At 45.7% G+C, this 72,089-nt stretch overlaps 1 long non-coding RNA gene across 1 annotated transcript; it reads right to left on the bottom strand.

Annotated features, from left to right (window-relative positions):
* Nucleotides 1-25,067: 25,067 nt before the first annotated feature.
* On the bottom strand, nucleotides 25,068-32,747 carry LOC128113650 (uncharacterized). The gene is made up of 4 exons (XR_008219572.1): nucleotides 32,268-32,747; nucleotides 27,373-31,749; nucleotides 26,761-26,982; nucleotides 25,068-26,051 (listed from the first exon to the last, which is right to left on the bottom strand). It is a non-coding gene; the product is annotated as an uncharacterized LOC128113650 (long non-coding RNA).
* Nucleotides 32,748-72,089: the final 39,342 nt, after the last annotated feature.

Genomic DNA, 72,089 nt, shown 5'->3' on the forward strand with positions numbered 1-72,089 from the left:
AGACACATTAGAAGGCTCCTCCTTCTGAGAGCATCCTCACCTGACAAACCGTGTATCTAGCTAAAGAACTAGGGAAGGATCCCTTGGGGCATACAAGTTCAAGGGCAGCCTAAGCAACATAGTAAGATGCAGTCTGGGGTGTGTGTGTGTGTGTGTGTGTGTGTGTGTGTGTGTGTGTTTAACCATCATTCCAGAGCTAAATAGTGTTGCACATGCAGACTAAGCCCAGTGGGGGAAGATTTGTAAACTGCATTTCCTGTAAAGTTTATGGGGTTAGGGGGAGAAGAGTAGGCGGGGCTAGAGAGAGTAGCCATATAACAATTACACATCTCAGAGGACAGCCTAGGGAAATGACTAACAAAACTGATCGCTAGTCACTTCACGCACCTGGAGTGCTCTGGAATAAACACGGATACTTTAATCTCACACAGCCTGCTGTTTAGACTTTAAGATCAAGAGCTGAACCAAAGGAGTAAAAAGCAAACTTCATATTCTGTCATCTTATGGTTTTTAAGCAAAGACAGGAAAGACAGAGAAGGGAGGAAGGGGGGTGGGGGTGGGAGGGAAATGGACGACCCAAGAAGTCCATTTTTAAATTGCTGCTTATGTAACAGGAGCCTGTGAACTGTCCAGAGTTTAATTGGAGAAAAAGTAACTGTAGGGGAATTGCTTGGAGAGGTGCCAGAAGGGTTTTAACAGCTGGAAGTTGAAAAGTGATTAATTTTGACAGCAATAAAAGCCTCATGTTCATACATAATTATGCTTCGATTTGTGGGCTGCCGGGAGTTTTTTCTATGCACCATTAACCTTTTGCTGTCCAAATTGGAATTTAGATACTTTGAATGAGTCCCGATTTCCAAAGTGAACAATAATTTGCTTTCAATGGCTTTGACTCATCACATGGCAAGGAATATTTTGGGGGAGAAGCTGTAGAATGGCAGGCGGGGGTACATTCACATCCTCTAAGTATCTGTGAAACTTAATGAGGTCATTTCCCTTTGCCCCATGAAGAAACGACAGCAGCGCACAGCATCAGAAGAGATGGAAAAGATATCAAGGCAGTGGTGTTCTGTCACCTACATAGTTAGCTAAATTCCTAGTGATTAAGAACTGGGCATAAACTAAGAGAGCATTCGGATGCTGCAGCAGAAGAGCACTTACCCGGCATGTACAAGCCGCAGTCCGGTCCACAGCATCATGAGGAAGAAAGGTTTAAAGGTATTGGGAGTGGTAAAGAAGCATGGAATTCAACTGAGTTCTAGAACTGATGCCGTGGCTAGTCAGCCATTACAGCATGGACACCCAGTCTAAGCCTTCTATGGCTTGTCCATCCCCTTGCCTAGGAAGTCGGAAGAGGTAATTTAGAGAAGCTCATCTTCTCTTAAAGCTGCTTGCTTCTGTCACTGTAGGATTAGTCACACTCTGAAATGTTTCTCTCTTGGTCACTGAGATTATCCTTGTGTCAACCAGTTTGACAAATAGGATGAAATTTTATTAATATAAAATGTCAATGAAACAGTTTGAAATAATATTTAATAATATTATAAAGCACAGTTTAAAAGCTTTGCATATATATGAATGATATATACCCATACATCTATGATACTTATATGAAAATACAACTATTCTATGATGTAGGATTAGGTTTTTATTATCATTATTATTATCATCATCATTATTATTATTATCATTTCACCAAAGCTAAAGAGAGAGAAGTTACATGACTTCTCAAAGTCAATAGCCTCAGAGTAAGAAGCCAGAGATTTGGGGGATTTGGGTATCATTTTGCTCCAAAGCAACTGAATTGTCGTGGATGCACTCAATTTTTGTTACGAGTGGCGGAATGGAAAGAATACTGATCCTGACTTCAAAGGAAGCAAATTCAACCACAGGGCTTCCATTTTCTCACTGTTGCCTTAAACAGTCCTCCAGTTTTTGCAACTGCTTTCCTTACCTACAAAGTACCAGAGTCCTTCAAGTCAACATTTTTCAGGATGTGGTACCCACACTAATATCATTAGCATCACATGGGAACACGTTGGCAGTGCAAATTCTTGGTCTCAGTCCAATTCAGTTCTTAGCTCTGGGGTGGGGCCCAGACCTACTGAATTATTACTCTGCATACAGGGGTCTAGGTTTTGGCAAGCAAGCCCTCTAGTGATGCCAGCCAATGTTCAAGTTGGGAAGTCACTGGTCAAAAGTTACCACTGAATTAGCTTCTGATTCTCACATTCTGTCTATGTCTGTCTGGTTTCATATTTCTGAATTTCATACGGATGTATTTCTCTATATTTAAATTATTCTTCTATAATTCATCTTGCTGGAGGATAAAATGTCTGCTATTAGCTCACCAGAGCGATTCTTCCTTAATTCTCATCAGAGCTTCAGGGAATTAGAAAGCAGAAAGGGGTCATGGATCTAAATAGAATGATGTTACTACGAATGTTTCGTTACCTCGAGCAAAAGCATAATGTTGAATTCCACAGTTGGAGCCTAGACATAATCTGAGTTCTTAATCCAGTGTCATGCTCCCAGTGGGGGCTTAATAAATCCCTGTTGCTCCCTAAGGCAAATGACATCCAAACTGTGATCAGCAGCCTGGAGAAGCTGGCCTCGGCATACTCCCGTGTTCTCACCTGCCTGCTCCTCTGAGTCAAGATGGAGGCTTGGCTAGAATACTGAATTTACCTCTTTCTGTAACACTCCCACTGTCATAGGACTGCTTGACAATAAACACGTCATCCTTGAACTCAGATTGCATTGGTCCTAGGGAACCACCTGCCCATCAGCGTTGTCAGAAGTCCTCTGACCCTGACTGTCTGTTGCCTCCTGCACCTTAAGCCACCCTGTAAGGTACAGGGCACTGGGTGACCTCACACCCTGGTGTGAAGCCTACAGACACCAGGAAAGCAATGGCAGGAATGTGTTTCTCCTGACACTCATGAGAATTAACTAATTTTTGGCTGATCAACTTACTTCCAAAGGTAAACAGAGAAGAGAAAAGGGGCAGAAATGCAAATTCCACCAGTTACAAACTTTTTCAGAGGGATGGCGGTGGGATGCATTAATTTCTTGTCTTTTGCTGCAACAAAATATCAAATCAAAGTAACATATGGAAGGAGAATCTATGTTGAATCTTAGTTCCGAAGTTTGGGCTAGAAAAACCTTTGAATGGTGCAAGCAGAACGTAACGGGCCATTCTGTTTGTAGATGGGAAGGTGAGAACACCAAGAGACATACGGACAGAAGGAGAAAGAACATGGCTTAGGGAGGCATGACATGTCGAGAGAAAATATGGTCACTAAAGAAAGGCCAACTTGCTCAGAACGTTAAGCATAAAAATATAAAAGCAGGGACGTCTGTTCCTTGGAGCCGAATAAGCCTATGGCATGGGTGAAGTCTACTCTTTTACTTCATGTGAGTGGAAAATCATGAACACTTAAACTAGGCTATCTTGGAGACAAACAATTTCACATTTGGCCATAATATGAGAAAGGCTAGCAAAGGTCTGAAAACCATTTCCAATCAAACTTGACTCAAATATTTGCAGACGCTTTCAGATTTGCCTATCAAGAATGATCTAGACATGACTTCCAAGTCTGTGCACCTGTACACTGACCCTGCAGGAAAAGAGTGATATCACTTTGAGAAAACCAGGAAGTAGATGCTACTTCCGCTTCTATTTTATAGATAGAGAAACCGAGGCACGAGAAGCTCACTCCATCAGTTACAAAAACAGTAAGTAGAGAAGCTTAGATTTAGGCGCAGGCAAACGGCCTCCAGGGTTGGGCTCCCGGGAGATCGTATTCTCCTTGCTGTATCATGTAGGAATGCTTTTGGTTAGAAGTAACAGAAACAAACACACACAAAAAAAAACCCCGTTGAGTGTGGCTTTTAAAAAAAAAGTAGGAATTCTTGTTGTCTTCTTCTTCTTCATTTAGCGGTAATTGTGGAGATAAGCAGTAACATTTCCCCCAGTGCACTCAGATGGAGGCTTGCCTTGTTTGCTGGATGGTGACTTTAGCATCCCTGCATGGCCCCTGTGTTTTCAGATCTCTCCTCCCCACTCCAGGGTGGAAGAAGACAGGAGAGACGTGACTTCTCAGAGGAAGTGGTCATTGCTACGGGAAGATCTAAGCTCTCCTCACTAGACTGCCTCTTAATATGCCTAGCCAGAACAGGGTCCCATCCCATCCCCGACCCCCAACCCCAGCCCCCAACCAACCAAATATAGGCTTACAAAATTCTCCTGGCTGGTTCTGCCTAAGCACAGCTCGTATTCAAACTAGGCAGAGGGCTGGAAACAAGGGGCCTCTGCATAATTCCTGAGTAGATTGGACTTGTTTCGGCAAAACAGAGGTGGGTACGGCACCCATCCCACTCCTGTTTTGGGTTTTTTGGTTTTTTTTTTATCATTTTTTCTTGTTCATTCTCTGGTTTATTTTAACTATGTAAGAAGTGGGAATAAAGATAACAGACATATTCTCTATATAATCATCCATCACTTTAAGGCAGTGTTTGAGAAAACCAACAACGTAGCCAACTTTAAATAAAGAGGTGAAAGAATTCTAAATCTAAATCGTATATGGCTGAGTTAATAATGGCTATCAAGAGAATTCAAGAGCATTGCCCTGGCCTTGTGGGTACAGCAGCTGAGAAGGAAAAGACTATCCCTAGACTATAAAAGAGCCCCAAGATGTAGTCCTTTGAATATGAAACCGTAGAAGGGCAAGGCTGCTGTATGTGCTTAAAAGCGTAGTGTATAATTAGGATTTTTTTTTTTAGGCATTAGGCATACAGATTTCGTTTATCCCCATATGCAGTTATCACCTAAATTTCTCCAGGCCTCACCTGCCACTGGCTGTAGATAGAATCATGGAGAGCCATGACTCAAGCGATCCTAACACGTCTCTACAGCCACCTGAAAATCTCCCTGCTCCTTGCTTCTGGGATTCCCCATGGAATTCTCACAGGAATTCATACAAACAAGTCCATACATACTAGGGCTACAGCTGCTCTGGATTGTCACCATCCCGCATGGTTTGGCTTAGAGCATGGGGGAACAGCGCTCTCTCTCCTCTGCAAATCCACTGCCATGGGGTCTGGAAGCCATGCTATTTAAACCTTCTCTTGAGCGGGGCTTGGGTGATGGTGACTGATAACTCAGTATCTTGTCTCTGAGTACTGCAGCTGCTAATGCATCAGCTCATCTTGTCTGGCTCTTTCTTCCCTTAGGACAACTGACTAATCATCTCTGTTCTAGGAACTTATTCTTGGGAAAGAACCAGATGCATGGCCAGAACTATGCATAAGGAATCAATTACAGAGCACTTTATAATGGTAAAAGAAAAATTCTAAGTTTTGATCAGTAGGAGACTGGTTAAATTAATTATAATACATTCACTTTGAGAAAATATGTAACCGTTTAAATGATGACGTAGACCTGCATGTATTAACGTGGAAAGATATTCATGATGTATTGTTACATTGGGAAAAGTATATGAACTCATTTTTGTAGCAATATAAATTAATATATGAGCTCCCAGGAGTGTGCGTGTGTTAATTTGTGCCCATTCTCACACAAAGGAAATAAATACAAGTGATCTTTGAAGGGCAGATCAGGGTATTTTTGCTGTAGTTTTTATATCTTTTCAAACACTGTGAATGTTTTTCTAAGAAGTACCAATTGCCTTCCTAATCATAAAAAGAGAAAGCCACAGCCATCTGGATGTATAATTCTTTTAATGAAGTAGGCATTAGTAATCGATGCATTCTTTAGAGTGAGCGTTCGGAGAGGTGCGAAAATCTCCATTTAGTGATATTGTCTAATATAAAAAGATCTGATCGTTTTCCTGGAAATTCCTGGGTGGTGTGGATAAAGCTGGAGGATGACAGAAAGATGATTAGTAGGATACATCCCCGGAGAAGAACTCAGTGCTGGCCAGCACAGCAGTGCCCCAACAACACTGTTCCTGGAAGCCTGAGAAGTCGCAATTTCTGGAATCAAAAAGTACAAAAAGTACACGGAGTGAAGGAAAACATGGGGTGGTGCATTTTGTGGCTGCCTGTCTCTTGAATTGCTTCATTTTTTTTAGTCTATTATATATATTTTTCTAATTGATTTGTAAACACTCCAGGCTAACAATTCCTAGTATTTCACGTGGCACATTTTTTTTCCCCTCCGTTCATTTTTCAAGCTGTTTGTGAATTTGTTTTTTCTTCACAGAAGTTCCCTGCTGCTTGGGTGACCAACTCTAACAACGCTGCATACTTCGTGAATCTTGGCTTTGGTCTCTTACTTGGTGTCACGGTGTGCATCATACAGGTTCCCCCCAAAGACTGTGTGCTGACAGGTTGGTCACCAGCCTGTGGCATTGTCAGAAGGCGGTACAATCTTTAGGAGATGGAGTCCACTAGAAGGAATGAGGTCCGGAAAGGGGCACATACCCTTGGAAGGGAGGCTGGAACTTCAGCCTCTCCTCCCCACTCTCTTTCCTCCCAGGCCACTGTGAAGAGAAGAGCTCTGCTCCGACCCATTCTCTCTGCCATGTGTGTCTCACCACAGCCCAAAGCAATGGAACCAAGAGATCATGGATTGATCAGAAACTGTGTGTCACAATAAATCCTTCCTTCTAAAAGCTGATTTTCTCAGACATTTTGTCGTAACGACGGAAAGCTGACTAGTGCATTAGAAACATTTCTTTAAAAGGCTGGGTGTGGTGGCACACACCTTTCATCCCAGCACTTGGGAGGCAGAGGCAGGCAGATCTCTGAGTCCAAGGCTAGCCTGTCTACATGTCATTTTACCCACAGACACCAAAATTACTCCTCTACAATCTATATAACCCATATATTTCATCTTTTATAATTAATACTAAATTGGTCAGAATACTGTGTGTGTTTTCTGTGGCAGGTTAAGGGTTTTCCCCAGTGGCTGATCACTTTGTCCAGTATAATTTTAGACTATCGTGATTTTTTTCTCTAGCTGGATGAAAATCCTTTTCATTTTCCAAAATAAACACACAAGGATACACATATCCAGAGTTGTGGGTGTTGCTCCTGACTTTTGTTGGCGTGTCAACCTGTCTGCCCGCCCGTTCCTGATGTAATACTATCAGAATCACAATGATTATGTTTTTATGATGTGTTATATCTGATGATAAGGCAAAGTCCCCTTCATTGCTGTTCTCTTTCAAAAGTATACTGACTTCTCTTACATGGATTCTTCTCAGTTGCTCAGATGTGGTCAAATTCCAGACAAATCTATACTAAGCTTTTTAATGGAATCCCATTGTTTACACATTACTGTATAGACACTGAGCTCAGAGTTCTCAGAAAGAAGGCTTCTTTCTTCCCAGTCTCTTGTTAAGATGATGAAGGTTTGTTTTGTTAGTTGTTTGTGGAAGGGTGTTTCCTGGGAAATGTTGGCCTCCTCTGGCCCTCTCCCCTCACACCATTTGGTCACATGTAGATGTTGATTCTCTGGCAGATTTACAGTCACCTCAGGGTTCCCTCATCTCTTCAGGGACAGTTCCACTCCCCACAGACCTTACCCCTGTCTTCCTGGAGTTGCACCTTTCCCTGACCTCCACTATCTGGTTTCTGTCTTCAGAGAACCAACCTCCTCGATCTGAGACCCAGGATGTTTTGCTAGCAAGGTTCTTATTTATTCCCCGTCACAGGGACTCGAACCCACAGTATTCACTTTGTTTTACTACCTAGAAAAATCACCTGGAACGTAACAGCTCACAGAGACACACTTCCATGACTCAGAAGTCTGAGGACAGCTGAGCTTGTCCCTCTGCTCAGTATATCATAGGCTGCAGGTAGACATCAGCAGGACTCCCATGCAGCATGGCAGCATTCAGCCCCTTGGAGCTGGAGAACTGAGGTTCTCAATATCCAGGGACCCCTGGGTTCTTTGGATGTAGCCTCAGATCCACTCACCACACAGCTTACTTCAAGACGGCAGAGAACCTCCCATTGCAGTCCCCTAGGATAGGGTCTTGGGTAATGTAACGTCATCATAAAGTGGCTGTCACTATCACCATATTCGTGTCCAGAGACAGTCACAGGGCCCACCTACAGAGAATAACTCAAAGACATCCACAGGTCTTGCATCATTCCTAGTACCCCACTGTTTTCTGGTTATTTCTCTGAGATCTGGGGTCGTGGCTTAAATAACAGGATAGCAGCCTGAGTGGAGACTTAGGCAGAAGGTCAAGTAGTGGGGGGAGAAACAGGCAGCCTGCTTCCCGCCTTGGCCTTCAGAAGTTCTCTGTTTGGTATGGGCACAGGCTCCCAGAATCAGAGAAGAAAGCCGAGTGTGGCCTTTCATCCCAGCACCCAGAGGCAAAGGCAGTTGGATCTCTGTGAGTTTGAGACCAGCCTGTTTTTACAGAGCAAGCTCAAGGACAACCATGACTTCATAGAGAGACCTGTCTTTAAAAAAAAAATGGAAAGTGAGGATGTGATGTAAGCCCCAAACTACTCTGGATATTCTTAGTTCTCTCCATCTGTCTCAGAATTGCTGTCGGTTCCTTCATAATTCTGGAGTTTGGGAGTCATTTGTCAGAGCTGTCCTATTCTTTAATGTCTCCTACGCAAGTCAGTAAGAAGTTAGGGAAACTACAAACTTCCTGCTACTGTGACCCAGGCTCCTGCGACACCATCGGCCTCCCCTCTGTCCTTCTGAGAGGAGACGTCTGTCTGGCTTCTGGATCTTTTGAAACAAAGGCAAGACTGAGAAGAACACATTCTGTAGGAGCCTCTGAAGGCCATCAGGATACCCAGGGAAACCAGACCCAACCAGTCTACACTGTGGGGGCACATGAGTATCTGGAACACTTCTGCGTTATTGGTGTCCATGTTCTCCCAAGAACCTAGGGAGGTGTTATGACCCCATTTTATGGAAGACAAAATAGAGGCTCAGGTTGAAACAACCTCCCCAGCATCACACAATCAATGATAGAACCAGGACACAGCCCAGGCTTTGCCTGGCTCCCAAGCTCAGTGTCAGAGTGGGGAAATACTAGAATTATTTGGAAGCATTACAAGTTTCTTCCATTCTTGGTTTTACTTACAGCCCCACAACCCTAATGCTATTAAACAGCTCTCAGTTTTTGTTTTCATGATGAGAATGGACAATGTTCTGTTCTATTGTTGTGCCACACCTCCACTGTACCATACTAAGGTCCGAAAGTAGTTACTGGGGTGTCCGATATCTGTACATGAGCAGGACCCAACCTGTCACTCTATTCAGCTACAACTTTAATACCGTCCTCTCATGTCCCCCCGAAGCAAGCCACATAAAGCAGGAGGATAAGCAAGTCCCGGGTGGACTCCCGTCTTGGTGCCTCTCACGGAGTCTTTGGGGATGCTGTGGCCACTTGTGGAGGCATCTTAGTCCATTCAAGCTGCCATAACAAATGCCAAGAACTGGGCAGTTTATAAACAGCAAACGTTCTTTTCTCAGGTTTACAGACTAGGAAGTGCAAGACCGAGGCACCAGCAGATTTAGTGCGAGGTGAGGGCCACTCCCTGCCTCAGAAATGGCACTTACCCTGTCCTCACATGATGGAAAGGACTCCCTTGGTCCTGTCTATAAGGGTCATAATCCCATTCATAAGGACTCCATCCTCATGACTTAATCACATTCCTGAAGTCACGATGTCCAGAGCATCACCTTAGAGAGTAAGCTTTCAATATATGAATTTTATGGTCCTGTAGGAGACACAGTCCCTCAGACCATGGTAGAGGAGGCCATGAGTGCTAAAGTCAAGGTGAAGGCCTGGAAAGCTGGGGAGTGTGTACCTGCCAGCTATTGTAGTAAGAAAAGTATAAGCTAGGTATACAACTATAACATACAACAGGCTTAGGTTCATAAATAGTAAATGAAACCAACTAATCAAGGGAGATGTCTTATAAAATAGGAGGTCACAGAGCTAACCTAAATACAGGTATGGACTCCCAGGACTCTCAGGATCAGGAGAAGGCACAGTTGCTGCAAACCCTGTCTGAGCCACCATACCTACCAACTAACTATGTACAGACAGCTATCAAAACCAACCCTAGAACATTCCTGGGTGTGACAGGTCATCAAGGGTTGCTTTCTCATGCATAGGCCTCATTAGGCACAAGCTGAAGCCTGGGTCCAGTCCTGGAGCAATCTTCAGCAAATCACGAAATCTTGCCAGGCCTCACTTTCTTGTACAAGAGTCCTCAAAACGTGTCCCTCACCCAAACATGAGAAGAATGTGAGAACTTCTTGGCCCTTGTAAATCCCTGGGTTCTACCCCAAGCCTACTGATTCAAAAACTCAAGATCTGTTTTAACAAGTCCTCCCGGGAATTTGGATGCATGGTAATGGGAAAGCCACCGCTCCCGTGCCTCCTAGAGCTAAGAAACTTCAATGAAATGATGCAAGGTGACACTCTATGAGTATGTGGACTGCCACTCAGCCACGTAGCCTATCAGTGATGGGCCACGGAGGGACGATGGAAAAGAATGTGGACATTTCATTGGTTTCCACAAGACAGGTGGGTTCTCTCTCTCTCTCTCTCTCTCTCTCTCTCTCTCTCTCTCTCTCTCTCTCTCTCTCTGTGTGTGTGTGTGTGTGTGTGTGTGTGTGTGTGTGTGTGTGTGTGTGTGTGTGTATTTGTGTGTATGTGAATATGTGTATACACATGTGGAGGCCAGAGGTTAACACCAGATGTTCTTCCTCGGGACACCATCCATCTTAAAAAACAAACAAACAAACACAGGGTCTGTTTGTATGGGATGAAGAGCAGCCACAACCACACCGGCTTTCTTACCTGGGTCTGGGGAGCTTACTCATCTTCCAGGCACACCGGTGGGGGGGGGGGGGGGGGTCGGGGCGGGGTTCTGAATAGGGGGAGTAGAACCATAAACTTCCAGAGCAGGGAAAGGGCTCAGGGTCTCTTCCTACAGCAGCAGCAAGAACTTTATAGTTGTGCTGTGAGCACCTGCAGCCAAGGCAGCCTCGTCAGGTAGGCGCACTCCCAGACCCATGGCTTCGCAGCTGGGAAGGGGGGAGTCGGGCTAGCCAGCTCCCTCTGCTCACCTTAACAACAGCCTGCCCACTTACAGCTCCAGTCCCAAGGCCCTACGGAGCCCCTGTCAGGGCCTAATTAAGGAGTTACCAGCTTTTCATCTCTGCTGCTTTTGTGTATTTTAATACCCCCATGGCAAATTCTTAGCAACTCGGCTGCTGCCAAGCTGGTCCAAGCAATCCCCCAGGTAGCCATGATTGTTTTGGTTAATCAGAATTGCATGGACTTTAAATAGTCTACCTTGGTCCCATTTTCCCCTTAAGTCCTGTTACATGTATATATTTTATACTGAGTTTTGCAGACTGTGAAATTTCCTGGAAAGTGTTATTCTCTGTTATAGCAGAAATGGCTGTGTGTGTGAATCACCTGGTATATGGTAAATGCTCAGTAATTATTACTATTAGTTCGTATCTATCATGGAGTTCCACAGTGTCCTTGACGTTCTGACAAAGGAGCCAAGAAACCCAGCAGCCCACAACCCCCAGGAAAGAACAAAGGACCATGGCTTCACTTAGAAAGACCTGCTAACGGAAAAGGAAAGCTTCTCCCCTTTGCTGCCAATATTTTTAATGACATTCATTTGGATCCGTGTCTCCTGTTTCTTTTCTTTCCAGTTTGAACAGCTTTTCTAAGACATGGGAATATTCTACCCACTTGTTTGTTCTGAAATCATTCGTTACATTCTATCTCTTTCTTTATAACTTCCGAAAAGATCACACAGTTACCAGTGGCAAGAAACGGCCAGGGAGAAAGTGGCTGTAATCTCTAGCATCCTGGGAGATGGTACTCCAACTGGAAATCTCCAGTCTCCCGCGTTGGAAGACACTAGTTCAACTCCTGGTGTGGTGGGAATAGAGATGTGGCTTTACATTGAGCAGCAAGATAGACCCTAAAAACTGGCCAGGTGTCCTGGCTACTGACATCATTTCTGTCTCTCAGTATTTCCTCTCTAGTTTTATCTTTCTCCTTGAGGTTAGTGCTAAACCGTTTCCTCCATCATGGGGTCACAGGCCTGTGGTCTGCAGGTCAAACTCCGCCCTCCATTTTGGTTGTCCATGTTGAATCATAAGAAGAGAGATTTCACATTATAAAAGCAAAAAGACCTGGCTTCACTTTAAAATTCAGAACATCTGGCAACCCCGAGCCAGTAGTCCCCGCATGGCAACCAGCAGCTGGCTGGCGGGAGAGCCCTCCCTTTTTAAGCCAAACTGTGCTTACTCCACTGTGCCCCATTCCCTACCCACCCCGGTGATTTCGCAGATGTACACACAACTTTCTGAATTCATTTCCTAAGACTGAGAGAGCAAAACGTGACAGGCTGAGTGACTCGAACAACAGAAAGCCATCTGCTCATGGCTCTGAGGCTGAAGGTCCAAGATTGAGATACTGTGGGGTCCTTCGGAGGGCCTCTCCTTTGCTCATAGACGACCACCCTCTCACTGTGTCTCCCGGCGGTCTTTGCACCCCGTACATCTGCATTCATCCTGCCTCTTCTCGTGAGAGTATGTTGTGTTGGATTGGGAGCCTCTGTCCTTATGGATCTCGTCTCCAACCGTGTCCCACTCAGACACGCCGCGGGTTGGCACCTGTGATGTCCCTGTGACGACTATTCTTGCTGTCCACTTGATGAGACCGGGAGTCATCTAGGAAATGTACAAAGCACACTCTGATTGTGTTTGTGGGGTGTTTTCCGGAGACAGCTGACTGAGGGAGGAGACTGCCTGCTGCCACAGCCTCATCTTCTCTTGGGAGGTTAGCGACTGTGCTCGGCCACACCCTTCCCCATGAAGCTCTGAGTCACCAGGGACTCCGACCATGATCCAAAACAAAGCTTTCTCCTTTGAAGTTGCTCTCTCAGCAGTGAAAACCTTGACTCACGGAGTCCTATCAAACACACACACACACACACACACACACACACACCCCGCTTTTCCACTGCAACTTGACTTTACCAGCACTGGACTCCACCACCAGGTCATGGTGAGCCTTCACGGCAGTGTGGTTTTCACAGCTTCGTGTCTTCTTTCACTGGGCCCCTATATGAAGTACTTGAAGAATGAAATCCATAAAGCACATTTGATGCATTTATCTAATTATTCTTTACCAGTAAAAACTCGGGAGTCAGATATTGGGGTAAGAACCTGAGTGATCGGAGAAGCAGCAGAGAAAGGACCAGTGACCTCCTCTCTCTGTTCCTCCATCCAAAAGGGCGGAGACCCTCTCTCAGCCCCACCCTACTACTTCCTGTGTCTGTCTCTCCTCAGTCCTCCAAAACCTCTATGGTTAATTTTGGTCAGCTAGTAGCTAGCTCTGCCCTCTGATTCAAAACAAACTTTATTATCAGTCTTTGGAGCATCAGAATGCAATCAAAATATCACACAACACACATTTTAAAAGCACATGAACATTTAAAGGAAAGAGACTCAGAGACTGGAGATTATTCCCTCTGATGGTTTTAAAGCCATTTTAAGACAAAGAACCCTCTAGAAAAAGTCAGCAAAGGAGCTAGGTAGACCTAGGCTGTACAAACAGGATGGTCTGAGTCCAATACCCAGAACCCACATTAAAAAAAAAAATTCTAGTACTGGGGAGGCAGAGACAGGAGGATCCCTGTGACTCACTTACCAGTCAGTATAGCCTGGTAAGCAGTCTCCAGGTTCACAGCTTTATAAGAAAGTAGGGAGGAACTTGTTGGGCAGAAGGTATTTGGGGGACGGGGAGAGGGACGGAGGGGTGCTGGGGGTCAGAGCTACTTAAATTCATTACATACATTGTAAGTACAGATGTGAAACTAACAGAGAATAAAACAATGGGGAAAAGTAAGGTGAAAAGTGATTGGGAAAGACACCCAATGTCAGCTTCTGTCTCTCACATGCACAGACATGAACACACACACACACACACACACACACACACACACACACACACACACACATGTTCCAGGAATCCATGTATAATGTAGCTGAGCACTCCTATTTCCCAGTATACTACCTAGAGGGCCTCCAGAAGGGGCTGGGCCTCCCTCTCAGGACCATGAAAACTACTTGTCTAATCTAAATTCCTCAACTTCTATGGGAGAAACCGAAGGCCCATCTACAGACCCCAAACCACACAGAGCCAAGAGCAGAACCTGATCCGCTGCCTCCTGCCTCCCACTGGCCCTTGTCTGGAAGATTCCAACAAGGCATCTTGTCCATGGATCTAGACAGGGCCATTTGATGAACAGAAGCAAGACAGAAGTTCTGGCATTTGTGGCTGGTGGCCAGAGTAGCCTGGAGCAAGGATCCAGGTTTGTCTGATAAGATGCCACTACTGGCTGAGTTATGTAAAGAACAAAGCCTTTGTGTGACTTGCCTGCTCTTCTTCATATACAGAACCAAAGAGTCTGGCTCCATAGCTCTGATGGCCTTTGGAATGTTATAAGATTAGGATCCTAGAATATTATGGAGTAATTCTGCTCCTTCTTACTGTTGCTGAACTCATGCAAATAGAGTCATCCGCACCAGCAATAGGCCATACTCATCCTCCCAACCCAAAACTCCAGAGAGCAGCCTCCTAGACTCTGCCTGTTGGCCACTTAGGACACCGCAGCATCTGTACTCCAACTTACTATCACTGAGAGAGAGAGAGAGAGAGAGAGAGAGACAGAGAGAGACAGAGAGAGACAGAGAGAGACAGAGAGACAGAGAGACAGAGAGACAGAGAGAGAGAGAGAGAAATAAGACCATTCCCAGAAGGGGTAACAGTAATATGAACCAAGCATTTTGTACCACAGGGAAAGTGGAAGCAGAACAGCTATACTTTTGGGGGAACTGTAATTATAGAACTGCAAAGCAGAAATGGCAGGAATTTGTTCTCCAACCGACATTCCAGTGACAAGCAGCTTATTACTTCATGAGGTCGCCTGCTAATTCTCATGAGTAATTAGTGCTACGTTTGGAACCAAATGCATGACCCAAACATCCAAACTCTGCTCCCCACCAACACCCGTGTTCTTGTCTTCTTCCAGGACATCCAGCTGGACCGCATTTGCCAGCCTTCCTTATAATTACCTGAAGTACTTCTAACCCACGGAATATGTTCCAGGCGTTGCGTGTCTCTTCCAGACCTGATCCATAAAGATTTCCCACATGAGACCCTGACTTTATCTGTCAGTTAAATAGAAAGGACTCTGGAGACAGGGAGGGAACAAACCCAACATAAGCGAGCGTTGGTCCCTGAATGATGACATGGAACAGAGACACGCTTCTCCCACCGCCAGGAACACTGCCCAACTGCCCGCCCACCCCACCCATCCTTGATGGCTTGTAATGTGGCAAGAAATTAATGTTTGTTCTGTCCAGTCAGATCTGAGATCTAAGGCTTACCTGTTTCCACAACCAGCATTATTTACTTTACTAGTGCATCTCTTGAAGTAATAGACCTACCCACCACTCCTTCCTTGTCTCATTTACTAGACGTTTAAATAGCTTAAAATAACCCTCTTGTAAAGATGGCAGATGAATGGCCAATCCCGAAACAATCCTCATGTAAAGATGGCAGATGAACGGCCAATTCTGACTTTCTCTTTAGTACCTTCCTATTTTAAAGTAGTTCACCCACATACAGTCCTGAGTGCATTGTGTCGGGCACTCATCCTTGAGAGTGACTTCCAGCTAAAGTTTCCGAAAACCTAAGTACTTGGTAGATCCAAGCAGATTCCCAACATAATTAGGGTATTTGGGGCCCAAACCCTTAATGACAGAAGTGAACTAAGGGGACTGGAGTTTCTCCACCCCCAGACTGCAAAGATATTTCAGAGTCCTGACTCAGTCTCCCCAGCAGAATTAGAGCTAAGAGACCCGCTGTAGCTGGTGAGGGAGTGCCGCTGTCCAAGTCGTCAGTGATACCACTAACTTATCACCCTCAGGACAATGTTCAACAATTATCTCAGGGCCACCAATTAGTTGGGAGACCCCACTTAAGAAACAGGAGAGGGAACAAGAGTGGCAGGCTTTGGAAGATTAAGAGAAAGGTGTCAGGGAGCCTGAGAATTCCAGGACTTGAGGCACGGGAGCCTGGCCCTGCTCAGCAGACAGAGCCTGGGAGATAGCAAGACTCAGAAGGAGATCAGTGCAGCAAGGTGTGGCCCTTTCTCTGATCCTGGAAGGCTCTGAGACATGGCAGCACTTTTCTTGAAGGAATGAAGTTGGCCAGAGAGAGACTCTTCAATCTCTAACCTGAAAGACCAGTTAGTTACTGAGGGTACTATGGGTCAGTGGATGCCTCCATGAATACCTTTGAGTGCAACTCCAGGACTTGCTAAAGTCCCCATGCCTTTTCCGTGTACCCGCGGGGCCACATAGTCAGAAATCTGAGGTAATTTCTGAGACTGTGCCTGCCGACCGCAAAGCCCTCCAGTGCCTACAGTTTCCCAGGCCCCGTTTTCTCCCTGGGTTGACAGAGCTTCTCCAAGACTCCAGAACTGCCCTTCCTCCGAGGCAAACTCTGTTTGGAGCTCCTCAAAGTCCCTCCCATATGCTCCTGACAGGCTGTGGTTGTCAAAACGTGACATGATATTTCTCCAGAGCAATTACTTCCTTAATGTAATCGGGGTCTGGAACTTTCCCCGTAACAACGGTGCTTCACCGAGAGTCTCAGGAGGAGGCCTCTCACTCCAGGGACTGCTGAGGGAAGATTTTGATCACTGACGACAGGCTGGTAAATACATCGTGGCCAGGAAATACTGAGCGGGCGGATGAAAATTCATGAGTTTCAAATTTTACAATGTTTCTCAGGAAAAGGCAGGTATTTAATAACTATAAAGAGTCAAATGTGGGAATTAAAGTAATCCTTAATAAAGTGTGCCCAGCATGCATAAAATATATAATTACAAGTATTACTTGAGAAAGATTCACGATTTGTGTTTAGCCCGGGGCTTTGCATTTTAAGAGGATGTGGGAAAACGGGAGAGAACGCAGAGGGCCCATTGTTAAAAGCTCTTGAAGGAAAGATTAAAGAAGTCGAAATGGTTTTAGTCTAGGGATGGGGAAGCTATGGGAGGACTCCAGAGGTATCTTCCAATACCTTGAAGGTTAGTCAGGCCTGCTGAACTGGGCCTCTTTATCCTTCCCGAGTCAAAGCCATTGGATCCAATACTGGCTAAGAACCACTGTGCTGAGGGATGGGGCGGAGGGCCATATCCCCCACAACCTCCCTTCTTCTGGGTCCCCAGATGGGTTGGCTACCCACAGGGTTAGTCAGCTTTCTGTCACTGTAACAAAACACTGGAGACAATCAACTTATAAAGAGAGGCGGATGTGGGATGATAGCTTAGTTGGTCAAGTGAGGACTTGACTTGGATCCCTGCACCCACTGTAAAAAACTGGTTATGCCCCCATACCTGTAATCCCAACACTAGGGGATGGAGACAAGGGGATTCCTGAGCCATGCTGGACCGCCAGTCCAGCCCAATCAGCAAGCTTTAGTTTCAGTGAGAGACCCTGTCTCAAAAAATAAACTAGAGAACAATTGAAAAAGATACTCAAGATTGACCTCTAGCCTCCATACACACAGGGATGCATGCAAGTGCATGTACACACACATACACACACACACACACACACACACACACACACACACACACACACACAGAGCACACATACAAAAAGAAAAAGAGGGAGGCGAAGATTGGCCTTTTCACCACTGTTTTGAGGGCCTGAGGCCATGGTAAGATGGTCCCATTGTTTGGACTGTGGCAAGGCAGCCGTTACATCACAGCAGCGACACAAGGCAGATCAAAGCCACCCATTGCCAAGAAACAGAAAACAAGGAGGACAGGATTAGAATCTCACATTCCCTTTCAAGGATGCATTCCCAAAGACCTGAAGATCTCCTACTCAATGCCATCTCTGGAAAAGTTTCACCGCTTCCGGAGTGTGGCCCTTGGGACCAAGCCTCCAACCCACGAACCTTTGGGAACAGTCAAGATCCGAGTCATAACACCCGCTCCCGATCTCTGCTTGTCCATCAGGTGAGCCCCATGGTCCATCCCGCCAACCCTCTGCCCATTCCCAATATGGACTGCTGTCAGCTCCGTGCTTCACCAAGCTGCGTTTTAAGTCCGGCTGTCTCCACCCACTTTGTCTACTCAAGGGCTTCTGGCTTGCAGCTTTTCATCTGCTGTCTGACAGGAACCCCTGCATCCCTTAGTTTCCCCGTCCTCACTCATCAGCCTACTTTCCCTATGCCCCAGAGCACCCATCCCAACCACAAATGTGACATTATGAATGGCCGGCAGAGCCTCGTGAGGTAGAAATCCTGCAGGTTTGTGGTTTTTTCCGCTGTGAGCTGTTTTAAACTCTACCTTGAATCCTTTGTGCCTCTGGTCCCCTTGCATAGTCTCTGGCCTCTCTACAGTCCGGCCATCCCAACCTTCACCCCTACTTTTCAGCCGACACTCACACGCTCTAGATTTCCTCATGCTTCTCCAGCTTGCCTCTTGCCCGTACCTCTGCCTGGAATGCCCATCTTATCTTCTCCAGGTAGGAGAATCTGAGGCATCTTGTACAACTCAGATCAAGATTCCTTTTACACTTTGCTGAACTTAGGGAGAACTCTCTACTTCAAATAGTATCACATATTATCGTTTTTATCCATCTCTGTCTTTTCTACTACACTATTCACTTGCTAAAAGTAGAAACTGTGGCTTATTTGTCTGGTGTTCCTTTAGGACTTAGCAGAGTACCTGGTATTTAGTACATGTTTGTTGAATGAAAAACAAAGCCCATTTTCAAGGATTCAATTTCTAGCTTGCTTAATGTATCCAGCCTGCCTGTGGACTGGAGCATGAGGCAGGATTCTGGGAGCTGGTTAGAAGAGTGAGTGACCCTAACAGCTCCTGCTGGGCATCCTTCTACATGCCAGTGTCTGAATGAAAGCTGACAGCTTCTGCCTTGTCTGTTCCTAAGTGTCATAACTGGAACAAAATGCCTTCATTAGCCAGTCTGGCCCCATCGCGAACACACGGCTTAGGAAGCTGAGACTGCCTGGCTCTTTTCTGGTTCCTATGGATACAATGCCTCTTTTGACCCACTGGGATCCATCTGCGTGGGCAGCTGCCATATCGGAACAGAAAATGCAGCAGTGAGCACTGGGCAGGAAGAAGCCTGGGGGTGGGGCAAGAAAAAATGGAGAGAGAGAGAGAGAGAGAGAGAGAGAGAGAGAGAGAGAGATGGGTATTCACCCTTGCAGAAGATGGGATATATGTGAAAGCTTCTGGAGAAACCAAGCATAGTTTTAGAAAAATTCCTTTTGCTCAGTATAAGGTGGGGGGAAAAAAATCACCACTGAAGATTGCCTTTCCTTCTGCAGACCTCTTGGATCTGTTTTGATGAGTTACTTCTAGGCGTACCCTTCCCAGTCATCCCCAGGCAGCCAAGCACTCTGACATGTGCTGAACGAGGACGCGAGCAAGGCAGACAATCTGTAGAAATGCAATATGGTGTCTTTCCTCCTCTTTGCTTCTTTCACTAACAAACAGGTACCTTTAGGAAAAGGTGATTGAAAACAGGGTCTACTATGGCTGGGTCCTTCGAGTTTGCCAGGAGCTCTTAGAACTATCCTGTCTGCCTAATGAAGAAGCGGAGGCACTGGTTGAGTAGACAGTGCACTGTCCCAGAGCTGCTTAGGTGAAGCAAGGATTCAAGACTGAAGCCCAGTACTTTCGCTCCCGACACCAGTGCCCTTAGTCCCACACCTACCACCTTGCTCCCTGCCTGGCTGCCGGCTAAGCCTCATCTGCTTCTCAGTTGGAGTGCAAGAAGCCAAGAGAGGGGAAATATGTGGTTTAGGTTCTGGGAATGTGTCCACAAAGGAACCTCCTGGGTGGTTTTTTAACCTATATCTGAGTAAAGCCAATAAACCCATGTCAATAATCAAACTGCCGGTTTATAGTTTCTTCCTTATCACCAACTCTGAATTTATAAATTTGGCTCTGGCCAACCCATTGAAGATTTTGGAGGAGGTGTCCTATTCTGGATTCGTCTCCAAAACTGAGGTCACAGATTGGTGCCATAGGGTTGTTTTGTTCTGGCCATAATTGTCCTCTCACCTCCCAGGAACCATGTGATGCTCTAGACATAACTGGTGGCCTACTTTTAATCACATTAGTCAGTTTCTAAAATATCGGTGTAGCAGGTAGATACAGTAATGACAATGTGTTGTATTTCTAGAACAATATGGCTTGTGAAAAGCTGTATTGTTTTGTAACATTATCCCCTATTCCCTCCCAGCATGAGGTCCCCTCCCTAGCCATGAGGTTGACTACCAGATATGGCATTTTCCCTCTTCTTTGGTGTTGGGTACAGAACCCAGGGTCTGGCTCACACCCCATCTACACTGAGCTACAGTCCAGAGCTTAGGTATCACCATTTTGACTTTATAGATTCAGACAAGGAGCCTGGAAAGGTTAACAAATGTACACTTTACACAACTAAAATCAATGAACCAGGAACTACAAAATCCTAAATGCCTAATCTCAAATCTAGCATTCTTCTTGCTGGCTAGAATGTTCCTTTTCTGCCTTACCTATTCCCACCGTAAAAACAGGGACCAGACAGTAAATGTGTTGCCATTTTTGAGGATCAGCTGTCAAGGCACATGTTAGACTCTTGGTAAGAATATAGGATCCTCTCCTGAGTGAAAAGTGGGACATCTCCTCTTCTAGGGACCCACAACTCTCCATGTCTTTGAGAGAGAGAGCACACCACCCCAACATAACTATATAACATAGTTTATCTATGTCTCCCACATATTAATTCTTAATCCTAAATCCATGGGTAATTCATGAACTCCTCACAATTGAATAGCACTCATTGTTTTCAGGGAGACAGACCTAGTCTTTACAGATCCTCAGAGGAGCACAAAAGAAACCTGAAAGTATTGGTATATTGTATAAGGCTGCTAAGGCCCAGCTCTCTTACGCTGACCACTGCCTTTCATGTAACAAATGAAATGGATAAAGGGGTTTGTGCGAGCATTCCTGTGCACTTGAACAAATGTGTGGCTACATAGTTCGGCGCTTCTCTGTCTGTTTGTTTTGTCAAGTTTTAATTCCACAATGGCCTGACTATTTTATAAACCGAATGATGCGCTAGACAGGACCCCAGCAACATAGCCAAATTTTAGGGAGGCAGATTTGAAATCTAGAAAAACATGTTGACTCTCGAGACTATTCAGGGCGCTAGGCTGACTCCCACTTGACATTGTTCTTCCAATTCTCCCATTTTCAGATCATTATGCAAAGAGGGGGATTTACATAGGACCAATTTCAGCAGAGCAAATGATATAGCATGTGTTCCAGCCCTGGCTGGTGATACATCTTACATTTTATAGCTATGTCCCTGTCAGAAGTATAAATCTACCACACACACACAAAGAACTAATTTTAAATGGAGTGTATCCAAAAATCACAGCTCAGCAAAACACGGCACCTTCCTGACAAATACTGAATAACTAGGTTACAGACACACTTTGTGGTTGTAAGTCTGTCCAAGATACAAGGTGATCTGGGACAACGGTCCCTCATCCTTGAATGTGGGGCCAATTCCAAGAAGATAATCAAAGTGAATTGTACCTGGTGTATGAAATCAAACACCACCCTCTACTCTCTGGGCTTTGCAGATCAAAGAAAATAAAGCTGTCATGAACGAAGACAAAGGGCCACCAAGGAGTGACAAATTTCTATCAAGTTAGCATTTCATAAAAATGTCGAGGGTGGGAATAGGGTTGGTGAACATACCCTTCCCCCTCTCACAGAGACGGGACCGGTTGGTCTTTCAACATATGCAGAGAGCAGAGAACGTGGTGGGAACAATGCTGCCCTGTCCTGTCTGCACTCAAATGCCACAGTCTGTCCCTGGATACTTCCAGGCACTGTCAGGAAGCTGTACAGCAGAACAACCTGAGACCAACTCGACGCCGTGGGGTTAAACTCCAGAGGGTATCACACATTCTGCCAAGGACAGACGTTTACAACCTTACATTCCTCTACCCCCAGTCTGAACTGTTTTCCTTGTCAGATTAGAAAGCAGCAGTAGAGGGCAATCGATGGATTGAGCATTAAATCAAGGGTCCTAGGTTCTGCAACCTGTCACTCAACTGGAGAGCAAAAAAAATGCTGTGGAGCATTCAGGAGAACAACTGGCTTCTTGCACCCTTCTGATAAGAAGGAGGAAGACTCAGAAGAGGAAGGAGAGGAGGAGGAAGAAGAGGGAGAAGAGGAGGAAGAAGAGAAGGAGGAAGAATAAGGAGGAAGAGGAGGAGGAGGAGGGAGGACTCTGCAGTTACTACCTCACATCTACATTACCTTACCAATCCTCACAGCTCTGCAAGGCAAACCAAATGAGCAGGATGGTTTTGAGGGTGCAGATAAGAACCTGAAGATCCGAGACATTCCCGGAGATGTGTAGCAATTTCTAGAGTGAGGCACCATTTTTCTCTGGCTCCAAGTTCAGGGTTCCTTCCAATATAATCTTTGTGTAAGCCAAATGTAAGGATTCTGCTTATGCTTGTGCTGTCACTCAGTAAGGCCTTACACTGGCAAGTCACCTAACAGACACTACTCTTTTACAAAGAGGTTCTTTTACCAATTCAGCAGCTAACTCTTTCAGGTGAATCCAAAAAGTACTAATTCACTTGGTACTTTATTCTGTTCCTTCTATAATACCAAGTACATGTTTTATTTTCATAGCACAATTATAAAATGCACCTACATTTCTTATTCATTTGCTTGGTGCCTTTAGAACAGTCATCTGGGCTATTCTGAGGTCTTTGAAGATAATCAAAATATTTTAAGTCATCATTTAAGAAAAAGGTTTTTTGAGTGTCGTGTCTGGGTCCGGGTCATGGCCCTATCGCAATCAGGGTCTGTGTTGAGGTCCATGGCACTGGTGTGGATGCTCAGGATCTGGGCCCCCACCTGGGGCCCATGTTGGTGTCCAAGGGCTGCTGTGGAGCCAGAGCAATGCCAATCTGAGTGGCTTGTGCTGCCTCCTGGGTCCACGGTGACATGGACCCAGACTGCTGCCGAGGACCAGGTCTGGGTCCATGGTCCTACCACAGCCGGGGTTTGTGTTGATGTCCGTGGTCCATGTCGCCACCAAAAGCCACAAGGACACCCAGACTCTGTAGCCTTGTTGGGGACCGAGAGAAGTGCCACAGCCCGTGCCACACCGATCTGAGTGGCCTGCACTACCACTCGTGACCACGGTATCAACCAGGCCCAAGCTGCTTCTGAGGGCCATGTCTAGGTCCATTGCCTACCGCAGCCAAGGTCTGCATCCATGTCAGTGGCTCCTGTTACCACCAACGGCTGTGCAGATGTTCCCCCAGGACATGTTGGTGCCTGAGAGTCATGTTGCCACCAGGACCATACAGATCACGGTGGCCTGCACTGCAGCCGAGGGCCATGTTGACGTCTGGGCCCAAGCTGCAGCCGAGGGCCGAGTCTGTGTCCGTGGCCCTACAGCAGAGTCTATGTTGAGGTCTGTGGCTCCTGTTACCATCAAAGGCTATGGGACTGTCCAGGGTCTGGGCTGCCACATGGGGCCATGTTGGAGTCTGGGGACCATGCTGCTGCTGGGCCTATGCCAATCTGAGAGGCCTGCACTGCTACTCAGGGCATTGGTAACATCCAGGCCCAAGCTGCTGTTGATGGCCGTATCTGGGTTTGTGGTCCTGCTGCAGCTGGGGTCTGTGTTGATGTCCATTGCCTGTGTTACCACAGGGGACCATGTGAACCATGTGTTACTGAACTGTGTGTTGAAACACAAGGGCTGTACTGAGCTGGCCCTGGCCCTCACTGGCCCACAGCTAACAGACCTGGATGATTCCAATCCTAATAGGAGAGTTCACACACACACACACACACACACACACACACACACACACACACACACACACACACACATACACACACACACACACACACACACACACACCACACACACACATTTGGGGAAGCTGGCCCCATTCCTCACCATGGGCATGAGACATCTGGCTCCACCCCTCACCTGAAGGGAGTGGTCCCAGCAACTGGATCAGAACAACCCAGCTACCACCCAAACCCACAACCAGGACTTTGAGTGGGCACTCCCTAACATCTACCCCATCTATGACCTGTTAGAGGGCGTGAAGGGACTGGTCCTGTGGACCCATAGCCACATGATTGTCATGACTCCGGGCAACAGCAAGACATCCAAAGTGTTTCAGTGAGGGTCCAGTATAGATGGTATACCGGGAGCTGGAGGCCTTGAACCTGACCAACGACACACTACACAACGAACATTTGCAAGTAAAGATGTTTGAACGAAAGGGTATAATGCATGATACACAGCAGCTCCCAACACTACAAGACAAACGAAGAGGAGATGGAGAGGCAGGAAAGATGGAGGAATGGAGTGGGTGTTTTATTTTATTTTATATTTATTTATTTTTGTTAGTTTGGTTGGTTGGTTCATTTTTGTTTGCTTGTTTTTTAATTAATATTCTTATTTGAATTGTTCATTTTTTACTTTTTATTTTTATCTCATTTCTTCTTTAGTTTTCCTTTGTTGGGGGGATACTATAAGGGTGAAGGGCAGATATGGAGGGACTGGGAAATGAGCGAGATTGGGTGCATGATGTGAAATTCTCAAAGAATCAATAAAAAAAATTATGTTAAAAAATTTAGGTTCATAATCTGCAACTTAAGAATGAAGACAACTGGGACTGGACAGATGGCTCAGTGGTTAGGAGCACTGGCTGCTCCTGCAGAGGACCCAGGTTCAATTCCCAGTACCCACACGGCAGCTCACAACTGTCTATAACTCCCGTTCCAGGGGATCTGACACTCTCACACAGATATACATGAGGCAAAACACCAATGCATATTTAAAAAAAAATAAAATAAAAGGAAGGAAGAAAAAGAATGGAGACAGATAAAGGAATGTTGCAAAAGTGTATTTTCTCCAGAAACCCAGCTTTCCCACTGTAGCAAAACTATAACCCCCAGAAGAGACTAATGCCTAGTCCGCTATGACGGCTCACACAAAACCATTCTGAAGTGAAAAATATGCATTGAAGTTTGAGGACATGAAAAACAACAACAGAGAAAAGGCATCAAGAAGAATGTGATTCCACGTCCTGCATGAGGAGCTACCCTGGGACAGAGGCAGAGCATTCCAGAAGTACAGAGAAACAGCATTCCGTCCAGCGGTGCACATCAGAGAAGGCTTCGCAGAAAGAGCGCCACCAACGCCAACACCTTGTCAAGTGGCTTTTCCAGACTTTTTTCCTAGCTCCCCTCTACTTCTGGGGAATGCCAGGCCATCAACTCTCACTGCCCTGTTTTGCCCACACCGTTCTCTTAGCCTCTTGGATCTTAGTCCTGGATCATCTTTACCATTCCTCAAGGTTCAGCATCAATGTAGTCTTTTCTTGGAAGCCATCTTTGGCCTACCAAAAAGAACCAGAGCTGAAACGAATCTACACAGATTACAAAAGGAAAAAAAGATTCTCATTTCTTTATACTCCTCTTGAGCCTTTGAAAACCCCTAAGTCTTTTGACTGTATTAGTCATGATCCTTATATCCGTACTGTAAGATCAATTCATTCTTGCACCTGTGTGTTAATAGCGGGGGAGAGAGGAACAGCAGGAATTGTGGCTTCTAAAGCTTGTGTTCCTAGACGGCTCTAGTCTTCAGCCAAGTTGAGGAGAGAGAGAGGAGGTTGTTCTCGGGTCTACTGGAGCCAGTTAGAATTATGGGCAGCAGCCTGCAGGGTAACCACTGTCAGGGTCCTTGGTCAAGTGGTGGCGGATTTGGGTGAAAAGATGTCAACACGGCACTGGGAGGACCTCAGCTTCTCCACTGGAAAATTACAGAGTGGTTCTTTTGGCCATCAGCGACTCTTCATACATGGGACCAAAGCAATTTTCTTCAGAGATGCTATAGGACAAAACTGAGAGATACATTCGTCTTGCAGAGTTTTGCAAACCCTCCGGATGTCCTAACAATAAGTTACAGATGTCTAATCCTAAATTAAGACATTAAATACAGTGTGGACTCTGCAAATGGCAATTTTCTATAATTTGAGAAAAATATTTGGTAGCTCAGTTCCCACTGGAAATGGCTGGCAACGGTTCTTCTCTCTGCTAAATATCTCTGTCAGCCTCTCCTCAGGCCCTGATCGCACCAGAGAACAATAGACTTCCAAAACCAACAGAGAATTGTTCAGGAAACTGTAATTATGATTTTCCTCTGGGCCTCAGTAGGTTATAACCAAGGAAAGTACTGGGAGAGCTGAGTACATACATTCACGTTCCTTTAATGGCATTTAAACTGTACCTCGGCTTTTCATAGTTTGTGCTGATGCCTTATTGGCTTTTGTTTTGAAAGGAGACTTTTTTTTTTATCAGTTTTCCTGTGCCGTGCCATTTTATCTCTTTTTTCCGCCTGCAATAAGATATCAGACTAATATTGGCAGAGCAACTTCCTACAATGATTCTTTGTTCCAGAAAAAAAAAAAGTATGAATAGTACATTATTAAAATGGAGAAGGAAGTGTACTTCATTCCGCTTATTATTTACTTAGTGAACATTGCCGTGGCACCAGGAGTTTGACCACAGACAAATGAAGGGTAGCAACAGCCCAGTGCGCTCAGATCTTACGTTTCACGTGAGGATCTCTGAGTACACTCCAAACACTGAATCATCAGTCAACTCGCTCCAGGCCGGACTCCACAGTTAACTGCGAAGGAGCCAGCTATGAACACCTCCTGCCACCACCGGAAACGACGTCACTGGATCTCTGAGCGGTCTGAAGACTCGGAGACGGGTAATCGAGACGGGATGGGTAATGAAAGGCGGTGGGTGAATCAGGAAGGAAAGGAGCTAGGAGAAAATATAGTAGCAAAGAGACTCATGGCACCTGGCCCTGCGCATTACCGACTGATGACTGGGCTTTCAAAATCAAACACCTAGTCAACAGCTGACAAAGTAAATGTTTCACTTACTTCAAATTGATTCTTATCTTTGTCTAACACATTCATGACATCATCTGCAGTTTGGTTTCATTGCAGAGGAGAATTTTTTTTCAAGATACTAATAGCTTACAATACACTTTTATGATTAAAAAAAAAAAGGTTCTATTCTGAATAATAGTCCCATTAAGATTTACCACATACCAACTCAATGTAAAAGTCAAAAATCAGGAAATCTCATTCATGTAGATCCTACCAAATTCTGAATGTATATAAAAGTACCTAGAAATGGATAAATTACCGTTGAAGTATGGGGGCAACGCCTTTGGAGAGTCGTGTCTATGACGTGGCAGAGACCAAAAGCAGCAGTCAGCCACCATTCAAGGGTCCCTGGCATCAGAAACACATGGTTCATACTAGAGGCCTTCACAGACAATCAAGACACAAAACCTCAGTCATGCAATTTCTCCTGGGGAGCCTTACGCTCAGAAATCAATTGTAAAGCAAAGGGCCAATAAGTAGATAATAAATAACTGCTTCAAAACCGGGAACCAGCATGGGTGGCTGGGCTGAGACCTCAGCTCAGCCTGACTTTCCTCCACCCCTTTTAGGGATCAGCTTTCTCTGAAGCTGAACTGGCAGCTTGAGCTTGATGCAAGTCTCGTGAGGGTCAAACATCCTCCTGGGAACAAGCCCACGTTTTACCCACTGTTGGAGGCTGTGGAGTCTGGTCGTTCTCATCGGAGGACTGAGGAGCCTCTAGGGCGGAGCTCATTAGAAGAGAGGAAAGCACATTGAATGTACTGAGTAGCAAAGCATAGGCATTCCAAGACGGCTGGAAGGATCTACACCCAGAAACATGGCAGCCCTTCCATCTCAGGCCACGTGGCTCTGTGCTCACGTCCCTGGGAAACACAACACCATAGCAAAATTCTACGCTAGGCATTTCTTTGTTTTGTTTGCTTGGTGTACATGTGTATGTCTATGTATGAGGAGGTCAGAGGGATAACAAAGCTCCTGGAACTGGAGCTACAGACAGCTGTGAGCTGCCTGGTGTGGGTGCCAGACATAGAACCCAGGTCCCCTGCCAGGATAATATGTGCTCTTAACCACTGAGCTATCTGTCCAACTCCTGCACTAGGTGTTCCAGGAAGTGCTCCTGCTCCCTGGAGCTGTATCCCGCACTCAACATACGCTAACACAATCATCCTGTCAGCTTTGGCAGTCATACATAACCGCTGTGCCTGATGTGCCTGTGTGCCGGGGCCCTGCAGAAGGATGCAGAAGAGCTAGCTAAAGGACCAAGCTGAGGTCACAGGGAACGAGGTACTCGGAGACATGATGGGAACCTTACCCTGGAGGCCCACAGAATTACTGTATGGGGAAAAGAAGACACAAAGAACGTATGAGAACTTAGCACATTTGGGAGTGGTAATCTGGCGACTTTATACTTCGGAGTGTTTTCATTTTCCCACAATTACAAATTCTGTGGCCATCTGTTTCAAAGCCAGTCAATGACAAAGGATGGACGTTTGTCTTTCAAGGAACAAAAGCAACAGATAAGGCCAAGACCCACTCCACAAACCCTGTGGGGAGGGGTAAAACAAACGCCAGGGATGGGCTTCTGGGAAAAAGGTAAATAGGTTGTGATCTTACATTCCACGGTAAGACAATGAGTAAGGTGGCAGGCCCTGAAGAGTCTCAAAGGGGCTTACTATAAATGATAGAAGAGTCTCGAAGGTTACAGTAGGAGCACTCAGATTTCACCGAGGAATCAGCAATAGACAACTAGTTAGCAGTTTTACTCAGTCCTTGGACCAGCATGCTCATAGCAATCAAATTCTTCGTATCTGTATAGAATTTGACTGCGCACCAGATTCTTCTTCCAAATTTCTGCATGTAGGCATCCACTAGTGACTTCTGGTGAAACGACCATCCAACTCCCTACAGACCTACTCTTGGGCACTAAAGCAGTATACAACCCTGTTTGCTCTGCTGTTTTGGTCCTTTTGGGGTTTGGTCCGGAGTCTTTCAATCATCAGGGCTAATCAGAGAGATGACATTAATAATGTACTCCTCCACTAAGGGGATGGCTTTTCCATTCCTGAACCTGACCCAGAGAAGGCCTTGCCATTCCCGTGGGTCTGGGGCATTGGGGTCCCTGACATGGCCGTGCTCATGTCAATAATATATCACTCAGGTCTTCATCTGCTCCCCACAACTTCCTAGTGCATTCTGTCTGTCTGGCCCTCACTTATTTGTGTACAGTGCCCTTGTTTTTAATAAGTGGCCAGGACACTGCAGACTTCCTCTGACCTGACAGCCCCAAGAACAGGAAGGAATGAGAAGAGCCCTCCCCGCTTCCCTCCCTCTTACCTGTATCGCCCTCTCTCCTGTTACAAGTCTCTTTACTTCCTCCTGGGGAATAGATGATTAAGCCTTATCTCTATTCAGTGATTTGGTCTCTGGTGCCAAGAGTTCAGAGTTAAAAATTAATGTGATCACATGTCAAAGTTTCCGTTTTTATGGCATCTGATCCCAGGCAGGGAAGGAAAGATAGGCAGACGTGAACAAGAACATGACAGATGTCGCAACATCCTTCACACCTTTCGGAAAAAGCTCCCTTCTCCCGTAGCTGAGTGACATATGACCTCTCCTGATTCATGTCCCTCAGTGACTTTGCCCAGACTTAGAACAAAAGTGGGACAAGAAAGATTAAAGTAGGGGCAGCAAGGAACAGGTCATGATCTGAAGGTCCCTTGTTACGGAATCTACAAACAGCAGAGCTGTAGTTTCTACCCTGTTCCATCTCTCTGTCAACTTACCTGCCTCGTTCTCTGATGCGCCTGATGGATGCTGCTTGATTAGGTTGTGCTTAAGATCCCCTGCTCATGCTGCTGGTGGAAACTTGGCCTATCCTCCTGCTCACTATCTCTCTGCATTGGGATTGCTGTTGGAGCTCAGCAGCTGTCTGCCCCTGCAAATGCTTAAAGGTAGACCCCTACACCGCATCCTCTCTTCTCCCTCTGCAATCGATAAGGACACAGTGAGGGGCAGACAACCCACCTCACCCGCCCAAAGAGGAGAGCCTGCTTGCGAGGGCAGGCAGCTGAGGGAAAAACAGTAGACAATAAAGGCTCAGCCTGATGTGTGCATGAGATTTTTTAAATCTTTATAAAGATGATTTCCAGGAAATTCTTGCCACCAACTCCACCTGGTTTACTACTTACATTTTTATCAAGTAATCATGTAAATAGTGATGGAAAAAAATCTTAAGTAAAAAACATAAGATGTGTAACTATGTCTCTCCTTTTTTCTTTCTTCTTTTTTTGTTGTTGTTGATGTCAAGGACAAACCTTGGCATTGCTCACATTAATGAACTAAGCTGTCTATTAATAAAGCCTCCAGGGCTCTGGGATGTCTTGATCTTCCTCATATGAAATACAATCTTCCATAAAACAAAGGCTACTATATTTTACTGGCAACCTCAAAGACAGGCTCATCACATTCACTCCAGTTTAATATACATTTTTAATTATTCATCCGCAAGACATAAACTAGCTCATTTTGAGAAGCCTCATTTGGATGTTAATTTGCCAATAAGAGCCAGGGAGAAATCTGTATAAATTATTCTTGTAAATATATGTACATAAAATATCTCCTAAAATTGTAACAAACCAGTGAGTAAGATCTTGTTGGGAGGAATGATCCAAAGATAATCAGCCCAAGTTGGGATAATTTTATCGCAGTCCATCTTCTGAGAGCTTCTTTAGTAATCTGACGGTAGATTAGACTCTCATTATGAACGACTTATAAACATCATTGGAGATGATGGGAAAGTAATTTGAAGAATTTGGGGCCTGGTAATGAGTTCCCTTTGAAGTTGGGGAGGGATGGTAGTGGGAACAGAATCTGAGATAATTGCTGGTTGTCTCCAAGGAGCCCAAATGTTGATGAAGCTTCTGTGTTTAATAATTAAACCCACTAACCTCAGAGAAGGAGGGAGCAACGTCGCAGGAACCCCTGGACATTTAGAAAGCCTGCCTCTTGTTTCACCAAGGCACTTTCCACCCCATCCTTCTCCTCCCCTGCCTCCCCTCCCCCACCTCGACTCTCAGCTCTGCCTCTGTCTCAGGCACTGAGAACAATGGGAACGCTCAGGAGGGGAAGAAAACTTGCTGAGGAAACTTGACTTTGGCCGGTGGGGCACTGCAGCTGTAAAATGCCCACCTTACTGCCTCGGGTGCCACCCTGGAGAGCACGGGTGGCAAAGATTCTTCCCACCAGCTTGTTCAGGAAGTCAACACATGTTTGCCTTGCTGTTTGAAGTTTACAAGCTTTTGCATCTGGGCGAAGTCCAATTAGCGCAACTCGAGGCGTGGCCCTCTCTTCCCATCCATTTGAGTCTCTACTAGACTCAGGAGAATTTCATTCTGGTTAATCACGCCGTGGCCTAGAATATTCTCCCATGACCTACTATCAAGGGAACATCATCTCTTTCTCATGCTCTCCCTATGGCCTGAGTAACCCTCGCCCAATCAAAAGTGCTTGTCGCCACAGCTGCGTGAGCAAGGGGGGCTTCTAAATGGACAGCAGAAAGAGAGGTGTGTGCTTTCATACCCATTCCTAGAGCACCCTTCTGGTCTGGAGGCAGGTTACAACCATATCAGCAAAGCATCTGGAAGAAAAGGGAATGAAGAGCATGGCTGTGCACAGCTAGAAACCAGCATCAAGGGTGTGAGCTCATCTCAACTCATTATATCTGCACCTGCGTTCCGCAGGACTGGAGTTCAGGATATCACCTGTGGCATGTAAGGGGCACAGCAACATCTAAGTAGTAATCCTCACATCCTGGTTCACAGCTGGAGCAGGCAGCAGTGGTAACATCTGTCTCTGGTTGGCCTCTGTAGATGGAGTCTGTCTACCCTGATGTGGACCATCCTCTGACACCTGGCTCCTGTGCAAACTTCCTGCCTCCCTCCCACTAGCCAGACACTGCCATTGGCTGCTCTCCTTCCATCCAGGGTGAGGGAGCAGACAGGCTGGTATGGGGAATGCTGTCATTTCTTGACTTCAGGCTCACACCAAATGGCACCCCGTGAGGCCGGACATTATTCCCGGGTGCCGGGTGAGGGTAGTACAGGGGAGCACTTAGAATCATTGAGGATGAAAGAATATAAAGAAAACTGTCTTTACCAGGTTGTGTGGAATGATGTCGACTCCAGAGAGCATTTCCAAATAATAGATGTCTCCGTTTGTCCTCATAGAACAGGTTTCCCCAACGAAAGGATCTGGGGTGTGTGAAGCCGGGTTTCCGAGGTCAGAGGCAGCATTTACTTGTTCAGATGGGTCAAAGCAAGGCCGAGATCTGCCGCCACCACACTTCCATGCTTTTCCTCTACTCCATGACCAGCACCCACCCAGATTCTCAAGGTACAGCCTAGGTATCATCAGTGGGAGAATGGTTCCAAAGTATTTGGTAGCCTTGGCCACTAAGGATCACCCTCCCTAGCATATTCCACATTGGATGGTATCAAATCAGCAAGGACCTCCTATTTGCATGTTATGGGAGCGGAGATCTGGGGCATGGAACATGATTTTTAAATCATTCCCGGGAGCAGGACATCTGGTCTCCCCTTCACGCTGGAGATTAAGTCTCCTGATAATCTTTCCAACAAAAACAAGTGTCTGAAGGGTGTGTGATGAACTAAAACTGTACTGGATCATTTTCTTACACCCATCAATTTTAAATACGTCATCGTAAATGGGCGTGTGGGCTTAACACTTCGAGGCATCGTTTCTGAGGAAGGATGCTGCCGCCTCCCACTCTCTGTGGTTACGTCATCCCTTCAAATGTGAAACAATGAGAGGAAATGATAGTTGTTTGTCCCAAGTTTTATTCAGCAAAAGTAGAATCTGGCAGCCCAGAAGTGATCTGTTGCCTTCATGTATACACACACACACATACACACACACACACACACACACACACACACACACACACACACGCATGCATGCAGTTACCTTTCTTCCAATTCTTACTTTCTTTTTCTTTAATAATTTGTGGTATACAAAAGTCTAGAGCCATCAGCCAAAATAGAAGAGAAACAGAAGGAAAGAAAGAGGGAGGGAGGGAGGGAGGGAGACAGGAAGAAAGGGAGGAAGTGAAAAGCTAGTCTTAAGAGATGACTCCAATAATAAGATCTACTATAAAGAACACTAATAAGTATCTCAGGAAAGGGATAAAATACTAGAGTTCATTTTTAATTAATAAAATAAATAAATAAACAGGTCCCGGAAATGATGTTAACCATGCCCCTAGTAGCCTTCCCTCTGCAAAGCATGTACTGCTCTTCCAGGTTGAAGACTCAGCCCTGCCTAACTCTGCAGAACCCTGCTTCTCCTAGCACTGAATCCTAGCACTAGCACATGGCTAGTGTGTTACTGCTCCAGGACTCTGCCTGTCTCAAGTGGTCGCGCTGTGGTCTACAATATTTCTGTGTTTCTATCAGTGTGGCCTGCTGGTGAGCCGGCTGCCTCAGACTCTCTGAGAGAGAGCAGGAAAGAGATGGAAAAGAAATACAATCGGGCAGCTCTGGGGGCAAAGGGTCAGACAGGACAGAAGGGCAGAAATAAACGGAAAGATGTTGCCGCTCACCCTTCCTCCCTGGCTCCGGGAGATAAGCCCTAACAGCAAGGCCATCTGGGCTCAGCTTCAGATCTCCCCAGCCTCTACTTCACAGTGCTTCTTTCCCTTTGAAGAACCTGTCTGCTGTTTAAGAGGTCGACTCAGGGAGGCTCTTAGTGGTCAGCACTCATTCCAAATGCTGCGATCGTTATCATCCGAGAGATGTGCAGCACGCGGTACTTTGAAATCCTCTTTCCCACAAATGTTACATGTAGACCTATATGTTAAGGCAGTACAGGAACTTCGTTGGATGATTTCAAAGCATCTGGCCCAGGAAGGACTTAAAGCCATTGGAAACCATAGTTCCTGCTTCCTCTGTCTTCATCATCCTCCACCGTTTTCCTGTCTTCCCCTTTTCTGTTACCTAAGTCAGCCGGAAGGAAAGACCCTAAGCCCTGTCATTCATACCTTTTAGTGACCCAGGGTGGAAGCGTCATCGCTGACTGGAAGTCACTATTCACGTTGGAAATAGTTTATAATCGAAGCCAAGTCTGCTGGCTTTCATCACTGAGAATGCCATCCTGAAAACAGCCTATTATCCTGGGACCTGCCTTCAACATTCGCTTCACCCTGGGATCAAAGGGACTGTTTGGCGACTGGTATAAACACTAGTGAAGGGCCTGGAGCCCAGTTGCCCTGGTTCAGATCCTGACTTCCCCACAAATTAGTGTCTGACCTTCTGTGTGTTACCCTGAGCCTCACTTTCATCCTCTACAAAGAGAAGATGGCATTAGTGAGCTTGGTGGATATCTAGTGACGTAAAACTGTTGGAACCGTGGCTGACACAGGGGGCCTCGCTAACATCATCACGGACATGGCTTTGTCAGAAATTACTCACTGAACATGTTTTCTTTGACATAAAAATAAAAATTTGAAAAAAAAAAAAACTGGCCCCTCAGAAAATAGCAGTTAAAGAAAACCTTTAAGTCTCCAGGTTAACATCTTTTTATAAAATTCTGTCTCCAAGGTTGTTTTCCTGTCACATTTTAGCCACACTGACAGAAAAACAATAAAGTAGAGCCAGGCATGATGGGGTTCACCTGTAATCCCAGCACTTGGCGGGCGGAGGCAGGAAGCCTTGTAGTTTGAGGCCAGTTTAACCTGCACAGTGAGAGCCTGCCTTGAAAAGGGGGCGGGGAATGCGGCTCAGTGGTAAAGCGCTTGCGCGTAGCATGCCCAGGCTCTGAGTCCCATCTGTACCAGCAGTGTGTGTGTTTGTGTGCATTTAGTATTGTTTTCACCATGCTGTGGTGTTGCACGCCTTTAATCCCAGCACTCAGGAGGCAGAGGCAGGCAGATCTCTCTGAGTTCGAGGTCAGCCTGGTCTACAGAGTGAGTTCTAGGACAGCCAGGGCTCCACAGAGAAACCCTGCCCCCCCCCCAAAAAAAAAAACTTCAAGTAAATATAAGAAAAAGTGTAAGTTTTTACCTTTTCTCCAAAGTTGAAGATATTCACTTGCTGCTACTAATCTAAAGCCTTCTTCATACATTGATTATGTCTTATCTCAGTACATGCTTTGTACAAATCTCTCCCGGATCTCCCTGCATTATCAATATAAAGTAATACTAAATAAGATTTGGGAGGGAGTGGAAAGAAGGGTGTTCAATGAGTTTATGAAAGGAAGAAATCATTCATTTCACCCTAAAAAAAAAAAAAGTTTCAAGATAATGCTGGTAATACTTCCCCTCTGCACCACAGTACACAGAGTTTCCAAAATGGCATTGTTGCTGTAGGAACCGGAACAAGGAATCCTTCTGTAACACAGTCAGACCCCCAGCAAACACACTTAAATGTCCTAAGAATCCCCAGAATGCACGAGGTGAGGGGGCCGAAGTTCCTGTACCTCCAAGCTACCCAGTGAGTGGGTAGCTTCCTTCTCAGTCTCCCCAAATAAGCCTGGCAGCAACCAACGAAGAATTTTTATGTAAATGAACTGCAGTTTTATTGAAGCAGATATGAGTTTGTTAAAGTGAAAAAGTTTCCTTCTTTACTGGGTTTTCATCGTGACTCTGAAAGGGCACACTGAAGGGCTGTGTGAACGAACAGGCATCTCTCTGAGGAACAGGCTGTTATTGATCACTTACTTCAACCCCAGCTTCCTGTCTCATCCTTCCGATCAAGGCTCATGGCTGCTTGGTGTGTCCGCTCCTGGAAATTCAGCTCAGAATATTTAATTATCTACGAAGGATGTTCTATGGATTAACTGTCAAGTGCTTTGAGACCATTAACTACTTGATAGATGCTAATGAGATACTTCAAGGAAGCAGATATTACTGGTTCATCTAACATGTATTTTCATGCGCCTGGGTTTTATTATTATGTATAGAGACTTGTTTTTAAACTGCATTACAACGCTGCACTCTCCTGCAAATAATCACCATGCCTTAATTATAAAGTCTTGAGTTGAAAGTGTTGCTGTATTAGGATCAGAAGAGGTGACCTGCCTAAAGTCTCCGTGTGGCTGGCAATCATCAGGGCAAAATGAGCCTGTGGATTCTGACAGGTACAGCTAACTAGTTACCTTAAGGAACTGGCTACCTTAAGACCAGCCAGGCCAAGGGAGAAGTCATTACATTCTATATATACTTTTCAAATTAAACCCAGCAGTTGGACCAGACATTAGAAGTACTTTAGAAAAGATTTTAGAAAATTTAGACTTTGTAACTTGATTTCCATCTCTGTCTTTAAATGTATTTGGAATGAGCTAAAATCGTTGCACAATTCTCTTTCCTGTGGGGTGGAAGGGGGTGTGGACAACAACACATTGCCTTTGAGCTGAAAAGGAGTGAATAAAGAAAACTGTAACGTAGGGTTACAAAATATCCATCTCTGTTCCCACCTCAGCCTTGACTCATGCAGGACCCCTGAACAGACCCTTGAACCTGAATGTCAGTCACATGCTCACACCTCTACCTGTAAAATTGAAATCAAAACAGTGCCCTAGTTGCTACCTCACCAAGAAGTCATAAAGATTAGAGTTAGAACATTGAACTTCAAAGATGAAAGGCTCAATAGAAATTCCAAGCATTATTGTCCAGACACGGTACGGACTTGCAGAAGTATGCAGCTTGAGCATGGTTACTCCCTGTCGGCAGATCCAAACTGGGATGACCTTGCCAGGGCTGTGGGAAGGGCAAGAGAGTCTGCAGTACACAGGATGCTTCAGTCTACATGCAGTGCACAGGATGCTCCAGTCTACATACATGCAGTACACAGGATGCTTCAGTCTACATACATGCAATGCACAGGATGCTTTAGTCTACATACATACAGTATGTAAGATGCTTTAGTCTACATGCAGCACACAGCAATGCCTGTATTATCTGAGGCTAAGAAAAACCTTCCACCAAGAAATGTTCAACAGTTTTGAAGCTGACTTCCATTAGTAGTGACTGCATTAGGCCATGACATGTACTGTGACAAATCGATATTTTGCACATTTTTCCCTTGAATCTACAAGTGCTAGAAATTATTGCTGAAGATGTTCCTTAAAGCCTACAGTAATAACTCCATCACTGCTTTCAGAACCACCAAGTGCCAAGAGGCCCTTCATCTCATCTGCTAGATACTTCTACCACATTTGGCAGGCAACTCACAAGCCTCCAGATGATTTCGAGTGTAGCCAAGCCTACCTAAGAGACCATACTCTGTATGTACTGAGTGTGGGTCTTCATGTACCCCTACAATACCTCTACCTGGCTTCCAACTGCTTGGTGGGGAATAAATAGTGACAGATTGGGGTGCTGTCTGGCAACAGCGGCCGTTCTTAGCATGTGTCATTTGGAACAGCTGCTCCTACGCTGTTTTAAAGATCTCCAGGCCCTAATCACCATTGGAAACCTGATTCCAATATATGAACCGTTCAAATTGGGGAAAAAGCAGAACAACCTTTCCTCTATGGAGATAGAAAACGCTAAGAGACTGCCGACTTTTTTATAGCCTAGAGCCCAGTCACAATGTTAGCTTTCCAATCTCTATCTTAAAGATTGGCTTTCCTTAAGGGCATGTAATAACTGTTGATTTTCTTCAAATTACATTCAGGTTTCCCATCTTCTTTTAAAAATACAATATTAAACTGGCTGTGGCAATAAAAGAATCTGTTTCTTCCCTTGTCTGTAAAAAGAGACAAGATGATTCCTATGGTTGTTTTTTTTCTCAAAGATCTTAGTTCTTGGGAGACTCTGCATAACAGTCAAAGGCAGGGACCCACAATCTCTTCCTGTAAAAGTCAGGTAGCAAATAGTTCAGGCTTTATGTCCTAGGACTCCTGCTGTAAGTATTCCAACTGCCATTGAGGGACAAATAGACTTGATACGAGGCAAGCAAATGATCACAGCTGGGTGCCAATAAAACTTTATTTACAAATACAGATGATGCTAGGTCTAGGGTCTCTGATCTAAGGGAGTGAGGATTCTAAAATCAAATTCTGTATCTCTCTACTACCTTCCCTGTCCAGAGGTCAGAGTAAGTTTCCCTGAAACAACTCACAATTAGTCAGCAACTTGTAGACTTGGTAGATCACACACACACACACACACACACACACACACACACACACACACACACACACTGTAATGACATGGTAGCAGGAGAGGGCCTTGGTGGATTTGGAGCCAAGGTGCCCACAGCAGGTGAGAGCCAGAGATGCCATGCAAGCGGTGCTGAGTGAAGAGTTTTATTTGCTGGGAGGAAGAGAGAGGGAAGGGGGGGAAAGGGGGGAGGGGCGAGGGTGCACACCTCATGGGAACGGAGAGGAAGAGAAAGGGGGAGGGGGAGCTTTCTTTTTTAAAGAGGACTTTATGTCAGGATGCAGGGCAGGTGCCCAAGGGGTGGGCCAGAATGCCAACATTCCTCCGTTTTGATTATTATAAAAACGTGAGTGACGGAACGCAAGTGGGGGAACAAGGGCACTGAATTCTCGAGACTGTTTCCCACTGACTTGGGGGCAAAGTGGGAGGGGGGAAGTTGTGAGTCAGAGTCACACACAGCAGAAGGTGTGAGTGAAGAAGCATTTAGTTGGCTGTCATTGTGGACATCTCAGGCGTGGAGGTTTCAGGCATCTGTTCCTTGAGGGAGCTGAGAAGGCAGGTTGCTGGGAGGAAAAAAAAAATAGATTGTTATCATCGGCTTCATGAGCAAGGCTAGCCATGGGAAGAGTGTTAACTGGCAGAAAGAATGGGACAGAAAAGTGCCCTGGTTGTACGGAAGAGGCAGGCTGAATGAGTGAGACACAAGAGGGGATATGCCCTTTATTGGGACATGTTGGAAAACCAGGTTCTGGTTGCTGGGTGGGTGCCCGCTTGATCCTGGTAGTGTGGTATCAGCAGTGAACTGAGGGATGATGTGTTCTTCAGGAGTACATGAGCCATCACATACATCTGTTGTTTCTTGGAGGTGGGGATGTATCCATCAGTTGGCATCCTTGGCTGGTAGTTGGCATCCTCAGAGCTGGTGCAGGGACTGGCATATCTGGAGGACCCTCTGTGGGTTGGCCTTGGCCAGGGCAGAGGAGTGAAACTGAAAAATACGCTCGAAAATGGGTGGGGTCAAAATGGGCTCTGGAGACTAAGTTTTCATCAGACCAGATTTCTTGATACAGTAGCAGAACTTTTCCCAGGAGCCTGCAGGCATCTGTCGGACAGCTGGAACAGATTTACATCTTGGTGTCATAGCAAAAGGGTTAAAAATCCATAGAAATTTAAGGACTCCTAATAACTGTTTGCAATCAATGCTATATCAGTTTATCAAAACTACATTTATCAGTGCTAAAACTTCGAACCTCCGAAGTTATATCTGAAACCAGTCTATCCTGTACCATGAAGTCTGTGAATGAGGAATACCTGTCTGTATTTTTAACAGGAAACTTACTAATGAGCTATCAAGGTGCTTGTAGTCTTGGGATTGGGGCTGTCAAACTGGTACCCTAATCATCAAGCACCGTCAGATCTGAGAAGGATATGTAAGTGAACAGAAGTGAGACAGCTTTCCTATCTTCATATAAACAAACCTTAAAGCTGTTTCTTTTATCTCATTCTCCAGGAGTTACTGAGAGCAGTCAATAGTAAAAAGTTACATTGAAATCTGTTCTGTCAGTTTATCTGATCTGGTAACAAGGTAAGTTGTGTCTAGACCTAGTAGTAGCCCGAGGAGAGGGAGGCCTGTGAGTTTTACATAGAGACCTGAGAAGGCAGCTGAAGCAAAGCCTGGTCCTCAAATGGAATCTGAGATCTGAGAAGGATAAATCATATCTGAGTGCAGACCAAGCAGCTTTCGAATCTGTTAAAAATGACAGGGACCAGTCCATACCCAGGTCTCCATATCATTGGAGGAAGTATCAGTCATCAGCCACCAGGCCCATAGGTGGGAGTTTTTCCTGTGGAAGAGGAACATAGAGCAGACTGATCTTACTTTGTCTAGGCAAAAGGGGTGCAGTCAATTCTCTGATGTCCTGCTGTTTGTCCACAGTCTGGCTGGGTCCTGGTGGCAGGTGTCACATTGGGGCATCTTGCCCAGAGGTCAGCATTGCCATCATCCAGGTAGAGACATCGTGGTGCCTCGTATTCTTCTGCAGGGACCTTGGGTCGCTGGTAGGATCTGGGAGTCTCTATCTGATACAATAAGCTTTTTGATCAACATTTTAAATGCCATATTCTGCAGATCTCTGAGCATTTGAAAACTGCCCGTCTATTAGGTATGAATGGCTGACTATCAGCTAGTATTCCCTAAGTCTCCAATATGTTAGCAGATTTCATAAGACTAGGACTTACTGTCTCCTGAGAAGGCAAAGAAGAGTGACAGGGGAAGATCCCAGGGCCAAATGGGAACAGGAGAAAAGGGCTTGTGAGTCAGGGTGTGGTCCTGAGAAAAGGACCCTCTCGGGAGACCAGAAACTCCATCATAGGTTACATATCTTGTTTATCAAACATCTTATTTACCAAACATATGCCATCATTTATTTAAATTCTCTAGAGGTGTAAATCTCTAAGTTAGCTCTTGCTAATCTGAACAAATAAATGTAGCAAGGACAAGGGGGCTTACATTTCTAAGCCTGAATAGACCTTAAGTAAGGAGAGACACTTTTTAAGCCATTGGCAGTGATATCTGCGTCTATTACCATTTTTAAGGCCCTGTAGTTCTGATCTTTGAGTATAGCTAGATTATAATCCTGAATGATTCATATAGAAATAATTAATTCTTAAGGTCATATAATACCTCTTTGGTTCTGCATAAAGAAGGTCAAGTGTCTTATCCTATTGCAGAATTATTTCAGTTAATAAATCTATCAACTGACAATATTGGGTCCAGTTTCCTGGCATATCAATAGGCACCAGGCAGCCATTTGGTCCCCTATGACAGGGGGTTCACCTTTAACTTAGCCTTCTAGCCTGCTTTGGGAACAGAGAGCACAGGATGACGCATTCTCTTCCGTAAGTGCTTCAAGCTGAAATGGGGCACAGGTGATCAGAGCTCAGGAAGGCTGAAAGGCTAGTCAAAGGTAAGGCGGGAACCCAGGCAATGGGGTATTTATCAGAAGCATATGGTCATCTGACCCAGCTGTAGAGACAGGGAACAATTACATTTGGTTAGACTGGGCCACATCATATCAGCCTTCAGCAAGTCTAGAGCTCATTGTCTTTTAGAGCAGATTGCAGTCACCAATTGACATTTGGATGTATCTGCCAGCCAGGTGGAAACCTGCCAAAGCAGATACAGATAAAATTAAAATTTACGTCTTATTTGGAACCTTTAGGCCCACAGCCTTAGTAATTAGGGGAGGAATTTGAAAACTCAAGCTGTACTGTTGTACCCATCTGGAGCCCCTATGACCTCTGTGACGTGGATCCAATGGCTTTTTTTGATCCTGTGAGGCTTATATGAATTCTTATTTTATAAAAGTTTTAGATATATTAGTATTATCAATCAGTATTGAAATGCAAATCATAGAAGAGCAGGTGCAGATAATGGCTCATACCTTTGAGTCGAGGCAAAATTACAGATTTGGGTTAAAAGGTATGTACAATTTTTGTTTACAGAGAGCCAGTTACAGATTGGAAAGTGATGTCTTTGGCCTGATGAGAAGTTTAAGTTTATATTTAGAAGACAACCAAGGACAATTTAAAATCCCGAGCTTGTGACCCAAATTGCATCAGAACTCTATTAATGTTAAAATCTGAAATTTTAAAACCATAATATAACAATATCACAGGAGGGGAAAGTAATCTGAAGCATTTAAATATCTCAAATGTCTTCCTGCAATATCAAAAATAAAGTATCCTCTTTTATTTTAAGAGGGAGAAATCTAAGAAAATAAATTTATAAATCTTAAGGCAAGGAAGAACGAGTGTGTGCTGAGCAGGACAAAGCTGGCCTCTTCATCCCTGATTCGCACGTTGTGGCAAACTGAAAAGCTGCAAAAAAGCAAATGTATTATAAGTGTAAGGGGACGAATCGGAAAGCAGACCTGGTGCGGGTGGGAGGCGGCACATCTGCCGCCGCAGGCGAGTGAGATCCTGGTGTGAAGTGGGCAAGGGCAACAGAACTAGCACAGGAGATTTGACAGTGAAAGAGTAAACAAGTGAAAGACCGTGTTGGGGTGGGGACATGGGAGAGGCAGGCCCCAACCACATCAGAGATGGCGATGAAGCCAATTGACCTGCCTGTCTTTGACTTTAGTAAAGATGGCGTCTGCCTGACCCCCGTGATGGTCCCCTGGTTTTCTTTCTTTTCAACACAAACTGAACAGATAAACCGAAGCATTTAAAAGTCAGCCAGAAACACATACAAGTGGCCAAATCAATCATACATTTTCATCCACACGTATGAAATAGACTTTTTTTTTTTTTTTGGTTTTTCGAGACAGGGTTTCTCTGTGTAGCTTTGCGCCTTTCCTGGAACTCACTTGGTAGTCCAGGCTGGCCTCGAACTCACAGAGATCCGCCTGGCTCTGCCTCCCGAGTGCTGGGATTAAAGGCGTGCGCCACCACTGCCCGGCCTGAAATAGACTTTTTTAAAAGAAGGACTGAGAAGTTTTTCCGGGAAACTTTTATGGTTAATGCATTGGAGCTTGGAGGCAGTACTATAGAGGAGACTGGGAAACAGAGTAGCAGTGCAGCCGCATGGGAGGGAGGACACACACACACACACACACACACACACACACACACACACACACACACACACACACACAGAGGCTGCAGCATGGCAGCGGTGGCCACAGGAGGAAAAAACTGGGAAACAGAGAAAAACGAGGCATTTTGAGTGAAAGCGTGAAACACCAGCAGGCTAGAGCCGGCATAGAGGTTTGGTGTTAGGCACATTTTCCACAGTGAGGTCCACAGTCCAACAGACTGACCCTCCAGCGTCCCAGAGGGTCAGCAATAACAGCTCAAAATAGCCAGTGGACCATCATCCAAAGGCCATGGGCCATGGAGTGAGTGGGCACAAGCTGTCGCCATATGCCATCACATAGGAACAGGGGCCGGAGGGCTGAAAGCCCGAGATGCGTGGTGCCTAGTACCGGACTTGAACCGGGGCAAGAGGGGAGAGACCACCGTCAAGAAAAGGAATCCTCATTGTGGAAAACGGCCAGAAGGGAAGGGGAAATCTTACCAATAGGGTGAAAAGTCCCAGCGGCCCTCCAGTTGGAAGTTGGAAAAAATGACGGTGTTAGACAGTACAGCGTCCCAGTGTTTCTCCAACTGCTGGTGGGTAGAAGAAAGCTGCCAGGCGACACCTGCCGAGTCATGTAGCAATGTAGCACCAAAGTAACAATACGGCGGTGAGAGAGGAGCCTTGGCGGGTTTGGAACCAAGGTGCCCCGCAGTGGATGAGAGGCAGAGACGCTACGTAGGCAGCACTCAGTAAAGAGTTTTATTTGGTGGAGGGAAGAGAGAGGGAAGGGGGAAAGGGGGGAGGGGCGAGGGTGCACATCTCCCGGGAATGGAGAGAAAGGGGGGGGGGGGTGGAGTTTTCTTTTTTAAAGGAGACTTTATGTCAGGACACAGGGTGGGTCCCCAAAGGGTGGGACAATATGCCAACAGAGAGAGAGAGAGAGACAGAGAGAGAGACAGAGACAGAGAGATAGAGACACAGAGAGAGAGAGACAGAGAAAGAATGCTACTGGGAAGTGTCTTGTTAGGGTCTATCGCTGTGATGAAACACCATGACCAAAAGCAAATTGAGAAGGAAATGGTTTATTTGTCTTATATTTCCAGGTTACAATCCATCACTGAGGGAACTCAGAACAGGAAATCAAACAGGGCAGGAACCTGGAGGCAGCTGATGCAGAGGCCACGGAGGGGTGCTGCTTACTGCCTTGCTCAGCCTGCTTTCTTAAGGAAGCCAAGACCACCAGCCCAGGGATGGCTCCACCTACAATGGGCTAGGCCCTCCCCCATCAATCACTAATTCAGAAAATGCCCTACAGCTCGATCTTATGGAGGCAGTTTCTCAACTGAGGTTCCCTCCTCCCAGATGACTGTCGATTGTCAGGTTGACCTGAAACCAGCCAGCATAGGAAGAAAACCTGAGAAGCAAAATGGCTTCTACCTTGTTCCGTTTTCTCTTTTGCATCGATCCATTTCTGACCTTCAGGATGAGTCTGGGTCCGTATTTTCACTTGCAATGTCCTATTATGAGCCTAAATTTTTGGTTTTTAGCTTTTCTTGGGACAGAGATGGGGAAACGACTCATTTGTGTAAGAGCACTTGCTACGCAGGCATTGGGACCTGAATTTGAATTTCAATACCCACATTAAAAAGAAAAAACAAAACTGACAAAAAAACAGCTTGATGTGACCTTTCATGTCTATAGGCCCGGCAATGGGGTTGGGGACAACAGAGATCTAGGAAGCTCACTGGCCACCCAACCTAGCCAAAACAACAAGCTTCTGGTTCAGGGAGAGACCTTGTCTTAAAGGAATAAGGCAGGTGGGGAGGGGAGACACCCAGAGTCCTCCTCTGGTTTCTGCATGCACATGCATGAGTGTACACTCCAGCACACACACACACACACACACACACACACACACAGAAAGTAATTTTTAAAAGATGTCTAGGGACAGATTTACAGCTGTGAGCATACAGTGAATGATGGACATTCCAGGGACCAGTGGCCTCCCTGTCACCTGTCACCTGTTGAGGTGTGGAGTCTTGGGCTCCGCCCCAGGCCTTCTGAATCTGTGCTTGAACTCCATCCCTAGGTTTGTGTGCACACGTTCAACTTGAGGAACACCAAAGTGTTCCTCTACTGAGAACTAAACATCAGGTAGAACGGAAGGGATCCCTGAAGGACTGCATAGTGAGGGAGGCCAGAGCTCCACAGGTTCAACACGAAGGGATGGGGAACACGGTTTCAATTAGAATCACCTGAAGCAATTACTGGCCTCCAGGACTGTCAGGTCAGGAAGGAGATATTGTTATCCTGGAGACCATTTTGCCTTGAAACCCTGAAGGAGGGGCAGGCTGCTGGAGCTGTCTTCAAGAGGAAATGGTAATTTTTTTTTTTTTTTTTTTGAGACAGGGTTTCTCTGTGTAGCTTTGGAGCCTGTTCTGGAACTCGCTTTGTAGACCAGGCTGGCCTCGAACTCACAGAGACCCGCCTACCTCTGCCTCCCAAGTGCTGGAATTAAAGGCGTGTGCCACCACTGCCGGCTCTGTGTTGTGTTTCTAAAAATTACCATTTCTGTATCGGGTGGTTACAGGCTCCAAAGCTACACAGAGAAACCCTGTCTCGAAAAAAAAAAAAAAGAAAGAAAGAAAGAAAGAAAAAGAAAAAGAAAAGAAACACAATGCAGAACAGAGAAGAAATACCCCCAACCTCTCCTTCCTCGCCCTCTCTAGGCCCTTGCTGGCACCTCCCACTGGACAAGCCCACTCTGAAGACAGAGGCAGGGTCATGGAAGACATAGTCCTCACGTGCCAAGTGCCCAGGGCACACAGCAGAGAGAGTGGGAAAGGGTAAGAATCACCAAGACAGTGCCAGAGGATGTCTTTTAGGGGCTGGGTCTCTCCAGCTGGTGGTACCCATCAACCATTGTCTCTCTCTTTCCCTGGCGGCCTGTGTCCTCACCCCACACTGTAATGTTGACTTTTCCTATTCAAAACACTAAATTATGCAACCTCTGTAATTGCTCAATCAAAACACCATTTAGAAAAGAAAAAAAGCCTTTACGTATCTCCACACCACCTCAATAAACCACACCTCAAAATTGCTCTTTCTTACCTCTTCAACCCAATTAAATTAAAGCATGCCTGTTGCATGCTGTCAGAGTGACCAGCCTATGGGAAGGAAGGCTTGCCACCTTAAGTGGCCACCACATTAGTACAGAAGACTATCTGTCTCCCTCTTCTACCCGCAGCTAGAGATCTTTTTCCAGCGACATTTCACTTTGTTTCCTGATAGTTAAGGTAGATCAAGTCGCATCTTAGTCGGATAGGAGAACCAACAATATTAATAGTCAAAGGACGCGGTAATAAATGGACATATAATGAAGCATCCATCTCTTAGCCATCCAGTTCTCAGGTAAATAGCTTCTTGTAGCTGCAATATGTAAAATGGAGTGTTACAATAATTAAATGGGCGGCCATTAGGCTGAGGCAGCCGTGGTGTCCTGGGATGCTATATAAGCAAACTAGAAAGTCGACTCAGCAGGAACAATCACAGTTGGGAGCCGAGACTTGCTTTATCCACAGAAAGTGCCAGCTAACCTCTAACCAGGACCCACTTTAGCCAGTCACATCTTTACCGTGCCGCAGTACTTACCGTATGACCCCCACCCCATCCCACTCCCACCTTTGACTGGAGCTGCAAGCCACCTGCAGTTTGGACCTGCCCAACTCATGAATCATGGACATCCGTTCAAACGGTCACTTCAATGCTTAATGTGTATCACCTTAACTCTCCACAGGGGATGCCCTCTATTTTGCCTGTAACAATAGGACCTGTCTCCCTAGTTTAAAATGAAGAAAACAGCAGTGTATCACAGGATTCAAAACACACGGCATAAAAATAGTTAGCTGGTCTCTTTGCTATAATATCATCATTACTCTAGCTGTTGTTTAGCAACATTTTAAATGCTACAAAAAAAAAAAAAAGTTTCTCCAGTTGTTGATCAATCTGTGCTCCACAACAGTATGTCATCCTCCTAGATTATCGTGCCAACCTGAGTCCAGTCAGCGACTTAGAAAGATACCAACGAACTGGACTTTCTTCCTCACGGCCCCAGGGAAGTTCTCCCCACAGCCTCCCTCCTGGCCTGTCAGCCAGCTCCTCAGAAACACAGTATTTCCCAAGCACAATTACAGTCCCTGTCTCAAAAAAGGAGGCGTAGACGCAACATGCCTTCTTGTTCTCCAGTTTGGGCTCCCCAGTATGCCTAGTATTTGGAAAGGGCAAAGACCTAGCTTTTGTGTGTGGTGGCTGCACAGAGCTCTAGGAAAGAAAAGGGCTAAGGGTGGGCTGGCTCATCGCTACACTGTCTCTGTCTTCCCGATTCTCAAGTAACTTTGATCAATCAACTATTTGCCAACTCCCTTCATTTTCCATTATATAATCTTGTAGCTCTATGATCCTGGCCTGAAGGCATGGAAGAAAAGCAAGACAGAGAGTAATATGATGTGCGTGTATGGGTGTGCGTGAGTGTGTGTGTGTGTGCGCACGTGTGCATGAGTGCGTTGGTGTGCATGTGTGAGTGAACGTGTGTGTGCGTTGTGTCAACATGCATGTGTCGCTCTGGAAGACATAAAAGGCAAAAGTGTAATAGTCAGGGTGCATGAACTACAAAAAATGATGGAAAATAAAGAAAGAGAACAGGGTAAGGAAGGAAGGAGGGGAGAAGGAAAGAGGGAGGAGCTAAATCCCTCTGTGATACTTGACATAGTACTGAATTACTCACCAGGACAAAGAAAGCAGACCCTTACAGGCTTTGTGATTTCCCCTTGTTTTTATTTTAGGCCACACTGAAGCTGATGCATCTGTTTCATCCATGCCTGCTCCCCAAACTACAGAGAGGAATTTAACCTGGGTTGCCCTAAGAAAACTGGCAGGTGTGAGGGCGCCACTTTCAACCCTGATTCCAGAATGCAGGCACAGAATGTCAAAATGACTCACTGAAAATCACCCTCTAAGCCTGCCAAGCACTCAGGGCACCTGGCCATCAAGTTTGAGTTCATTCCACCCAAACTCCTGTTCTCAGATTGAGCAAGCAGGTGGTATTTGTTTTTCAAAACTTTAACACAACTATCAGCCACAAAAATTACCTGAGCTGAGAGGAATCCCACTGCTCGCTTTGTCTCTATCAAAGCTCCCTTTCAGAGAGCCTGGGGACCTGGAGGTCACATACTTCCTGTATGAAGTCAGGGAACCCAGGACAAGAAGTGTCACCCAATGTGTGTATAAGAATTGCAAAATCCAGGTTTCCCAGCACAGTTCCAAGGTTGCCACAGTCACAGAGTTTATTTTGGTAACTTTAGCAAACAGGCATTTGCCTCAAAAAAAAAAAATATGTTTTCTTTCCTAGACTGGTGTACAAAAGTCACAGGAAAAAATTCCTTCGAAGAGAGGTGTACTTCAATGTTCTTTAAATAAACTTTATTTGCTGCACAACACAGAAAGATGATACACAAACAACAGCTCCAGTGGTAGGTGGATCTCCGATAATCCCTGTATGTCTTGTGATTCTTCTCTCCATACCCTTGATCAAAAAGGAAAAAAAAAATGAATTATGAAGAAACAACAACACTATGATATCCATGTTACTCGGTGTTACATTTTTCTATTGTGGTAAAAGGACAGTTAACATAAGCTTTACCAATCTTACCATTTTAAGTTTACAGTTCAGCTCCTTTGAGATTTAATGACTAACACTTAATGACTACGTGCATGCGTGTGAGTATACAATCATCTCCTTGAACAGCAATGCTGGCCCCTTAGACAGTAACTCCGTGTCCCCTCTCCCCAGGCCTCTGGGGGTCACCATTCTACATTCTATGAGTCTGACCGTTCTGGGTCTCTCACACAGGTGGATGACATATTGCTTATCTCTTCGTATCTGGCTTATTTCGTTAATCAAAATGTATTCAAGGTTGATTCATGGTGTAGCCTGTATCAGAAGTTCATTCTTTTCTGAGGCTAATATCCCATTGTATGCACATGCCAAATTTGTCCGTTCAAACATTATCTCTTCACATGGTGTACATGCTTTCCACCATATCCACTAACACTGCTGTGCATGAGGGTATGTAAATATCTGTAAAGTCCCTGGTTTCAATTGTGTGGGCCGTATATGCCTTCCACATTATTTTAATTATGTTTATGGAAATTCCTTCATCTGACAGGGAAAACCAGTCTTTCTGCCCAGCATGTGTTTCTGAGAGAGCTGTCACTACCCTGGCAGAGGCGGAAGTGGGCATCCAGTGCCGGCAACTCAGGGGACCCGTGCAGCGACAGACTCACATCCTCCTTGTCTTCCTCTAGTGCTTTCTTCCTTTTAGAAATGTTCCAATGCCCCGGGACCTCTCTGAAAAAGAAGTTGTCTTCACCGCGAAAATGTATGGCGTGAACTCCTCAACAGCGATTCGACAGCAGCAGGAACAAAGATGGACAAGCTGGATCAGACAGGAAGCAGAAGCCGGGGTGGGGGGTGGAGGGGATGGTGGGGGATGGTGGGGGGTGGTTATGCCCCAAGGGAAATGCTGCAGAAAGCAGAATTCCATGAGCGGAGAAGGGGAAAAAAGAGAACCAAAGACAGAGGGGAGAAGAATTAGCGTGGTGGGGTGACAAAGAGACTTTCTGCGGCATCCTGAGGCAAAGGACACGAAGAACTGCTGACATAGAAAAGCCAAAATTATGAGTTCACAGTACACTCTCTAGTTTCCAGGGGACCCTAGCAAGAACCAAAGAGAGCCGGGCGGTGGTGGCGCACGCCTTTAATCCCAGCACTCGGGAGGCAGAGCCAGGCGGATCTCTGTGAGTTCGAGGCCAGCCTGGGCTACCAAGTGAGTTCCAGGAAAAGGCGCAAAGCTACACAGAGAAACCCTGTCTCGAAAAACCAAAAAAAAAAAAGAACCAAAGAGAAAAGAAATAAGTGAAATTCTCTCAAGAGCCCAACTTCCGTTGTTATCAAGTCCAGCGGAGACTCTAAGTCTCACAGGAGCTCACCCAACAGCTCCGAGAGCAGATGGCATCCGAACAGCAAAGTCGTCCCAGAGCCCACAGGCAGTGGGAAGGCTGTGTCAAGGTCAGGCCTGAGAGCAGAGGCTACATGGAGACTCTAGAAGCTCTCCAGCTCTGTGAGGCTCAGAGCACTGGAGGAGAATCCACTCATGTGGGGAAGACTTGGTTTTAAATAAGCAGTGCTGTTACCGTGTGAAAAAGGTCACGAGGCGCGACAAAACCCAGTATCAAACCTTTATTAGGAGCGGGAGAGGGGGGTGGAGACAGGGGGGTGGACAAAAGAGAGTGACCAGGCCTGTGACAGACATGTGCAGGAGAAGGGAGAGAGGGAGGAGGAGAGAGAGAAGAGAGAGGAGGAGTCTGTGTCTGGCTTTTTAAGGATTCCCCTGCACATGTGCTTGTGGGCTTATGGAGCTATGCCAAGCATGCACAGATTGCGTGTCCATGCTGCAAGCATTACGTAATCACGCAGCCAGCGCATGAATGACATAAGACGTAAGACCCCTTGCTTAGCTATTGAATTGCGCATGTGCGGTCCTATAGCTGGAGGAGTGGCGGAATCCTAACAAAGACTACTTCTAGAAAACACTCTGCGCCTGTGACTTGGACAAGACTCAGAGACGATATTGCTTGGGTTAGTCCCCACAGAAGGTTTCGTAGCCCACCCACCCACGTGAGCCCACCATTCTTGCCAGACGTCAGCAGACTCCAGAATAAGGGAAGGAAACAGCTGGAATCGAGCAGCTGTTGGAAGAGCAGGCTCTCCCTCACGCTCTGTTGTGAGCCATCTTCATCCAAGGTGGTTGTCTTCAAAGGGTGACCCCCAAATCTGACCGAGCTGGAGAGAACAGACACAACTCCTTTTGATCCACTTGAAAATTCTCCTTCAGGCACTGGTTTAACCCGCTCACTCGATCAATGATGGTGCTCGTACCCCACACTCAGCACGGTGCCCCACTCAGAGTCACAAAGATAGAATAGGTCCATTCTTCCTCTCGGGGAGTGCACATCTAATAAAGAGCGGGTGGTTTAAAGCAATTGCAGGATGGGGCTGGAGCTCAATGGTAGAGCTCTTGCCTGGCATGTCAGAGACGCTGGAGTCTACAGAGACACAGCTAATGAAAGACAGAATTTTGAAGTGAATTAAGATCACCTAAGAAATTAAGGGCACGTTTGGAATGCAGGAAGGATACAAAATCCAGGTGATCCAGACCACTCACTAGATTTATATTTGATTTCCGTCATTGATATAGCATGGCTCCAAATGTAACAGCTTGAAACAACATGACTTCGTGAAGTCAGATGGTAAAGTAAGGGTGCCAGCAGGACGGCATTTCTTCTAGAGGCTTCTACAGAGACTCACTCCTGTCCTATCCAGTTTCTGGATGCCTGGTTCCTTCGGCTTGTAGCCTCTTTCCAGCAATGGCATCTCTCTGACTTCTGCTCCTGTATGCACATCTCCTGACCCTCGGCTTCCACCTCTCTCTCCCTTCCTAACATTCCTACCTCCCTCCTTTGTGATTGCATTGGCCCAGCCAGATAACGCCAGAAAAAAACATTTTCCTCAAAATCTTAAAGCTGGCCAGGCTATGATGGCACATGCCTTTAATCCTAACGCTGGAGAGGCAGAGGCAAGCCTCTGTGAGTTCAAGACCAGCCTGGTCTACAGAGCGAGATCCAGGACAGCCAGGGCTACACAAATAAACTCTGTCTCAAAAAACCAAAAATAAATAAATCTTTAACCTGATCACAGTTGTGCAATCTGTGTGCCCCATAAGGACCTGGACATCCTTGGGGTGGTGGTGAGAGGCAGAGGTGGTGGGGATATTGCTCTCATGTCAACTTACAAAACTAAAAATTCTCTACATGAATAGGTCATATTGTTCTCCTAAAAGGCCATCACTTTTTTCCCTCATTTGTGTGTGTGTGTGTGTGTGTGTGTGTGTGTGTCTGTGTGTGTCTGTGTGTGTCTGTGTGTGTGTGTAAGAAGGAAGAAATGAAATAAATTCTATTCTATTAGAATACTTGCTAAAACTCATCTAAGTGACGTGGTAAAACTATCATGAATGGGGCTGGAGAGATGTCTCAGCGGTAAAGAGCACTGGCTATTTTTCCAGAGGACCTAGGTTCAATCCCAGCACCCACATGGCAGCTAATAACTGTCTGTAACTCCAGTTCCAGGGAATCTGGTACCCTCACACTGACACACATGCAGGCAAAGCCCCAATGCACATAAAAATAAATAAAATATGTATTAAAAAAACTCTCATGAGTAAGTTCAAATGTCAGTCATCTTCCGCAAAACTTTCTCCCTCTGATTCCCTCACACTTCCTATGTGCTGATTTTCTCATATCCTGGCCCCTCTTACCTCAGTAGCTTTTCAGAAGCTTACAGAATTTACTTAGCGAATTTCACTATGCAAGCTACATACAGAAAGAGAACTCAGGGTTATTGTCTGAAATTGCTTATGTGAACATGAAAGATGGTGTGACTGGGAGACGGCTCAGTGGGAAGTGTCTGCTCCGTAAGTATGAGGGCCTGAATCAGGACCCCAGCACCCTATGCTGAGCTTGACTCCATCCACATACCCATACCCCCAGTGCTGCAGAGCATGGAGACAGGGGGATTCCCGAGACTTGCAGGATACAAACCCACATGGAGATGCAGTGAGAGACCTCAAGGAAGTAAGGAAGAGACTGACAAAACAGAACATCCAGCACCTTCCTCAGGCCTCCGTGCACACACACACACAGGTACACATATCTGCACACACATATACACATACACCACACAGATATACCACACTCATAGGAATACACACACACACACACACACACACACACACACACACACACACACACACACACAATTTAAACTTAAAACACTTATGTGTCAAAAGTCTAGAGTCTTCTCCTTTGATGACTGAGTTTTTGTCATTGTAGTGGAGAAGCTGTGTGTAAGGGTGGGGTTCATCACCCTAGGGGGGTGTGTCACCCAGAATTAAGGGTCAACAGTGCTAATGAACCAGTGCAGCCTGAAGCCTCCAGAGTTCAGACCAGAGTACTTTGCGCCAGCGACCCAGCATCTTCTGTATTAGTCTTCTCTTTGAGATTTATAAAGATGGGGGACTCCCTTTTAAATACACATTAATGAGTCCAAATGCAGCTTCTGATTTTGTTTCTTAAAAACTCCCACCAAGACTCATGACTGGACTTCCATAAAGAACCCTTCCTGGTGGGTGATGGTTGACTCTGAGGACAGACAGTGTGTAATCAATCCTCCTTGGCTCCTGTCCAGGACCGTCCTGCCTGGCACTTATATCTCTACAGACTCTGGGAGGGAAAATCGCACCACATTTAAAAGCAGATCAACAGATGTAGGGCTGGGGTGTCAGGGAGCGTCGGTTACGTGGCTGACCGAAGTCTTTGTGAACTTCAAATAACGGCAATATGGCAATCCTTTCGGTTCCTCTCTGCAATTCCCAGAGAGCCTCTCGTACCCTCCGCCCAGTCTCTCACTCAATGCACTGGCAGATGGCCTCAGCTACCCGGCCAGGAAAGCCAAGGCCACCCTTCCTCCCCACCTCTAAACCTCACTCTCCAATCTTCATCGAGCCTCCGCCGCTCTTGCTCCCCTCAGTGATCGATCACCTCTGGGCTTCAGAAGCTCCGTCTGTGCCAGCCTGGCTGCTTCGCCTAGGCCTGCGGACCCGCTGCTTCCTCCACACCATATCCACTGTGCTCCGCAGCCCAGACAATGGAGAAGATTCCATCCCTCTGCATCCACTGCCCTCTCTGCCTAGAAGGCAGCTCCTCCATGATTTGCCTGGAGAACACCTAATTAGCCCTGGCCATTGGCTCTTTACAGGAAGTCTAAATACTTGTCCCCCTTGGATGGCAAGAGCTGTGGCCTTCCCTCCCACGGAGCTCTCGACATACAATATTAGGCTCGGCTGTTCACCTCTCCTCTGCCTTTGCAAGCTCCCAGACTGAGAGCTCTTTCAGAGCAGAGGCCGCTCCTTTTATCTCCAGCTCCTCAGCACTTAGCTCCTAGTAGACACCAATAAACATTTGCTGAGTGATTCAAAGAGTCTTCAAGTCCTTCTGGGAAAGGAAGAAAAAGAGCCCATCACTGCGCGGCTGCCTTCTGAGCTGTACGCGGTCACCTCCTGCTTCACGTACTCACCAACTTTTCTTGTGATCTGACTTCCCACCTAACCCTGGCCCTAATCTAGCTCCAGCAATGCTGGGTTATTCTCCTGACCACTTGGTCTGCTGGCAGCTGCTTTTTCCGCCCAGCAGCAGCCTCCGATGGAGTTCCATGGCTGCCCTTCGGCTGCCGCCTTCCCTGGTTTTATTGAACTTTGACGTGACTTCTCCTCGTCCAGATTTTGACTCACCCTTTTCATCTCAGCAAGGTTCTCCTTTCCCAGGAAGTCTGCTTTCCTGAAGTACCAGCTCCAGCCTCTCCCCACCCCCGGAAGCTCACTGTAGGAACCACACAATGATTAAAGCAACCTCCCAAGGCCCGTCTCTAAAACAGACAGGGATCAGGTGAGCTGATGTGTGTGCCAGGCACTCAGCATTCACACCGGGTTGCCATCCTGGGAGACTGGCCTCTCAGCTGCCCACCCCTGTGCGCTCCCATTTTTTCTCCCCTTAAATTCACTCTGGGTTCTGATGCTGCAGTAATAACCCAATGAAGGCTGATGCCAAGATGAAGAGCCTTCAGGATGATGCAGAGGTTCCCAGCTCTCCATCAATGCTGTGAGCTTTTCTCATCCTCCAGTTCTTCAGCTTATCATTTTACTTTCTGTGAGAATGTTTTGGTTTTTACAACACATTGTGGGTTTTCTAAGGAAGCAATGCTACATTTTGTGCTGTTTGTTTCCATATCTCATTCAGAAACCAAGCCTGTAAATTGTCTACATTTTGTCTTGTGAAGAACTGTATTATCCAGTCTGTGTAGTTCTGGGTTCCAACAAGAGACCAACAGAGCTCTACCTTATTATGACATTGAGTTCAGAGTTGACCACCACTCACAGCTTTAAAAGATAGGAACAAAGAGCAAAAGACAAACCAATTGCTACTGTAACGATCTTCTTTTTGAGATGCAGCCTTATTTTTTCTTTTTGTTTACTTTCATTGTTGTTTTGTTGTGGGTTTTTGTTAGTTTTTTGTTTTGAGCTAGACTCTCCCTATGCCACTCAAGCTAGCCTTGAACTTGTCTTAGCACCCAGGCAGCTGAGGCCACAGGCCATTGCCACCATTCCCAGCAGCCATTTCTTAATAGTAAGGTGTGTGTCACCATAACACTGAGTGAACTAGGAAGAATTTTCTGCCATGAAATGTCTCTGTTTTAGGCCTGAAAACAACGCCTTCAAGGAGAAAGAAGAGCTCCTTGGCACCATGTCCGTGAAGAGATCAAAAGTCCAGAGAACTCCAAGAGCTTTTCTGTTTATTCACACTTCCGATGTCTTAACGATTGCTTGCTTTAGTTTGTCTTTGGTTTTAATAGACACATGCACACCGATAATGCCTGTCATCGAACACACACACTGTAAGGCAGGCAATTAATCATCATCTCCCCAAGACCATATTTTATAGTCAGAAGCCAATTGTCAGCACACATGTTCCTAAATAAACTGACACACACACCAGCTAACAGATTAATTCACATGGAGAAGGCACCGTGGGAAGAAAACCTGTGTTCCCAGATTGCTCAAGCAGGTGCTCTCCCTATTAACATAAAGATCAGCGCTCCCAGCTCTAACCCCCTAGGAACCCGGCCCCAAATCACTTAAACTATTTCTAACACAGTTGATGCTAGGATAGTTCTGCAACTGAGAATTTGATTTAGACAACACAACCTAAGAACAGCTCTGCTCAGGAGGAGTCAGTGGGGGTGGGGTGGGGGTTCATTTTTTCCTGATCTCACACTTCGTTGTGGTTGTATTTGTCTAAATCCTGCCTATCTAGCTTAAGACGGTCTTAAACTCAAGATCATCATCCTCCTGCCTCCGCCTCCCAAGTGCTGGGATTGCAGGTGTACGCGCTCTCTAGCTGACTTCTCAATAGAAGGTGACCCTGACGGAATACTTGATGCTTTTCATATTTCTTTGCAGATGTTATTCTCGATCAAGGCTCACAAGTATCTAATGTGATGAATCCCAAGGACACTGGCACCTTCTGTGATGAATCTGTTTAGGAGAGACGCTTGCACGCCCAAGTGTGCATGCCAGGTGTGCGCACTCACTGCCTGGCTTGCCCCTTGAGTGGAGAGAATTTGGTTAGCCTTCTTATCTCCCTTAAACTAGCTAGTCCCACGTGGTCAGCCCTTCTGAACAAAGCTCGGCTCCTCCATACAGTACCTTAGGGCAGAAGGGTACCTTAGGGCAGAAGGGATTGTTATTGTTTGCTCTGAGCTCCACAAAAGGAAAACATGTAGTAGGTATTTCACCAAATGGTCTTCCTGGGAGCTGGAATGCTAGGACAGAACAGGGGGTGGGGGAGAAGGCTGGAGGACATTTACATGACAAGCACTAGACGCTTGGAATCTACAAGGGGAACTAGTCACCAGTGTTCAATACCTACTTGCCATCTACAAGAATCACTCATAGTCCTTACTAAATAAGATTTATAAAAATGGCCCCTGCAGCTGCTGTAGATATCTCCAGGGCTGGCAGAGATGGGGGGGGGGGTTTCAGAAGTTAGCTTGACCACTGCTGGGCTACACGGGGCAGCAGTTTTCCCAAGATGCTCGTAGGAACGAGGCAGGATGCTCCCCTGGGGAGTTCCTGGAGTGGGGGCGGGGGATGTTCGGCCTGGACATCCAGAGGTGGCTGAATCCCAGCAGGAATCCCAGCAGGGTAGTGACCTTTTGTTTCGCATGCCCCCATTCCACCCCAATTCCCATGATCTTTCTAGAATCCCACCGGTTTTCAAAGACACCAAGGTATTGTTAATTCACACACACACACACACACACACACACACACACACACACACACACACACGGCGGCGGGGGCGGGGGGAATGAATGAATATTAGGATCCAGCTAACCCAGCGACAAACTGGTCCTGGCACCTTGAGCAGTAACCAATTTCACTCTCCTTTTGTAACTGGAGAGAAGCCTCCCTCCCTGCAGGGGACAGGGTCCCCACTCTGCAGTCTCCCCCTCCCACCTAGAGAGTCAGCTCTCCTGAACAATAACCCAACTGTCTGGACAGGATGAGAAACTGTCTCAGGGAGTTGGGAACTCCATCCTCCTACAAACCCAGACACGCACGAAAGTTCTGCATTTCACCGCAGGAAGCGAAGACGATGGCTTCGGGCATCATTAATCATTTTGAAGTGATTATTCTTAAAAGGAAGGCAAGGAGAGAAACACAAAGATGCAGCTTGAGTTAAGTCATGCCCAATAAAAATCAGCACTTCTCCAAATTGTGCTTTCCTGATTCCGCGTGGGACACTCAAGAGCACGCTGTACTGACAAGAGCCGGGACCAGATAGGAAATCTGTTTCCTCTGTAATTAGAACTCCTGCAACTACTTGGGAACCTGACCAGGCTAGATAGTGGAAGGGCGTGGTGGTGGGCTTTGTGTCCTTTGCCTTCCAGCCCAGGAATGCACAACACATTTTAAAAGGACGATAAAGCAAGAACAATTGGGGGTTTTCCGTCCTCCGGGAATCTTCATCGACCCCCATTGAAATTCCGAGAAACAGAGCTAGAAACAATCCCGCTTTGTCTTCTAATTGAGCTAGGGAACTGTGAAATCCCCCACCCCCACCCCCACCCCCTCACCAGGCCGGCAGCCCAGCAGGCAGGGTCCCCGCAAGCCGTCATTCCCCAGATTGGCTGCCCCATGGGGTGGGTGCTTACAAAGCAGGTCCAGCCCCGCCAGTCATTCCGACCTGCTCACCCTCACAGGAAGCACTCCCCAGTCCAGGCCTTTGAAGTAACGCTGTCTCACCAGCATAGGAAAAGTGATAACTAGAAAATGAAATCTACTCCGTCCATTCGGAAAGATTGCATTTCCTGTGATCCTGGTTCTAGAGGAAATGCATTTACATGAAATTGGATTAATTTTTTTTCCTCTTTTCCCCCTGAAGTCACCTGGTCTGCCAGAAGCATCTCTCATCCGTTTCCTTTCAGTGAACCCTTGGACGGGTCCCCAATTCTCTGTTTATTACTTAACTGAGATATCTAGCTCTAGAGTCCAGATCAAAAATCACAAAATCAGTGCAGACACATGCCCCTCTTCCTGGCTGCATTGCTTCCCTCCTCTCCAGTCCTGCAGAACCTCCACAGGTATTTGAGCTGTGGGGGTGATGTCCCAGACCTCTCCATCAGTTACCAGCCGGGTCGCCCACACACATCGTATAGTTTGCCTCAATGTGCGAACATGGAGGACAAGAAGAACAATGAATTTCATCTTGGCATTCTTAACACACACAAAGATCAAAACAGTGTCTGCTACGTTGTTTCCCGGATTTAGTTATTATTTGTTGTTTTATCCAGAGTTTAGGGTCCCCACGCTCCTGCTCAGTTTTTGTATAGACCCAAGAAGACGCTTTTTAAAAATCTGATGAGTCACTGAAATGACAGAGCAGCCTGAGCAGGGTGCAAAAGGCATCCGTCCATGTAGATGGTAGCCTGCCGTGAAATACAGAGCCCAAACCAGGTAAGGAGGGTGTCCACTGGGGCATGAGGGACAGCCAAATGTCCCTCAGAACCAAAATAGATCAAAGAAGAAGTTGGGAAGGTGGGGTGTCAGAGTTCATTCAGACCAAAGGAGTGTGTCCCACAGTGGAATTGGGGCCCAGAATGGGAAGTCACGTTCCCAGTAACTAGAGGAGACAGCCTACAGAAAGGAACCAGCCGCAGAGATGCCGGAGATGGCAGGTGGCTAGTGAGTCCCATCCAGAGAGGACGGCCAGGTTGGGGGGTATTTTAAGTATAACTTACATATTCCTGGATTGGAAATGGATATTGATATGAATAGTTTCCAATATATACACAGATAGATACAAAAGTAAGCATTACCCTGTAATTTGGAAGTAATGAAGTATTTGGAAGAAATGATGCTACGGTGTCAATGAGCACATCTAGTGTCCTTCTTCTTTCTTTCTTTCTTTCTTTCTTTCTTTCTTTCTTTCTTTCTTTCTTTCTTTCTTTCTTTCTTTCTTTCTTTCGGACAAAGTCTCATGTACCCCAGGCTGGCCTCAAATTCACTGTGTTGGATGTAAGGATGTCTTTCAACTTCTCATCCTCTTGCTTCTGCTTCCCGAGTGCTGGGAATTACAGGCATGTACTATCATACGCAGTGGAGATGGACCCAACTGTGGGTCTTCATCTCTGTTAGGAAGCAGTCTACCAATGGAGCTGCAACCCTAGCCCTCCAATACTCACTTCTAAATACCAGCCTCTGTGACAGGCTTCCTTGCTGGACTATCTTTGGATCGCCAGCCCCCAAATAACAACACAGAGACTTATTATTAATCATGAAAGCTTGGCCTTAGCTTAGGCTTGTTCCCAACTAGCTCTTACAGCTTCATTAACCTGTATTTTTCACTCTATGTTCTGCCACACAGTTCAGGTGCCTCTTCTTAGTATGGCACATCTGACTTGCTCAGAGTCTGCTGGCAAAATTACACCCTTAGATCCCTCCTCCCACTTTCTCTCTCTCTCTCTCTCTGCCTGCAAGTCCCACCTATACCTCCTGCCTAGCTATTGACCATTCAGCTTTTTATTACATCAACCACAGCAATACATCTTCACACAGTGTACAATATCCCACAACAAGCCTCTATTCCAGGACATCAGAGCCTCCCAGACAAACAACTGAATCGAAAACTGAAACTCAGAAGATACCAGATGAAGATAATATCTTGTTGTGCCAAAAAGGACAAGCTCAAAAAGAAAGATAGAAATGTTAAAAGGAACAAATATCTGCTTGACTGGATTCCCACTGGCCAAATCAAAAGCATTACAAGCATCAGAAAATCATAATATGAGCAAATTATCATCCATTGGATGAAACGGGCACTATAAGTTCATTCTGAAACCAGAAACCGATTGGATCTTGATGGGAGCAAGATAGTGATAGGGAAAAAAACAACCCTTCTGTGCCAAATGCTTGCAGATTCAAGAGAGAGAATAACTTTCGGGTGAGGAAGCTTGGCAGATAGGAGGCTAACAGAATGATCAATCAGAAGGAGTGTCATCACCTGGTAAGACACTGAAAAGAACGCAAATCACTCCTAGATGATTTCTCTCAAGAAGGCTCAACCCAGATCTGATCACAGAAGCACAACACAAAAACCCAACAGCCATCTTCAAAAGTGCCAAAGTCACATAACTCAAAAGGAGTCCAAGGGTGCATTCTAGACAAATTGTGAAAGAAGTGTGCCAATGAAATTTCAACATGGGTCCTTTTGTTTATAGACACATCACCAGGTCAAGAGACAGAACTTGAAATAGGTCTGAAGACTAGATGGTAGTAATATCTCTCAGTGTTTTGGTTATGAAGGACACTCTATTTGTATCAAGGAAATACCTGAATATTGGGAGCAGGTGGATGGTGAGAAATTGACTCTCACAAGAGTGAGGGGAGGTAGTTAAAGAGATGGTTAAGAGTGCTTTCTGCTCTTCCAGAGGTTCCCAGCTGCCATGTTGGGTGGCTCACAACCACCTGGAACACCAACTCCAAGTGTTATGGGGAGCCCCCCAGAGATGCCCCTCAGATGCAGTTTATGGCCAATTGAATGTCTTTATTCCAGCCAGCTGGGACCACACTTGGATGTTCTGGAACTAAATGTAGCCCTGAGCATGTAGACCAAAGGGCTTTAAAGGTAGAAACCACATGCTGGCTTCTTGCTCGGCAGCTTCTGGGGGAGATTTGCACAAGCATGCATTTTAACAGAAGCTAAGCTAGCTGTGACATCTTGACCTTGGGCTCCTAGAATAGGGTTTGATAATTTTCCATGGGATTCGCCAACAAAGAGATCAAATTCTAGTAAAACTTGAAATGGCCTCAGCAAGAACACAAGACGGAGGGACCTCTGCTCTCTCTTCCCTGTCACACAAGGAATCCTCTTCTGGCCTCCAAGGGTACCTGCATACAGAGCACCCACAGCAACAGCGCCCCCCCCCACATAAATTAAAAAAAAGAAATCTTTTTAAAAAGAGTGGGAGAAAATCATTTACATTGTACTTCAGCCTTATAGTTTACTATTGCTTCAAATTTATTTATTTTTTATTTTGGTTTTTTGAGACTGGATTTCTTTTGGGTAGCCCTGGCTGTCTTTGGAACTTGCTCTGTAGACCAGGCTGGCCTCGAACTAAGAGATCTGCCTGCCTCTGCCTCCTGAGTTCTAGGATTAAGGGTGTGTACCACTGTCATCTGACTAAATTATTTTAAATTTTTTAATAATAACAATGAAAACAGACTATGAACTCATGAACAGCAGAATGAGCAAAGAGTGTGGAAATTCATTCTTACCAAGCACCTGGTATGTGCCCAGGTCAGGCAAGTGCATTGCAAATATTTACTAAACTAGATGTTTGAAAAGTTCTTTGCAATATGGAAAGAACACAGCAAAAGAGCTCTCATTAGGGTTTATATTAATAATTTTACTTCTTAAACATCTGTATCTTTAATATGTGCCCAATATTGCTCTAAACATTTTATGAGGGAGTGGAGCGATGACTCAGCAGTTGAGAGCATGCATTGTTCTTGCAGAGGACTGGAGTGTTGGCCTCACATGGGGCCGGAAGCCTCCAGCTCTAGTGGGGTCTGATAGCTCCAGCCTCTGAAGGTACCTGCAGCCAATGCACACACCTACACCCAGATACACATGTGCATGTGTACACATGCATGCAAAAACACACACACACACACACACACACACACACACACACACACACACACACGCAATTAAATAATAAGTCTTTAAATATTTTATAAGTAATTCTATGCAATAAGGACTATAATGCTCTTGTCTTACAGAAAGGGGAAATGAAGATAGAGGTGTTGTCTGCCCAAAGTCACACAGACGTGAGGAAAGGGATGAAGCATCAATCTAAACAAGGACAGGAGTCCACAAAGGTCATGCTTAGCCACCTGACCAGGCTTGCTCCCCCTATCACCAGGAAATTTACAATTTCAGGATCTTTCCCATTCAGGTTGCATTCTAAAGAGCTGCTTCTCACCTATACATTTAGATTATACTAAATTTACAAAATAATATCATATTCTTTATGTCAGAAGAGACAGCGCCAACCCCAAAGAAGCCATCCTAGAGCTGGGCACTCAACTTTGTGAGTGATTCCGGTCACCAGCTTTGCTACACACACACATCTCAGTCACCCAAATGGATGTTTACCTTTTAATTATAACAATGACAGCTTCTGTGGTTCATATTTAATTTAATGTGCTATGCACTTCTCTTTCTTCTATTTCCATTGGGATCTTAACAAGGAGAGAGTGTATCCTGGGCCTGGGAAGTCCTACTGGCATCTGGGAAAGGTACTAAACAATGACACCTCACCCATGTATTTCTCTTCCTCACAGAAGAGAGATGAAGCTTTGGAACCATTGCCACCAACAAGAATAGATATTCTTTTCTGTTTTGTATATTCTTACAGTACCAGGCCATCTTTGGGCCTTTGCCACGCAGTCTTTGCCATCTTGCTGTCTCGCTCCTGTAAACAGTGAGACTATATTGTCTTATGTTCGTTTGTTATTCTATGGAAGAGGTCTATGTCATCATCAAGGTGAAGCAGTCCTTAGACTCCCCTTTATAGCAAAAGGCTCATAAAGTCAATCCAATTACTAAGTATCCTTCTTTATAACTCAGTGTGACAAGCTGCCTCATAAAACTGTAACAGGCATGACACAATGGGTCCTGTTTCATGGGAACAGTTTCATTCTTCCTATAGCCTATGATGGTACCACAGACATGCACCATGGGCTTCAGGTCGACTCCAAGCAAGTGTCTTGTTCCCACTCACTCTGAGAGTCTTTATCTACAAATACATTTAGCCCCAGGAATGTATTCTTCCATGTGCTAGACCCCATTTCAAATGGGCAACAACAGCAGAGAAGAAACCTGAAGGGAGGATTTTTATTCAGTTGGTGAAGTGCTATTTTCTTAAGTAGAACTGGAAGATTTTTCTTACACTTCTTCTCTATGCCGTCTTCCAACCACATATGGACAAAATTTCCTCAATACATAAAAATATTTCATTTCTTTTGTATAAATGTGTGTGTTCTGTTATCAAATCCACACTATGAAATCCTTTCAACAGAAGAATTATAGTCACTAATGCCATTGGTGCCTTGCTGGAGTCTTCTCAAATGTCTCACCACAGTGCATACTGCCCAGTTGCCAAAGGCAGATACAGTCTTCCTGTCCCTCAGTGCTTCCCTGTTGCTGGGGCTCACGGTGCTGTTGTGCAAGACAGGTTGAAGACTGTGGGATTTAAATCCCCAGGAGTACTCTGGCACTCACCACTAAGCGGAGTTGGTGTCTCAGAGTGGGGTGGCTTTACTTTGATGGTGCTCCCCCTGTGAGGCAGTCTCAGTGTCTCATTTTGGTGGCTGGCTTCCTGGCACATCCATTGCTGCCCTGCTGTGGATATCTGTATGCTGTGATTGTGATGATCTGATTGGTTAATAAATAAAGTGCTGATTGGCCAGTAGCCAGCCAGGAAGTATAGGTGGGACAAAGGGAGAGGAGAATTCTGGAAACAGGAGGGCTGAGTCAGGAGACGCTGCCAGCCTCCGCCATGAGAAGCAACATGTAAAGATACCGGTAAGCCATGAGCCATGTGGTAAGGTATAGATTTATAGAAATGGGTTAATTTAAAATGTAAGAACTAGATAGCAAGAAGCCTGAGCCATTAGGCCAAACAGTTTAAATAATATAAACATCTGTGTGTTTATTTGGATCTGAGTGGCTGCGGGTCCAGACAGGACTGGAGAAAACTCCAGCTACACTGCCCTTTGTCTCTCTTTCTTGAATTGCTTCCACAATCTGCTCCAGTGTTTCCTGAATTACACCTGTACTTCCATCTTGGTCTTAGCATGGTCTTCTGGGGACCCAGGCTAAGGCCATCACTCCAGAGAACATGAGCGTCAATCGAAATTATGTACAAAAGCTGATGCTGTGCAGTTATTGACAATTCCATCATAGAGAACCTCAAAGCAGAGAGTAGACCCAGCCCCTAATTTCACCTTTCCCCCTCCATCATCCATCCCCTACCCCACACCCTACCTTCTACCAAAGTTCAGCATCCCTGTGAGAGATTCCCTCTTCCCTGGTTCTCAGAGTTTTCCTTTTCTGTTCAGCTGTGGTCAGAGAGGCCCACTGTCTGTGACATTGACTCTTGTTTAATTGGCCCTCATGAACAGTGTACTGATCCTTGTTCTGTGAATGGCAGATAGAGCCTACCATATGTTTCCTTCACCCAGGTCATCCTGCCATCTGGTCAATGGGAGCTTATGCCCCAGGGAGACATCCTATAAGCCAATTTACATTGAGACGCAGATTCTAAGTTTGGACACAAGACGACTCCATCTGGCAACGCCTCTGGACTATGACTGATTTGACCCACAATACGTGGAGATCCCATGACTTGTAGAGAGAAGCAGAAACATTGCTTTGGCCTTATGCGCAACCCGATTGTTTATTCCCTTTCTGTATACACCCTCACTTGATCGGAAGGCATCCAATCCAGGATAAGTGTTCAGGCATTTTGCTGCCCCTAACTCTATCTAATTCCCTCAGGTTCGACCTGAAAGCAGCCAAAGACACTTACCTATTGATCAGCATTTTCATATGGCACATCTGGCATTTCTTCAGTCAATAATTTTTAAGATCAAAGGGCTGCCTATAATAATAAAAATAAAAATCGCTTAAAATTTCAGTGCAGCCTTGATTTAAAGGCCTGTTTCCTTGGCATCACACAAAGAAAAGTTCTGCTTGCTCACTTTTTTTTTTTTTTTAGATTTATTTATTTATTATGTATATAGTATTCTGTCTGCATGTATACCTGCAGGCCAGAAGAGGGTGTCAGATCTCATTACAGATGATTGTGAGCCACCATGTGGTTGCTGGGATTGAACTCAGGACCTCTGGAAGAACAGTCAGTGCTCTTAACCGCTGAGCCATCTCTCCAGCCCTGCTTTCTCACTTTTAAAACAGCATTTCTTATGTAAAGAATCTGTTGGTTTTTTTGTTTTGTTTTGTTTTGTTTTTTAAATCACCCCCTTTGACCTCCCCACCGCTTCACACAATGCTATCAAAAATGTAGCTCTGGAGCCTGGAAGCCGGAAGGAGTGGGTTGCCTATAAACAGCCACATTGGCTAGATGGGCTTGAAGAGTCCTCCCTGTTGCCCGATTAAGCGGATTCCTGTTGTGAGGCACACTGCTGTCCCTGGTGCCCTGTGCTGATAAGACACAGACCCTTGCTTGCACATTGTCCTCATGGTCCCACGGCCCTCTGCAGAAGCATCACAAGCCACTTTGTTGATAGATTTTTCTCACACATACACACTCATGTGTGCATGTGCCTATCACACCACACACACACACACACACACACACACACTTTAATTCTTTAAGCTTTTTCTAAATCTCATCTCAACAAGGACCTAATAGAGATTTCACTAGAGAGCTCAGCACATCCCTAGTATCCAGCATAGTAGTAGCTACACAGTAAGGGCTCAATAGAAACCAGTTACTTTATCTATCACCTACCTATTTACTTATTTCAAGACATCAGTCCACAGAATGATATTGTTTCCTTGCACGGATTAATGTATGCTTCTTTTAAAATTTTCTTTTCTTTTAAAATTTCATACATGAGTATGATATATTTTCATCAAATCTAGCCTTCTCCTCTCTCTCTCCAGTTCCTCTACTGTCCCTTCCACAACCTCCTCTAGAATTCATGTTCTCCTCCTCTACAATTATTATTGATATTTTATTATATTGATATATTATCTATGATAACATATGATATTGAGAGCCATATCTAGAGCTATATAGACAGATGTCTACTGAGTCCACTCAGACTTGCCCATACATACTAGGATGTAGGGTTGACCACTTGGGGATGAGCAGTCTATCAGGCAGCTTGTTCCTGAAGGAAATTGACTCTCCCTCCCTTGGTAGGCTTAGACTGCCTATAGCTCTTCAGCTGGGGTTTGAGCCTTGTAAGCCCTTCCCCTCTCCGTGGGGGAATGCTGACTGGTGTGGTCTTATACATGCAACTACTGTTGAGAGCTCCCATGGGCAACATTTCTGTCTTATCCAGGAGACACTATGGCAAAGCAGTCCTCCCTCCAAGGACTAATTTATTGCCTGCAGCGTTCCTTGGGAGATGGGATGAGAGCTAAAATTGCCCTTTTCTCTGTCTTTCTCTCCCTTCTCATGCTTCTGCAAGTCCCTACTGGGAGAAAAGCACCAATGTAACTACAGAGCGGACTCTGCCATTGGAGATTCACTTCCCCTGTGCTCCTCCCCTCCTCCAGCCCTCCTCCATCCCTCCTCCCCTCCTCCAACCCTTCTCCCCTCCTCCCCTCCTCCTCTCCTCCATCCCTCCTCCCCTCCTCTAGCCCTCCTCCCCTCCTCTAGCCCTCCTCTCCTCCTCCATCCCTCCTCTCCTCCCCTCCTCCATCCCTCCTCCCCTCCTCCATCCTTTCTCCCCTCCTTCCCTCCTCCAACCCTTCTCCCCTCCTCCCCACCTCCATCCCTCCTCCGGCCCTCCTCCTTGAGTTCTCTCTCTCTCTCTCTCTCTCTCTCTCTCTCTCTCTCTCTCTCTCTCTCTCTCTCTCTGACTCTTCAGAGCCCAGCACTGCTCTTTCTCATGTGCACCTGCCAAGTCTTTGACCTCTGACTTCTCTTCCCGCCTCACAACAGCCTCTCCTTCCCCATGAAGCTTCTGTGCCTCAGAAAAAGATCTGGCCTCCGAGAAGAACGGAGACTCGACCCCACTGTGTCTCTTGAGAAAGGTGAAGGAGTAGAACTTCCTTCTTGGTAGTGCGGTAGCCTATGTGAACAGACAGACTGACCAATATGGATGCTTACGAAGGACAGGCAGAGGAATTCCTGCCTTGTCGAACGTACAATCGGAACTCAGAAGAGCGAAAAAGGACAAGTGGGGAGGAAGACAGGAGTGGAGAGGCTAATGTGTTAAAATGGGAGTGTGCGATGCGGCTGTTTCTATTCATTTATTGATCCTCCATTATAAAACAACTCTCTTAGGTCTGCCGCTGTTCCCTTCTCTATATGGAGACTTCCCTGGTCATTTTGTGGAAGGAAGGTCCATGCCATATTGCAACACCACTCTAGCTGCTATTTCATCATTTGAATGCAGCAATAAGCGTCCCTGAGGGTCTCCAGGGACACCGTAGCCATGCTGAGCTGGTGTACAGAATGATTTGATTTGTTCAGCTGTGTGGGTCGCTGCAAAGTCCATAGAGAAGGGGGCAGGCTCTGCAATCCACGTTTCTGGGGTCACCTTGTGCAGCTGCGCAGATCTTTCCGGATCCTCTCTGTCTAGTGTGGACCCAGTGGTAGATAGTAAAGCTACCTGGGACTCTGTACTTCTTCCTAAACAGGGTTCAGTGTTCATATCAGTTAGTATTTCCTCCACTTTATATTTACAACTCTGACATGTCCAGGGCAGCATGCCTAGTGGGCTTGTTGGATAGCTCTCTTGTCCTGCCATGTCTCTCTTTAGAGTATGACCATCCTGCTACTCTCAATTGAACGGAGAGCCCTCTAACACTGACCCCGAGCCACGCGGATCAAATGAGGAATGAGCATCCAAGTTAAGACAGGCCCAGGCCAGGAAACTGGTCTCAAAAAGACAGGGCTCAGAGAGGCCTCTGAGTCTCTTGGGTGCTGGCACTAGAGAGTGGCACTGAGTTGGGCTTAGGGCAGCCACAGAGTGCAAAAGAAAATAAGGGGTGTTATACAAGCAAGGGAGAAATGAGCCAACAAGAAGAGAGTAAGAGCCCCCTTGTCCCTCCACATGCCTGGGTTCCAGGACCAACCGCAATTCCCTACTTTATTAAAGGATTCCCAAGGTAAGAACAGGAAAGTTATTGGGCCTGATAGAGTCCAAAAACAGTCTGGGAGGCAGGGTGATGCTCGAGTGGCTGGTGATTCCAGGTTTCTCAGACTTATTTTATTATCTGTTCTGTAGATTAGGAAAGGGATCGCCTACATTTCACTCTGATTGTGTAGCATCTTGTCATTTTAGGAAATGACTTTAGATTAATTAGACAACCAAGTTCCTGAATTTCCAAATCACTCAGCAGAGCCGCAGGGACTCAGACCAACACATCTCATCACCTTACTGCACCAGAGTGCGAGGCGATTAATCTCGGACCCCAGCACACTAGGGAAGAGAGAGGAGAGGGAACTGTGCCTGTCTTCCTCGGAGTCAGCCTCCACATCAGGACAAACAGCCTTGCCGAGCATAACTGACTATTCTCCCTGTGACAAAATGCACTTTTTAGCAATAGCACACCATTCCCACCCATACTAGGTTACCATGCCAACCCGGGTTAGCATTCTCATGCCAATATGAAGGCTGGCCTAATCATTCAGGTGCCAAGACAGGAGGTGGGGCCCTGGTTTCTGTTCCAGAAGTGTAAGCATGACCACTCTGATAAACAAGATCCCCCCTACCGCCAAATACCCCTCGGCAGGAGTCTGTTAACCAGTGCCATGTGAGCTGGAATGCGTTCTCTTCCGGAATCCGATGTCGCATTTCACACATACATTCGAGCTGCTTGCCAGCCTTTGGCAATTTCCAAGTTTCCCACCGATTAACAAAGAAAAAAAAAAAATCCAGCTGTTTCCAACTATTCGGAACAGAGCAACGTGTCATAAAAAGAAGGGAGAGGGAGAATCTTTACCCAGTGTCTCCAGCAATCAAAGAGATGTGTAACATATTGGAAAGAGAAGTTACAAGTTTGATTGTTCAAAGATTGGGGGGGGAGGAAGAAAGAAAGAAAGAAAGCCAGCCTTGTATCAGATTTCTAAGGATGCCTTTTTGTACCAAATAGAAAGGGCTGAGAAGCTGTTCTTTGATTAGTCAGAGATGAGATCATTTCTGCTTTGTTAGTCCAGCCTGGGCGCAGCACTAGCGAAAGGTGAGCCGCTCGGGCTCACGTGAGGCACATTTGAGCATCCTGGCCGGGATCTGAGATCGGAACACAGGCAGCAGTTAATGAAGCTGTTGTGAATGTTGGCACTCCTCAGGCTGGGTCGCCTGCTGAAGGACCATTGTTGCTGATTTTAAATCACTCACAGAGTCTCTTGACAAATAATGCTCAAACCATCAGACAACCACACCTTAAAAAAGAAAAAGGTCACACTTTCCATACTTTACAAATACTAATGCGACATGAATTATAGACCTAAATGCAAAATCTAAACTAAAACACTTCTGGGATCCCCAGTATGATACCCAAAATATGATGCCTAAAAGAAGAAATTGATAACCGGAAGTTTACAAAACCAAGCACTTCTCCCTCTGAAAAATAAGAAGATAAGATATATCAGAAGAAAGTATCTTCCAAGTACATAGCTGATAAAGGACTCCTATCCAGAATCCACAGAAGATGCTCACAGTTTAATGATAGGAAACAAGCTAGTTATTGTTTTTGTTTTTTACAACTGGCAAAAGATTGAACAGACATCTTACCAATAAAGATGAACAGATGGCAAATGGTCATATGGGATACTGCTCATCATACTAATACAGAATCAGACCACAGTAAGCTACGAGTTAAAGGTAAGTTAAAAGCAGGGTGGGATACTACCACATACCTATTTCGAAGGCTGGAAATTTTTAAACCAGCCGCACCGAGTGCTGGCGAGGATATGGAGCCACTGGAGGTCTGGTGCATTGCCAGTTGGAATGAATGTGAGATGGTACAGCCACTTCACAAACAGCTTTGCAGTTTCTCGTAAATTTAAACGTAGATCTGTCTTGTGATCCATCAATCCTATCCTAGGATATTTACTTGGATGAAATCAAAGCTTATGTTCACACACACACATCCACACATACACACACAACAGTAAACACAAATGTTTGAAACAGCTTTATGGATAACCGTCCCAAACTGGAAATCAACCAAATGTGCCTCAGTGGAGGAAATGATGAAAATAAAGTGCGGCACATCACTGGAAAACTATTTCATAATAAACAGGAGCACACGGTGACGCACACAAAGAATGGTAACTCTCCAGTGGATTGCGCCAAGCAGAAGAAACCAGGCTCAGAGGGTGTGTACGAATGACCCTTCTCTATAACATTCCTGAAAACCTAGACACAGGGCTGAGAAGAGATCAGGGTTGTCAGCCACACAAGGAGTCAACAGCAAAGTGACAAGGGACATCTGTGGGAGTGGTGAAACCCTCCTACGTTTTCACAGGGACACAAGCAACAAAATATATGCACATCTCAAAACTTGCACTGAGGGATGGTTTTTAAAAAAAATAATAATTTATTTAAATTTATTTTATGTGCATTGGTGTGAAGGTGTCAGATTCCCTAGAGCTGGAGTTACAGACAGTTGTGAGCCGCCATGTGGGTGCTGAACCCGAGTCCTCTGGAAGAGGAGACAGTGCTCTTAACCACTGAGCCATCTCTCCAGCCCCAGGGATGGTTTTATTCCATGTAAATTATACATTAATTTTTATTTTATATTTGTTTGTTTGTTTAGTTATTTATTTATGGCTTTTCAAGACAGGGTTTCTCTGTGTAACAGCTCCGGCTGTCCTGGAACTCGCTTTGTAGAACAGGCTAGCCTTGAACTCACAGAGATCTGACTGCCTCTGCCTCCTGAGTGCTGGGATTAAAGGCATCCACTACCACTGCCTGGCCACATTAATTTTTAAGATGAGAAAAAAAAATCTTCCCCGACTATTATAATGTACAATAAAAATTAATTTATGAGAAAATTACATAAAAAGATTTATATAATGCCAGTCCAAATTCTTCAGAATAAGGTTCAAAGAGCAACAACAACAAAAAATTTCTTTTGAAGGATGAGAAATGGCTCAGTGGTTTATAGCAACTGCTGTTCTTGCAAAGGAGCTGGGTTTGGTTCCTAATACCAAATGGCGGCTCACAACCATCTGTAACTATAGTTCCAAGTGATTCAGCATCCTCTTCTGGCCTCTGCAGGCACCAGGCACACACATGGTACACACACATACAAGCAGGAAAACACTCAGAGTCACATAAAATGATAGTAAATAAATCTTTTTTTGAAAAATCCGTTTGTCAAGTTATCACGTCTAAACACCCATTCTCAGTTCCCGGATCACTGCATCACAGGGTGCAGACAGCTCTGGCACAGAGACATTTGTTGACAGCCTTCTCAGAATCATTTCTACTTCCTCACAGCACCCCAGTTTCTCTGAGGCGTGAGCTGCTCAGGGCATGCATACAAACCAGCAGTGACCCAGTCCTTCCCCAGTTTCCAGTGGCATGTAATACAAGTGATTTAAACCTCGGGCAGACAAGATCCAATGGCCACTTTCCCATACCAGCACTAACATGTTGTAAGAGGCTGTAGCTTGGGTTTTCTGTTCCCTGGCCTTTGGCTGCTGTATTTCCTCCAATCTCTGTGCTGGGGGCATCTCTTGGGATGGAACTACATTCCTTTCTCCAGCTAGCAGAAGAAAGCCTTCATTCCCTGGAGACCATGACCTATGAGAACATCCTCCCTCTACCTTCTTCTCTACCGTATTATGAGTTGACCCTAGATGGGGCAAGGAGACATTGGAACCACATATCCATCCGTTTCTCAAAGAGAGTCTCGTTGTCAAGTTTATCACCTCACTAGGGACTCAAGGAGTGGAAGCTGACACCTGACAAGCAGGATGCACCTGGAGATGCTGGAATGCAGTTAGCTGTAATAACAATTCATCATGGGTTGAACTCTGGAGGACCTGTCACACACACACACACACACACACACACACACACACACACACACACACAGCTAAGATGTGCAAAAGCCAAGGGTTGCTCTGTGGCTCAGCAGCAACAGGGATGCCGAGTCTTCCCTTGGTCCCACCTCCAATCTCAGAGGGTGCCAAGCCTCCTCTGGTAAG

The sequence above is a fragment of the Peromyscus californicus genome, unplaced genomic scaffold (assembly GCF_007827085.1).
Source record: "Peromyscus californicus insignis strain IS unplaced genomic scaffold, ASM782708v3 Scaffold_18__1_contigs__length_77618521, whole genome shotgun sequence".
In the NCBI taxonomy this organism is placed as follows: domain Eukaryota; kingdom Metazoa; phylum Chordata; class Mammalia; order Rodentia; family Cricetidae; genus Peromyscus; species Peromyscus californicus.